The 72,089-nt window shown below is 38.1% G+C and overlaps 2 protein-coding genes across 7 annotated transcripts; both read left to right on the forward strand.

Annotated features, from left to right (window-relative positions):
- The first annotated feature begins 11,503 nt into the window (after window positions 1-11,503).
- LOC308697929 (H-2 class I histocompatibility antigen, Q10 alpha chain-like) lies at window positions 11,504-22,953 on the forward strand. Of its 2 annotated transcripts, XM_081377639.1 has the most exons (10): window positions 11,504-11,741; window positions 13,159-13,431; window positions 13,582-13,872; window positions 13,962-14,246; window positions 14,891-15,019; window positions 20,903-20,944; window positions 21,032-21,085; window positions 21,288-21,338; window positions 21,607-21,674; window positions 22,361-22,953. In XM_081377639.1, exons 1-10 carry the CDS (start codon window positions 11,678-11,680, stop codon window positions 22,418-22,420), a joined length of 1,317 nt encoding a protein of 438 aa, XP_081233765.1. In that variant the 5' UTR covers window positions 11,504-11,677; the 3' UTR covers window positions 22,421-22,953. The 2 variants fall into 2 exon arrangements, with proteins under 2 accessions (XP_081233765.1, XP_081233766.1); XM_081377640.1 differs by lacking the exon at window positions 21,032-21,085 and having other exon boundaries at window positions 11,506-11,741.
- Window positions 22,954-51,327: 28,374 nt separating this feature from the next.
- On the forward strand, window positions 51,328-56,189 carry LOC308697392 (fucolectin-1-like). 5 transcript variants are annotated; one of them, XM_081376577.1, is made up of 9 exons: window positions 51,328-51,519; window positions 52,776-52,830; window positions 53,645-53,709; window positions 53,872-54,121; window positions 54,406-54,539; window positions 54,624-54,656; window positions 55,085-55,364; window positions 55,539-55,675; window positions 55,772-56,189. In XM_081376577.1, the coding sequence occupies exons 5-9, from the start codon at window positions 54,533-54,535 to the stop codon at window positions 55,774-55,776; spliced, it is 462 nt and encodes a 153-aa protein (XP_081232703.1). In that variant the 5' UTR covers window positions 51,328-51,519; window positions 52,776-52,830; window positions 53,645-53,709; window positions 53,872-54,121; window positions 54,406-54,532; the 3' UTR covers window positions 55,777-56,189. The 5 variants fall into 5 exon arrangements, with proteins under 5 accessions (XP_081232703.1, XP_081232704.1, XP_081232705.1 ...); XM_081376578.1 differs by having other exon boundaries at window positions 51,374-51,519; window positions 52,773-52,830; window positions 55,772-56,061; XM_081376579.1 differs by lacking the exon at window positions 51,328-51,519 and adding an exon at window positions 52,494-52,611 and having other exon boundaries at window positions 55,772-56,061.
- The last annotated feature ends 15,900 nt before the right edge of the window (window positions 56,190-72,089 follow it).

Raw genomic sequence — 72,089 nt, forward strand, 5'->3', positions numbered from 1 at the left:
TATGTTGTATAACTTATTTACTATTTAGTTCGCTTTTGTATTTTTATTTAATTACTATTATTTATTTGGAGCAATTAAATCAAATGTTCAAACGCTCAACCTTTGTTTTCATATTATTTTTTTGTTTTAAGCTTTGTTCAATTTATATTGTTAATCATTTGACTCAACAAAACAAATGGATAAAGTATCATTTTAACTTTTAAAAAACTCCTAACATTTGTTGATAGTAGTATATTGTATTTTGTTAATAGGACAAAACATAATTCTTATATTTTATCATATCTGAGATATTACATTTAAACGATTTAAACGTGAAAAGACACAAGATGAGTAGTTTGCTCCTTGAAGAATCGCATCTTGGCTATTGAAGTAATCCGCGTCCAACGGTACCCATATGGTCCGGGCATTTATTCGAACAGATTGGGGCTTTCCGTAGCATCAGCCAACTGCTAATCCCCGCTTTCTTGAGTTTACATTTTCAATTAAACCGTTTAAATGCCTTGCTGCACCCACTTCCGGCATCAGACTGTCAGGCTGGCGCTGTCGTCCTCACACTGCTATGACGTATGGTTCTGCGGTTCTGCAGTCAGACCTATCTTTGGCCAGGTAGGGGGCGGGACGCTTTAGATTCTACAGAAGATGTGACGAGAACCTGAAGTTCGCGGTGATGTCATAAAAATACGTGTTAATGTTTTGCGGAAGTGAGAGACGTTTTGAATGCTTATATCTCCTGAATTCGAATTATGTCATTGTTTTGGAACACACCAGCTTATTCATAACCTTAAGGCTAACATAGGCTATATTCATAGCCAACTAAAAGCTCAAAAACATTACATTAAGGCATGAATAATTTTTTTTTTTCAAGTAAAAAACGCTTAAATATGTCATTTTGGTGATGAAAGATGATATTTAAGGGATAAAATGATTGACCTGCAGTGACTTTAAAGATCATTACAAGGAAAAGATTGAACAATGATTGCTCAACCACCAAATAGGTGGCGATCTATTAAATCAGCATTAAGCAAAAGAAGATGAAAGAAAGAAGTAGAGTATGGCGCACTTTTTCTTAGTGTCCATTTCCTTGCTGACTTGTTGATTCGTCGCTCTGTTGAGGATGGCTTCGTTCGAAACTGCATACTCACTAAGTAAGTAGGTAGGCTACTTAATTTCAAGAAGTAGGCTACTTACTTACCGAGCAACAACTTAAGCTATGAGCGACAGGTACGACACCTGATTCTATCAGTAACTTGACAACCCTGCAGTACGGGTTTCCTTAGCGTTTGCAATGTTTGGAATGTCTGCACAAAGGACACATCGGGCAGCTGCTCGAAGATCTCGCCTTTGGAGAAGACTTGATTTATACTCGAAAAATTTAAGTCACTAGGCTACTTAAAAATTAAAAGATTACTCCAGAATGAATTGCTAGCCCAACACTTACGCACATGATAAATGCGGACCAATGCTTTATATTATATATTATTTGTATTATAATTATATTACATACTTACTGAAAATTATATATTTTAGTAAAACAAACAAATTGAAAATTTAATTGTATTGTTATAAGACATAGCATGAATACACTAGACAAATGCAACTAATGTGAATACATACATTTTCAGTCAAGCAATTAATTAATGCATGGATTAATGAAATGATTATATTTTATTTACTGACAGCAAAAGAAAACATGAATAAAAAGGAGTAAATGAATAAATAAAAGTAACCATCACAATAAATAAATACATTTACAAGTCAACAACACATGAAATAAAGCTTTATTCAAATTTATTGTTCTAACAAACTATCACACATTTACAGGCGGTGAACTCCACATCCTACTGCCATTTCAACACAGCTGTTCTCATTCTGCGGCTTTATTTTGATGAAGCAGGTGACCACCTTGGCCTGTTTTTGCCGTCCATCATGTCCCTCATTGCTGCAGTCAGACTAGAATCTAACCATGGATGCGAAAGGGACATTGAGGTGCTTGTGTTCCTCTGGCTGGTCCATGCAGTATCCTTCAGGGTGGTGTCACAGACCTTCGACATTGTGCACAGAGTGAGCAAAGCAATCATGGGAATTCTGAGGAGGGTTATTTGCTTTCCAACCCGGAGATGACCTGGAGGCAGTGGTAGCAGGATTTGCACAGCTGGCTGAGTCACCAGCTTTCAGCTGAGCAGTTGGTGGAATAGATGTCTGTCATATCCGAATTAAATTTCCAGCAAGTAGCAGGAGTTTCCAGCTTCACAATTTTGCTCTTCTGAATGGGTGCATCATTGAGACAGAGGATGAGGAAGAACATGTCGTCGGCCCCCCTGAACCCCACAACCTTGAAGCAAGAGTGGTAGAACATATGTGGGACAATCTGGCTGCCGCTGTCTCTGCTCCAAACAATCGTGTGCTCCACGTGCAACACTCCATGAGCATGACTACCTGTAAAACATTTAAACAGATTAAAACGTTTTACAAGTCATGCTTTATTACTTTTGTGGTGTAGTCGGCTAAACCACTGAACTGGTAAGCAGAAGGTTGCTGGTTTGATCTCCATAGCCTCCACCACCAGTTTAATCCAGGTTGCTCCAGGGGGATTGTCCCTGTAATAAGTGCACTGTAAGTTGCTTTGGATAAAAGCATCTGCCAAATGCATAATGTGATTTTTGTAAATCCTGTTTTGAAAGTGTCTCAGGCACAAATACTCAATAAAACTGATTATTTCTTCAAGCTACTACTATAATATAAATGCATACAGTACATTTCATACAATTTCTATTTGGGGGGCTTAAAGGGTTAGCAAGGGCAGGTGGGGTGATGGAGGGTCCCATCCATGGCACTACATCATCTCCAGGATGGTGCTGTGGCTCCCCATTTTAATCTTTTTATAGGACAATGTCATTTGATTTCTGTATTAGAAGTAACAAAATTATCTTACTTTATATTTTTGTTTCAGGTTTTCCCTTTTTATTATTTTATTTTTATACAAACGTCACCTTGCCTTGCTGTCACGGTTCATGAATTCACTGTTTTCTTCGTGTCTCGTGTATTTGTTGTTCTGTGTGTGTGGGCGTGTGTGAGTGGGCGTGACCGCTCGTTCCAGCTGATCAGCGCGCCAGCTGATCTCATTCCCCGCACCAGCTGCTGCCAATGCACTCACCTATAAAGACTCATCGCACTCTCCTCTCTTTGTCAGATCGTTGTTTGGTGTCCTCAGTGTGTGTTCATCGTGTGCCGTCTACAGTCCTGTTCCTGGTTCGAGTTTCCTGTTCGGTGTCTTCGTGGGTTTCATCTCGTCTCGCCTGGATGTTCACCTGCACTGGATTCACCGTCACCACTCTTCACCAGCACGCTGACCATCTTGTCCCTGCGCCACTAGCCCACCCGAGTTCCTGAGTTTTTGTATTGTTCTTGTCTAGCGACCTTCCAATAAAGAGTTTATTTGCACCTTTGCTTCCGCTTGTGAATTATGACACTTGCAGGCCCTGCTCCACCACAAAAGCTCTGTAGCAAATGCACAGAAATCAAGAATCAGAAAAGTGCTGTAATAACTCTGTTTGAAATTACAATAATTAAGATAAACTACAACTTAAGATTTAAATAGATTTTTTTTAATTAATTTCTGTAATATTTTTACTCAAAGCCTTTGATGGCAGCATTCAGCTTCATGAGACACTCTCCACCGGATAAACACATGTGCTCATCTGTCCCTGTAACATCCAAAATTCACATTACCTCTGTGATTAAGTGCTCGATACTACATTTAAATGTTGAGGTATAGCTGCCGATTTAGGTTAATCAACCGAGAGTACAGGGTATATTTGACAGTAAGATAACCTGGCTTTCTGGAATACCCCCCAAATGGCGAATAAATTGCGCGCTCAATTTTAGTGTTGCTGTTGGAAAACTCTGAATTCTAGATGATACACTTAGTTAGCCTACAGAGTTCTGACCTTAGAAGGGGTGTTGATTTGAAACATGGCGAAAACCCTGATCTATAGGCATAATATAGGCTATATATATATATCATGTAAAGAATAACAATCAAAATAAGGAATAAACCCTTAGGGGCAGTTTCCCAGACAGATATTAAGCCTAGTCCTAGACTAAAATGGCCTTTTAAACCAGATTAACAGAAATCTGCTTTCTCTGTCAAGGTTTTAAATAGTTCTAGGCTTAACCTATATCCCAATATGCATACTACTAAATAGTTTGAGATTAAAATAAGTGTGTCCCAAAGCATAGTATGTTGAAAAGAGTATGCCAGAAGTCCCCGGATGGTCTACTATTTCTTGTAGATTTTCGAAGTGTGAATTTGTGCAGACTATAACAGCTAATATTGCCCACAACCCATTGTGCTTTGGAGGAGGTTTCAGTTCAGAACTACAAACACAAATAAAAATTGTAAAAAAAAAAGAAGAAACATAGCAGATGTGCGCAAGAAGTTTTTGAATGACTAATAATCAACATTTAAGCTGATAATTTGTATTTATTTAATGTTATCCGTGTTATATACCATCTGCAACAACAATGTGAACTTTTATAAAGATCCATTTGGCAATTAAATTTTAAATGCATCGTTATGCATTAATATGAAATATGCTATAATATCTCCACATGTAAGACCCGTGACTGGCAGATCAACGTGCTACTGCATCTCTCTCCGATACAGTAGGAAATTAAATTAAATGAAATGTGGAGGATTTTAACTGTGACAAGATGATGCCAGTTTGCGGTGACAGGATAAAGACGCAATTTTATGACATGATAGTTTGTCCCAAAGCTTGTCTACTCTTCTGCTACACACTCAAAAGTATGTACTTTTTCTTCACAAAAAGAGTACACACTTTTTTGGGCGTGGAATAATTTAGGGAGTAGAGTTAATTAATATGATTTCCTTGAGGAAGACTAGAGCTACTTCAGGACTAAATGGAGGCTTAAATTAAACCTACCATGAAGCAGGTTTAACTTCAGATTAATGCTGGGTTTCAAAGAATACACATGGATTATTTGGACTGTCAGAAAACTGAAGAAGACAGTTTTCGGCAGTACTGCCTTCTTCCGCAGTGTAGAGAGAGCGTGTGTGCATGGTTGCCAGATTGCAAAGATTAAGTAACAGTCGTGTCACACTGTAAAATCTCAGTTGTCATTCATGTCAGACTGTAGGCTACAACTGTGTTTCAGCAATACGGTCACGGTGCAAATTTGCATAAAGTAGCCTTGTTGACAACAAGTTTAGGTAGATGACAATATTACCTCTTTTGTAGCAGAAATAAATCTGCAGCAGATGTAAAATGTAACTATTAATTGCATTACTCATCACATATGTTTTGGAGTAAAAAGTACATATGCTTATTCAAAAATGTAGTCAAGTAGAGAGTAAAAGTTGCTAATACCTTTGATACTCAGTAAAACTACAGAGTAGCCAAAAAGATAAGCCAAAAAATAACTAAGCTAATTATTACATTTACTCAAATACTTTACACCACTACATAAACAATTTTTCAAACAGCCTTCAAGTTGTAGCCTATATTGTACCTTGTTGATTAAATGCACAATAAAATGTAGCTAACTGTGATAAAAGCGTTTAAAACACAACATAAATAATTATTTAGTAAATTTCTTATATAATTCTGTACTAAGAGCTCACAACACTGTTGATATCCCAGACATTCCAATATACACAAATTAAAATTTTAGACTAAAGTATTTGATATACTGTATTATTATAAACTATATATAACATTTGTATACTTCATAATCACAGCTTGTAATGTTTAGCTGCATTGCTAAATTCCATTTAGAGAGCATGTCCTGACAGGAATGCTGTTGGATCAGTCAGTGAGCTCAGCAAATCTATCAAAATGTGAATGTTGGCTTGAAAAACCTTTGCCTGAAAGTTAACAAATCCTTAAAGTTTGAAGGTTATAAATATAGACAGATAGATAGGTTTCTAAGGAGAATGTTCTGAAAAGGTTACTAAGGTCTTCTGACTGAATGCTTGGTGGTTGCTATGGCATTTCCAAATGATTATTTTTTTCATTTCAAATCTGTTTTCTGTGATAATATAAGTACTGCCTTTGATAAAGAACTTAACTTCTCGACCATAAACAATGTGTGTAGTATAAATACAATCCAGACATGCGTCCACCGAATGCGCAAGCAAGGAAGCAGTAAGTATTTGTTTACTTGAATATACAGGGAGAACACACTTATATCCACAGTCTCAGAGTGAAAACATAACACGTTTTTAAGAAAAAGGAAATAAGATAATGTTTATTTTCCATATAGCAAAACGTTTAACAAAAGTAAGGGAATACATTTTCTGGAGAGAGTGGGAACTCAAGTAATAAACAAAACATAAGCTAACTAAGGTTTAGAAGAGCTACCTACAGGGATGGGCAGTATTTCAGATACATGTATTTAAAATACGTATTGGAAATACAAAATACTATTTTGTATTTTAAAGCCTTTGGAAAAAATCAAATGAGGTTTTATTTAACAAAGTTCGGGAGGAGTATTTTTGTATTTTCAAAATACATAAAATACTTTTTGCCAGTTAACCTCTTTATCAGGGTACTGATTTTGTGCATCAACTAGTTCAGATTTTTTTTTTTTTATAAGGTGAGAATGTCATGATCAATTCTACTTGTTGATTAAAGTTAAAATAGTGCATTATTCACTTCAGTTAACATGAAAGAATAAAAGAGCACAGAAAAGTGTGAAAATAGCGTTAGCCAATCAGTCTTGACCGGTTGTTGATTTTTATCAACTAGCTTGTCAAATGTGTTTAAAGCATTACTGCATGTTAGGGCTGGGTGATGATATGACACTACATATCATAGCGATGATATAAAGTTTGAATTGATGGAACTTTTTCTAAACTTCTTTTTCTTTTACATAGATGGGCCCTTTTTGTGAAGTAAGCAAATTTATCCTTGCAGCTTTTAGTGGGCAGGAATTATTGGAACGTTGGAGTACACCACAAAAATCTTCAGCTTTTATTTTTATTGTACATAAAAAATAATAATCAAAAAGGGGTAAATAGTGTCAAATGATAATCAAAAAGGGGTAAATAGTGTCAAATGAATCTAAATTAATTCTAATTGAAAATTTTAGATACACTTTCTAATTTTAATAAACTTATAGAAACAAATAAACTTTACATTGGACTACCTGCAAAAGAAAAAAGAAAAAAACCTCAAAAGAGTTTGAAATTCAGTTTATGCTGTGGAATCAAAACTGATATTGAGAATTGTGAAACCATGATATTGTTCCTGTGAAGTAAAATTGAGATTTTGGTCATGTCGCCCATCCATATTCTTTGCTAGATAGCAGAAAAGGTTCCCACAGTTTTACATACAGTATGAATTTTTTAATAGTGTTCACCACAAGTAATAGACTACATTGTAACCAGAAATAAATATATATATGGCTGCTATTTTGCATAAGAATATTTGTAATTGCCAGATAGAAAGAAAGAAAGAAAGAAAGAAAGAAAGAGAGGGCAGAGATGTGGTTAGGAATGAAAAGTCAGTAGGCCTATGTAGTTTCTTCATTCACTGTGACCTGCACTGGATGGCCAATTTCACATGTATTTTGTGTATTTTCAAAATACAAAATACTGTATTTGTATTTAAATATAATTTTTCACACAGTATTTTGTATTTGTATTTTAAATACATTTCCATATATTCATGCCCATCTCTTCCCTGCATGAAAACAAAGATGAAAATCAACAACATAAAATTCCCTGAGCATTTTTCCTCTCTAGCCAAAAACAGGAGAAACAAAGTCATACACAATAAAAAAGGCACTATCTCCCTGCAGCTAACACCATAAGCTATAGAGACAATAAACGTGAGCAGTTCCTTTTAATTACCCTCAAGTAAAGGTCTAAGGCAGAGCAAATAAAGTTAATTCTAGGAGAATACATACTCTTTAGTTAAAAAGACAAACAGATAAGCAACACTAATGAACAGTTGTTAGCACATAACAGAAAAGTATAGGACCCACTCCTAACTCAGAGTTATCAGCAAGGGCTCACACTTTAGCAAGCACACAGACAGACAGTTTTCAGTCTAAAGCAGGGGAGAAGTGTTCCTCAGTATAGCATTTATGAGTGCTCCTTTTATTCTCCTCTGCTCCGTCTCAGGCATGCTCACGACGAGTTGCAGCAGGTGGTAGTTAACCTGAGTGAGAGAGTGATGGAGAGAAATGGAGGAGAGCACAACACAGGGCACACAAGCATTTGCTCACAACAAATATTATACTCAGAACACCCTGAGACATAACAACACTAACCATAAGGAGACAATGGCGAAATTCTTCCTGGTATTTCTCAGACCTCTTGGTGAGGTACAAACTTGAGGCTTTGTGTGTTAGATTGCATACATGCCCATTTTCAGTAATTGTCCACTTCAGCTCTCCCAGTTAAGCTGACTGTGTATCCTAGTTAAAGGAATTTTGATGACATTGTGGAGATGGTCTTGTGCGTCACATGGATGTTTTAACCAATTAACGAACAGCTGTCTAGTCATTGACAATAAACAAATCTAGAATGGGTAGGGTATTTAAAGAAGCTACAAGCAGATGGCTTGATAGATAGAGATTCAGAACACTCTGCAAGGTAAGTCCTACAATTGTTTGATGTGAAAAATTAAGTCAGTTAAGGATGATATTTGTCTCTTTTTGGAAGGAATTCTCTTAACTCTTCTCCTTTATTTCTTTCATTTCAGATGAAATTCCAGGTTTTCCATCTCTCCTCTACTCTTCAAACCACAGTTTTCTTTTTGCTGGTGCTCCTGGTTCAGCCTCCCAGAGGTCTAATGCTGCCACACCATCCCATGGTTTATCTGCCTACACTGGACAACCCTGAGTGGGAAGCGGCAATGCTTCAGCTGCAGGCTTCGCTGGGAGGTCCAGATGGCAGGCCAGTGGCGGTGCTCCAGCCCTGGGCTCTGATTCAGGAGCCAGAACCCAAGGAGCTTCTGGAGAGGGTGAAGGCAGAACTGGGATGGGGACCGAGGGACATGGTGAAGGACCAGAAGAGAGAGGAGCTGGGACGGAGACCCATGGGGACATTCCCAGACAATCATATAGTGCCTGTGCCTTATCCACAGGGGGGAGAAGTGGAAGAAGAGGGTGGAGAGAAGCGGAATGAGGCACTCACTTCCATTGCAGGAGGTTTGCAAGCCTTCAACAGACAGAAAGGAGGATTTGGCTTTCGATTTGGCAGAAAGTGAAGGGGAAAGAGTGTATATGTGTGTGTATGTCTGTGTGGATTTACTTAACTATACTTTGGAGACAAATGTGTCCCTAAAAGTGGGATAAATCTGACAAAACCACCCTTCAGGAATGTCCTTGGAAAATTGGGATGGGTGGGTGGGTGGGTGGGGGGGGGGGGTTGTCTGCTAATAAAAAAGTATATCAGAGAAACACAGAAATTATGTTTATTTCATGGGGGAAAAAACATGCAAATATATGACATTTATTAAAAATTGTTAACAAATATTCTGCAGTCCTAACTTATTTTTCCACAAAATATCTTTCTCACTTAAAGGGATAGTTCACTTTGAAATTAAATTTTGGTATGTTTTAGCTTACCTCAAGGGCATCCAAGATGTAGGTGTCTTTTTTTCCGCAGTAGTTTAAATTTTGATATTTTTAGGTCAAACCGTTCTTGTCTGTCAGTCATATAATGCAGATCTATGGTCACGGTCTCAAAGAGCATGCACAGAGTCCAAATTAAAACAATTCACGAAACGAGCGGTTTGTGTGAGAAAACGAACAGTATTTATATCGTTTTTAGCTCTTATACACAGCCACGTCCAAGTGATCTGAGGGCGCTCGCGCATCCTGATGTGTGACGTGTACGCAGACTGGTGCATAGATATATACACTAGATGTCGCCTTAAAGACATTCGTTCCAATGAACTGCCGTAGACAAGGCGACATCTAGTGTATATATCTATGCACCAGTCTGCATACACGTCACACACCAGGATGCGCGCGCGCCCTCAGATCACTTGGACGTGGCTGTGTATAAGAGCTAAAAACGATATAAATACTGTTCGTTTTCTCACACAAACCGCTCGTTTCGTGTCTTAGGCCATCAATGTGTACTTACGATGGGGAATTGTTTAATTTGGACGATGGGGAATTGTTTTAATTTGGACTCTGTGCATGCTCTTTGAGACCGTGACCATAGACCTGCATTATATGACTGACAGACAAAAACGGTTTGACCTAAAAATATCAAAATTGAAACTACTGCAGAAAAAAAAACACCTACATCCTGGATGCCCTTGAGGTAAGCTAAAACATACCAAAATTTAATTTCAAAGTGAACTATCCCTTTAAGGTTATAAGCTAGGTATGTATGTAACCAGTTCTACTGACCCGCTATGAGTGGGAATCTCACCGCAGACTCCGGCGTGGGATATGGGTGATCTAACAAGGAGGCTAATACCACAGCCTCTAGCATCAGTCATTAGAGCGCCTCTTGAGATCAGGGGAGTGTGGTTTACACGCACAGCTTTTACTGGCCTACGACAAAACACGTATACTGTCTTTCACTCAAATTGGCAACTATCATTAAACATCTTCGACTTCCGGTTTCTCTGCAGTGAGCAAATCAGTTTAAATTAAAAGCTACATTAAAAATAGACATGTCTGAGATTGCTTGTAATTATATTAATTATATTAATTATACTAGTAATTACACACCTACATTCCTGATGACTTAAAATAATTTTCCTGGTTTGAAAAACATCAATATACAGTAGGCTATGAATCTTTCTGACAGTAGAAAATGCCAAATTATTTTTTTGTGGCAATGAAATGTGAAAGAGAATGTCATAGAGGTAACTTGGATAGAGATAACAAAACATATAGCGAGCAATAACTAAACTGCTACAGATCTCCTTTATAGTTTGAAAAATGATTGTGTGTGTTATAGGCTAATTACCCAGAATGCATGGCCACTGGAATGACAATACAAAGATGTGCTTGATGATAAAACATTTGATGAAACAATACCCAGTCAAGGGGAATTAGCTATTGGTCTAATTGTTTTTTTTTTTCTCTCTCCTGTTTTCACACTTTTTTACAGCTACATAGACCCATGCATATTCTTCAATACAGAATGACTGTATGAAACATATTGCTGTTTTATTACTTTTAGTTTAGCCTACTTTTAGCTTTGCGAATAAATCTAACAGCATGGAAAAAGGTCAATGCCAACTCAATTAAAAGCTGTCCAGTTTAGTCCACCGACTGTTAGCCCCATAGAGATATAGGCCTAATGGTTTACATAGGCCTATAGCCTATAAGCCTACTATTGTTGTAGGAAATACAATAAATAAAGCTTATTTCGTTTAATCCTATTAAATTTAGCATATTTTGTTTTGCATACGTTATGAAATGATATTCACATATCAGGAACAAGGCCGTAATACGCCGTATACAAACGTCTTGACTCTTAACATCACAAGACGAGCAGAAACTCGTGACTCCAAATTTTAAGTGACACTGCGCTGTCTGTTTTAGTATTGGTTAAAGATCTCTAAGGGGTGTGGATGAGGCTTGGATTTACATATTAACCTGTCTGACTGGTATCAGTTAAACTGGAGCCGTCAGCTGAGGAAGACAGAAAGGCAGCGAAGCTTTAACAGGCTTGAAAATGGAACTTTTCACCGTTTTGTGTTCGGCAGTTCTATTCTGTGCTGTTGTACCTGCCTGGAGCGGTGAGTCTGCTGTTATTTCGATTAAGATAAGATTATTTAGTTCTTAAAACTGAAAATAAAACAAGCGTTGTCATTTATTGCAGTTTCTCAACAAATTAATTACTATATACTATCAGAATATAGGCTACTAAAATGCCCGAAACTTATTATGCCCATATGTTCAAGTCTGTTTTGGTGTCTAGGCTTGTCGGTAAAATGGCGCAGGTAAACAAGTCTATTGAAATACTTTCGGTTCAGGAGCTTCCTTGACATAACAGTTTGTAAAAAAGGTTTACGAGTTAAATAATCTCGATTGATCTTTTAACTAGCCCTACTATAATAAAGGTGAAATGTTTCTTTTTACCTGCGACTTTCGTATTTTAAAAATTAAAAATAAATTTCGTAATAAGTAGAATGACGTGTTTCACTATTTAAAACAAACCGTCTTTGATTCAACATCTGAAAGGGAAGAAAAATAGGAAACATATAAAAACTATTTTCTAGTTGATTATTAGATTTACTTTTAAAAGAGATTAATCCTTCACCAGTCACACTAAAAAATCTTTAAGAAAAATGTTGAGAGATTTTTAATAGGCTAACAAAATATGAATTTATGTTAGTTCTTGAAATACAAGATCACAGAGGAAGACTAGGTTGCACTTTTCTTTAAGGTGTCCTTGTTACAATTCAAAAGTAGGCTACTGAGTACTATTCAACATGTAGCCTACTTGGGGTTATAGGGTTAGGATTAGGGTTTGTTTAGTGTTAGTTGCATGTAATTGTTATTACTGTAATTAGGCTATGTTATTAAGTTCATGTAACATCAGCACTGTAAAATAAAGTGTTACCGAATTAAGTCTAAGTCTAAAATATTATTTCTGAATGTTCACTGAATAATTAAAGCGTCCAGTTTTTTTTTAATGCTTTACGAATGTTAAGGGAACATTCCATTTTATCATTCTGCAAACATTATGGGAACGTAACTTTTGAATTTTCTATGAACATTTTAAAACTATAGGCTAACATTTAAAAACATTAGATGAATGTGGAACTAAAATGTTTCAGATAAAACTTCCATGAATGATGAATAAATAATATTTTTATGTTAATGTTTTGAGAACATTATTAAAGACAAAATACCTTTGAACGTTACTTGACAAGCCTCAGCCTAATCTGGTTTATTGGTGCTCCATAAACAAAAATAGTTCCAATAAAGCCACATGCAAATCATCCATTGTGTATCTCAGAATGGTGTTTGTATATAAATGAAGATTGTCAGTTGTCGCCTCCTGCTGGCATAACGATGTCATCATATATTTATAAAAATAATAGACCTTGTATGATCACAAATGTCCATGGCTGATTTTATTTATATCACCATATTCTGAGTGAATTTCTATTTTTTAAATAGTTTTTTTTTTATTCCTTTGCATTGCAGACAAACACTCCCTGTACTACATTTATACGGCCTTGTCCAAACCTGTCAACCTGCCAGGCATTTATGAATTCACAGCTATGGGTCTTCTAGATGACAGACAGATTGACTATTACAATAGCGAGGAAAAAAGAAAGATTCCCACACAGCACTGGATGAAAGAAAAAATGCAGGAGGATTACTGGGAAAAAGGCACCCAGTCAAGAAAGAGCAAAGAACAGTGGTTTAATGTGAATGTCAAAATTCTGATGGACCGTATGAGAGACAATAATTCAGGTGAGGAATATTGATACATATTAACCTGCATATATGTTTAATAGAATATTAAGCTGCATATACATATAATATAATATACAAATAATATAATATGATAATATTATATTGTTATTATCATCTCAAAAATATTTTGTTTTCTGTCCTTTTCAGATGTTCATGTTCTTCAGTGGAGACATGGGTGTGAAATTGAAACTGAAGATGGAATTGAACTGAAGTTTTCCAAAGGCATTGATGAGTACAGTTATGATGGCGATAACTTCCTGTCTTTTGATGATAAGGTGTCTCAGTGGGTTGCCCCAGTTGATGCAGCTCTTCCAACCAAGAGGAAATGGGATAATGTGCCCATCCTGAACCAGTACACCAAGGGCTACCTGGAGAAAGAGTGTGTGGACTGGCTCAACAAATTCAGAGACTATGGAGATGAGGAGCTCAAAAATGGCTGTGAGTAAATGTAGTGTATTGTATTTGTTGATTATCTGCAGCTGTCATAGAGATATAACTGATTGATAAACTGATTACTGTGTCTGCAGCTCCTCCAAAGGTTCATGTGTTTGCGAAAAAGTCTACCAGTGACAAAACTAAGCTGAAACTCACCTGTATGGCCACTGGTTTCTACCCCAAAGATGTGACGTTGACCATAAGAAAATATCGCACATCCCTGCCTGATGATGAGATTGAATCCACAGGAACCAGACCAAACAATGATGGAACCTTTCAGTTGAGGAAGCGTGTGGACATCAAGGAGGATGAAAAAGCAGAATATGACTGTTTTGTGTCCCACAAAACTCTCAAAGAACCAATTATTGTCAAATGGGGTAGGTAAAGTGAAAGTATTTAATCATTAGAGCAGGGTTTTTTTCCTCTGAGGAAACTGTGATGGAAGTGCCTACTTGAAACAACTTGAAAGCATGATCTGTAAGTTTTTAGTGACCAATTAGCTTAGTGAAATTAGAGTTACATATCCGTGTTTGTGACCATCATGACACCTGCAGTGTTTACTGAGGGTTTAAATTATGAAATTTAAAGTATTAAATTATGCCACTTAGAAACTCTGAAAACGAACTGAAAACAAACACTTGCGATCCATAAACGTGCCTCTCATAGGATAAGTGCACAAATGTCTCATGAATAATTATCAGTACACCATAATGAGAGAAAATATCACAACCTATGACATTGACACTATGAAGATTTTAAACCCGAAAGTCAAAAATAGTGTCAAGATAAATTTTCTATTACAATTAAAATTAACGGATGATAACATTTTCTTCTGTAATGTGCAACACAAACAACTGTTAAAATCTCAGAAAATGTAGTTGTGTTTATTATTATTAGTAAATGTTATTAAATTACTCTTTATTAAAGGCTTAACAATGGAATTAAATTTTCTAAATGTAGTAGACATTTAAACTTTACATACAGTAACTTTGTCCAATAAGTTTTTTTTTTTTTTTTGCAGATGGAAAATGCAAGGACTGCAATGAAGGCCCTATCCTGGCTATTGGAATTGTGATTGGAGCTGGAGGTGTAGTTGCAGTAGCTTGTGTTGCAGTGCTCTGCTTTTACCTTTATAAGACTAAAAGACTTTGTGAGTATAACAACATATAGACAGATTCTGGGCACAATCTTTTAAATACTTTTCTCTGATAAAGGCTCTTTAAATGTCAGAATTGACAGGACTTCAGAAAAAAAAAAATCTATTGTTTTTCTTAGGGGTGAGCAATTATTCCAAAATCTTGCAATAGTCCATTGAAATATATTAAGTTGCAATCAACTAACCTCCCCTTAAAAACGTCTCGGTTACGGATGTAACCCTCATTCCCTGAGTGGGAACGGAGACGTTACGTCGGATGACGACGATTGGGGTTTCGCTTAGAAGCCTATCACCTTCGAGTATATAAAACGAGCCAATGGCAATGAAATGCCATTGGTCTGCGGAATTTGCATAGCGTAACTCCGCCCGCCGCAGGGGGTATATAAGGAAGTACGCTGGCAGAATGCAGATATGTCTTCGCTGAGGAGTCGAGACTGGACCCAGGCGTTTTTCAGCGGTACAGCGGAAGTGGCAGGAAGACGTAACGTCTCCGTTCCCACTCAGGGAACGAGGGTTACATCCGTAACCGAGACGTTCCCTTTCGTGGTCACTCCGAGTTACGTCGGATGACGACGATTGGGGTTCCAGTCTAATCACGCCACCTCGGCTGTCTTCCAGTGCCCTGCGTAAGTCTGAGCTCCCTATTGTGAGACTAGCACGAACGAAGGAGTCCTACTTAACACAGGGATACCAAGGTACACTGGGAAGCATATCTCCAGAGAGAGAAATATGCAATTATGCCCAGCCATTGATGGGGGGGACTTAGAATACACATATGACCCAGAGGGATGCATATGGAATATCACTGGGGTGACCAGCCGCAGGTGGAATTTTTAAACCCCAGGGGTGGCAAGGGCTTGCCAAGGGAAAGACACACGCTCACAAGGAGACTTACAGTGGAATACATATGTGGGGGTCGCCCAGAGGGGGACCATGCACATGGAGGCACCTAGTCAAGCGCAAAAGCTGCATTATGGCAAAATGGCATAAGTCAGGCGTTGACGTAAGCAGTGCTGGAGGAACTCAGAGCTTATCAGACTCACCTGAGAAGAAAGTCGCACGTATCCCGTCCGTGGAGAGGAATGGCGAGCAAGCGAAGACACCTGAGCAGAATCTAGCACCGGCTGGTTGAAGCGAGTACATGAGAAGAAACTGGCTCTACTCGGAGATTATAGAATCTCGCGAATGTGTTGGGTGTCGCCCAGCCTGCAGCTCTACAAATGTCTGTTAGCGAGGCGCCATGCGCTAGAGCCCAAGAGGAAGCCACACTACGAGTGGAGTGGGCTTTCACACCAAGGGGGCATTGACGACCTTGCTGCTGGTATGCCAAAGCAATGGTATCCACTATCCAGTGAGATAGCCTCTGCTTTGAGAGAGCCTTTCCCTTCAGCTTCCCACCATAACAGACAAAGAGCTGGTCTGAGGTCCTGAAACACCGCGTCCTGTCTACGTAAGCACGAAGGGCGCGTACTGGACAGAGCTGTGCCAAGGCTGGGTCTGCCTCCTCCAAGGGCAGCGCTTGCAGGTTCACTACCTGGTCTCGAAAGGGTGTGGTTGGAACCTTGGGCACGTATCCAAGCCGGGGTCTCAGGATCACGTGAGAGTTAGCCGGCCCGAATTCCAGGCACGCTTCGTCAACCGAAAATGCCTGCAGGTCCCCTACCCTCTTGATGGAGGCCAGTGCAACCAGGAGCGCTGTCTTCATAGACAGGAACTTAAGCTCTACTGATTGCAAAGGCTCAAATGGAGCCCTCTGCAGGGCAGTTAGAACCACTGAGAGGTCCCAAGAGGGTACAAGGGGAGGACGAGGAGGATTCAGTCTTCTCGCTCTCCTCAGGAACCTGACGATCAAGTCGTGCTTCCCCAGAGACTTACCATCAACTGCTTCGTGATGTGCGGCAATGGCGGCAACATACACCTTCAGGGTGGAGGGAGACAGCCTTCGCTCCAACCCATCTTGCAGGAAGGAAAGCACGACACTGATGGGGCATTTCGTGGGTTCTTGATGTTTAGAAGAACACCAGTTGACGAAGAGGTTCCACTTCAACGCATAGAGATGTCTCGTGGACGATGCTCTAGCGGAAGTGATGATAGCAATAGTGTATTGATGATATAAATGGCTCGAAGCGACCTCAGATGCTTCTGACTCCATATGAGGAGGTGGCGAGCGAGTTGCGACATACGGCGGGAACGTAGACCACCTTGATGGTTGATGTACGCTACTGTCGCGGTATTGTCTGATCGGACTAGTACGTGCTGACCCCTGAGCAGCGCACGGAAGCGGTGCAGGGCGAGACGTACAGCCAGCAACTCGAGGCAATTGACATGCCAAAGGCGCTGGGGTCCTGTCCAGGAGCCCGCGGCAGCATGACCATTGCACATGGCGCCCCAGCCCGTGGTGGAGGCATCTGTTGATACAACAACATGCCGGGAAACTCGTTCTAAGGGCACTCCGGCCCGTAGAAATTTGAGGTTTGACCACGGGGTGAAGGTCTGACGGCAGGCTGGAGTCACTGGAACTCGAAGCGTGCCGTGTTGCCATGCCCACCTCGGGACTCGACCGCGAAGCCAAAGCTGAAGCGGTCTCATATGAAGCAATCCCAGCGGCGTTACCGCGGCTGCGGATGCCATATGCCCCAGGAGCCTCTGAAATAGTTTCAGTGGAACCGCACTCTTGCCCTCGAATTGGCGAAGACAAGTCAGCAGTGACTGCGCGCGCTCGCTCGTAAGCTGCGCGCACATGGCGACCGAGTCGATCTCCATACCGAGAAAAGAGATCCTCTGCACGGGGCAGAGTTTGCTCTTCTCCCAGTTGACCCGAAGGCCCAGACGAGCTAGGTGCCGGAGCACTAGGTCCCTGTGTTCGCAAACCTGGTCTCGAGAGTGAGCTAGGATTAGCCAGTCGTCGAGATAGTTCAGGATGCGAACCCCGTGTTCTCGGAGGGGAACAAGGGCTGCCTCGACGACCTTCGTAAAGACGCGAGGAGAAAGGGCTAGCCCGAAAGGGAGAACCGCGTACTGGTATGCCTGCCCCTCGGAAGCAAACCGTAGAAACGGTCTGTGTCGAGGTAAAATGGAGACATGGAAGTAGGCGTCCTTCAGGTCGATCGCTGCAAACCAATCCTGCGGCCGTACACACTGGAGGATGTGTTTGGCCGTTAGCATCTTGAACGGCAGCCTGTGAAGGGAGCGGTTCAAGACGCGCAGGTCGAGGATTGGCCGTAACCCACCGGACTTCTTGGGTACAATGAAGTAAGGGCTGTAGAAGCCGGACTCCATCTCGGCTGGAGGGACAATCTCGATCGCACCCTTCGCCAGTAGGGTGGCGACCTCCACTCTCATGACAGGGGCATTGCCACCGACCATAGTGAAGCGGACTCCCCTGAAGCGGGGAGGAGATATCGCGAACTGAATCGCGTAGCCGAGTCTGATGGTTCTCGCGACCCAGCGGGACAGTCTGGGAAGCTCTAGCCAGGCCTCCAGAAAGTGCACCAGCGGGGTCATACGAACCACAGACGTACCGTCGGTGGGGCAGCGAGGCGGAATGACCGGCACCGGCGAGGGTGGCATAGCGGCCCTGTGCGGGGACACGGTCATTAACCGCATCCTGCCAGAGGAGGCCAGGGGAGGGCGCGCGTCCCACGGGGGCGTGCTCTGGCAGGGGTCTGGCGACAGAGGGGGATGAGAGGAGCGTGGCCCGTGGGCGGCGCGTGCTGTCATCCCGCACCTCTGGAACAGAGGAGGGCGGCAGTGGCGGGACCCGAGGGTGGCGCACACTGTGGCCCTCGGGCTATGTTGGCTCAGGATTGGGGGATTCGATTCTGTCTTTAACCACATTAGGGTACTGCTCGTCGTTGGACGTGCAGCGGGGAGTGGAAAACAAAAGATTCTCCCCCGGCCCTCCACCGGGGGAAGGAGTGGCCCTGCTACCAGCTCCTGAACAGAAAAGAATGCCAATCCTGAGCTGCCCGTCTCAGGAGCGCCGCTTAGCCTGGCGTTTAGCGGTCTGCTGGGCTGGAGAGGGCTGTGGCGCCTTCCTACGGCTTCCTCCACGACGCGGCCCAGATGAAGGCTGCTGCTGGGGCCGTGCGGGAGGGGCGGGAGCCGCAGGAGGGCGCCCTCGGCGGCGAGCTGGCTGAGGATTCTGTGCCGACGGCTGAGTAGCGGAGCGTCGGGGCAGAATGTGCTTAATCGCCTCAGTCTGCTTCTGGGCAGTCGAGAACTGTTGGGCAAAGTCCTCGACTGCACCGCCGAAAAGGCCGGCCTGGGATATGGGAGCATCAAGCAGACGAGTCCGCTCGGGCTCACGCATATCGGCCAGGTTCAGCCAGAGATGTCGCTCCTGGACCACAGCTGTGGACATCACCAAACCCAGGGAGCGCGGTCACCTTCGTCGCCCGGAGAGCGAGGTCGATGGCGGCACGCAGCTCATCAAAGAGCCCTGGGTCTGTCCTACCCTCGTGCATGTCACAAAGCATCTTGGCCTGGTAGACCTGTAAGATGGCCATGGCATGCAAAGAGGCAGCTGCCTGTCCCGCCGTTCTGAAGGATTTTGCCACCATGGTAGACGAGAATCTACAGGCTTTGGACGGGTGCTTAGGATCACCACGTGATGAAGCGCTTGCCGGACACAGCTGCATCGCGACAGAACGTTCAACCGTGGGAATCCCAGTGTACCCACAAGCATCAGCTCTATCGAGGGGAGGAAAGGCGGAGAAAGCCGACGAACGATCGCGGGAGGACATGGGAGCCTTCCAGGACCGCGTGACTTCCTCATGCACTTCCGGGAAGAATGGTATTGGGGTTGGGCGGCGACGGGTGTCAGCGGCCGCTCCCAAAAACCAATCATCCAGCCGCGAGCGCACTGGATCTGGTGGCGGGGACCACTCTAATCCAATGGCCGCGGCTGCCCGGGAAAGCATGGCAGTCAGCTCGGGATCAGACTCGGGCAATGCTGACACGCCCGAGGGCGGCAACACAGCCGAATCCTCACTTCCCGAGGACTCACGCCCACCTTGTGATGCAGCGATCGGGTGTGGATGAGGGGACTCTCGCTCTGACGAGCTCATTGAGTCTCGACCGCAGCATGGAGATGGTCATGTTCCCGCAATGGGAACATGAGTCATCCACAAACGCTGCTTTAGCGTGATCAACGCCCAAACACGCTAAGCAGAGATTGTGCCCATCAGAAAAGAATATGTCGCGACCGCAACCAGAAGTGCACGGGCGAGGCATCTTTAAAAAGACGTGCCGCGTGCAATGCTCTTTTTGTGAGAGGAAAAACTCCGCGAATGTTGAAGCGAACAGGGAGAAACACACTATCTGTCAGATCACTGAGCAGATCAGCAGGGTAGTGAGCACTCGCTGAAATCGCCGTCACACCAACACCGGAGAGTTCGCTCGTCTCGAAGGAAATGAGAAGATTAACTCAGAATATTTGGCTTGCAGGAGTGGAGAAGTTCTCGGCTCCGAAGCGAAAACATATCTGCATTCTGCCAGCGTACTTCCTTATATACCCCCTGCGGCGGGCGGAGTTACGCTATGCAAATTCCGCAGACCCATGGCATTTCATTGCCATTGGCTCATTTTATATACTCGAAGGTGATAGGCTTCTAAGCGAAACCCCAATCGTCGTCATCCGACGTAACTCGGAGTGACCACGAAAGGGAACTATACTTAATTTATCTCTGCCTCTGACAGCAATGCATGTAGATTGTAACTGTTGTAGATTGAATCACCTTTATTTGCAATCCTCTCTAGTCTTCCCACAACAGAGTACTACAATGGATTAGTGTTTTTGTACCATTTTTTTTTTTTTAGATTAGTATTACAATGCAAAGAGTTTTCAGAAATGATTTCATCTGTCTTGCCCTTTAGGTTTCAAAAGCAATGATGTCAATGATGAAGAGAATCTGCCAGGTACCAGTAATCCCATTCTTAATATGTAATCAGTCTTATGTATCAGGAGATGTTGAAACACACTTTGACATTTCACTGTTTCTACAGAAGCAAGTAATGCACTAGTAATGAAAAGTAATGCCACTAGATCTCAGGAGGAAGGTAATAATTTAGCTAATTGTTATGTTTTAGATATTCTATTTACCAGAGTGATGTTAATTGTATGTACTTACAACTTGTTCATTAAATGTCTGCAGTTGCTAAAAAAATTGGAATCAAAGTGTACATTTCACAATGCAGTTCAAAATCTCAGATGTGACTTGTATTGCTGCCTAACTTGCATATACGTTTGTTACATGTCTAGGTGAGAAACACAATAAAGCTGGAAGTGAGAAAAGCTTTTCATCTGACTCTGGTAAATATGCCCTTTATTCAAATATATCTCATGCTTTTTTTCCTCTGAAATCCAAAAATCTCATCCACACATAGGAAGGGTGTGCAAAGCTTCATGGGCTCTGTATGCACACTTTTCACTGTCTTGCATACATGTTTATTTTTCTCCTTTTTCTGCATTTTTATTTATTTATTTATTTTTTTGCCCCAAATTTTTGTGCATCCCTATTTAATGCCATCTCATGCATAGCAATGGAGAAACACGCTGACACTTCTCTGTTCCTCAACAGGAAAAGGGAGTGCTGGTGCAAGTAAAGAAAACAGTCCTACTAACTCTCTGGAGCAAGTGAACAATGTGGTAACTATTTAGTTTTAATTTTAGTGCTGTCAGAGGGAACATTTTGACATTTTTCTGTTCCTCCATAGGCTAGGGTAGCACAGGACATATATCATTTACATTTACTGACAAGAGAGGCTTTACATTTCATGTGTTAGACTGTTGTGGTCAACAGACTAGAAGATTGGGACAATTTATGCTGTCTGCTTAGGGGAAGCTGATTCTACCATCCACCATTGGGATTGAGGAGAGCAATATGCCTAGCCTTGTTATGGGGCCTGGGGTTTGAACTAGCAGGGATGTGGAACCGGGGGGAGGTGCAGAGAAGATGAGTTACATGTGAATATTAGAGAAGGCTGAACATCAGCCGAAGTCCAGACAGCAGAATATTTACACCAAGATGAACATGGCCAAAAGCAATTTGAAGTAAGACAAAAGCAAGACTATAGGGCCAGTACCAGGGTGTGGGTAGCTAATTTGCTAAGGGTGCCTATATGCTGAAGTGAACTCTAAATTGGGGAACACTGGGAATGCCTTGATTTCAAATGTGATGGTGTAAAGTTGTGTAGCTAGCTCTGAGTAAATTGTACCAAATCTGGTAATTCATTTTTAGATGTACTATTCACCTAATGTTTAATACTAATATTGAATAACTCATAATAATAAACTAAATAACACATATTTATGTCTGTATCTATATCTGTTAGGACTCCAGTGGCAAGAGCATGGCAGAAGAACAGTCACTGCTACAACAGAACAACCCTTGATACGAAGGCAGAGCATCATGGAAAATTTGTAATGGCAGATTTGTGGTATTTGTCATAGTCAGTCCTGACAAGCATTATATTTTGGGGGGTTGCTGGTGAATAGCTGAATTATATATTCTCTCTTTCTCTCTCATATTTCATATAATTTGGATTTTTTTAAAAATACTTTGCTCAAGAGATTTCAAGAGATTGATATTTTTTAGACCAAGTTCTCAAGTACCTAAAGAAAAATACATCCAGACGTATTATTATTGCTACTTCCAAAGGGCCAGGGTGGAATTTTTTTTTTGTTGATAATTTTTAATACCAATGAAAATAATCCTGAGCATACCTGATAACCATCCTGAATACTAATAGAAATTAGATATATTCTTTTAAACTCTTGAATGTCTTGTGAAATATTGATAATGTAGTGGTGTATTGTTAATGTAATGTAGTGTTTTACATTGATTGATTCATTTTGATTAATTGATTAATACACTGACTTCAATTATATAATTATACAATGTTGATTACAATCATTTTTCACTTGATCAGTGGTACAGTATGTCTGTTTGTTATTTATGTGGGATCAATTTATTCTTAAATTAGACTAAAGTATAAACATGGATTCAGTTATAGCACATTTACCTTTATTAGACTAAAATGTATGTACAGCTGTTTGTACATTGAGAATGGACTGTCTATAAATCTGGGGCCTCATTTATAAAATGTTACGTGGAAACTGTCTTGGAAACAAGATAATTTCTCAAATGTGCGTACATGTGATTCCGAACAAATTAACATGTGCACAAAAAAGCATGCGTACGGCTCTCTTCCAGATATGAAATGTATAAATCGCAAATGATCTTGAAATTGTGTGCAGCTGAAATGTTTCAGATCCCCGCCTTGTAAATGCCCCCTAATTAATATCATTAGCATATAAAATCGCAGCAGTCCAAATCCTTTTAATTGAAAACGGCGAGTGGCAAGAAAAATTATTTTAGCGAGGCCGAAATCGTGGTCCTGTTGGTTGATTAGCCGAAATAATTAATAATTCCACACGTGTGGAATCAAAGTAGACATGCTAAATAATTCGTGTATTTACGCTAACAGGGCTTTGGAAAAACGTGTAGGCCTATGTTTTATTTTGAGCAAGTATCCTTTCATTTGATTAGCCTATTATTAAGCCTACTACTTCTAATAATACTAATTATAATAATGTGGGATTAGCATAATTGGGGAAAAAAGTAATTTAAGTCATTTTTAAAGTTAGTATTTCAAGCTATTTTAAAATGTTTGCTGCATGGTTAAAGTACGCTATCATATCAGTCAAAATTGCGTTGAGAGAGAAAAAATTTAAACTGTAAAGGGTTTAGCCTACTTTTATTTGTGTATCGCCTACTCAAAATAAAAACAAAATATTGTGCCTTAAAGTTTTTTTTACAATTACGAGGACACATTTCTCAATAGATACATTTTTCAAATCTCTTCACACAGTTCTCCTAACCAACTTTCAGCTTCACAGCAGTTCATTTCACATTCAAAATGCACTAAAACCAAAACACTTCATAGGCCTACATGTCTCAAGTCAACAAAATTTTCCATAACACTAGCAAAGGTTTCACCCAACAAACATACTTTGTCAATCATAAAACACAGACCTAAAAACACTAACATCAGGTAGCATTATACAATGTTTTGTTTTTCTTTACAAAACAAGAATGACACTCTCTATTGCTTATATGTTGCATGGTCCATGTTTACATTACAGTACAAAATTATTCCTAAGTTTTCCCCTTTTGAATGGATGGTAATGAAATTGAATGAACCCCTTGTGTAGGTGTTCAGCTACATCTAATTGTTTTGATAGTATTTGATTTTTTAGAGTCAGAATATATTTCAATATGGTATTACTGTTTAAATGTAGTATCCTGCTGTCTTTTTCAGCTTTGTATTTTGTTTGGTTTTGAACTTAATCTTTTAAAAACTGTAAAACTTTTGTAAACGTGCAAATTGGCCTGTAAAGTACATAAAGTTTTGGTGGTGTTTGTGTCTATGTTACAAAACAATTCATGTAAATTGAAAGATGTCATCATTGAATACATTTTGTAGCAAAACAATGATAAATGATTCACAGTTTAGCTCAAATAAACTGCTGTTGTGATCGCTGTGTGAAGAGTTTGGAAAAAGTGACCTAAGTATTGAAAAATTTATCCTAGCGATAGTAAAAAAAAAAAACAACAACTAACAATCAGGATGCGCTTTCAGCCGTCTCGGTTTCCTTTAACTTGAGCGCATCACAAAAACAAATCTAAACTCAGCGTAACCTAAACTTGTCGCAGTTTTTTTTTTTTTTTTTTTGTTCTGTTGTGTGATATTTGCACAAATAAAACATCTAAAAATAATAATAATTTGTCACAGACATGTATCTACTCTAATTAGAATAGATTCATCTGTCAGGAAAATCAACTGAAATGCACATCCCTGATAATAATAATAATAACTGTTATCATTATTGTTATTATTACTATTACTGCTGCTTAGATTTCTAAATACCTGCAGTACTCTGACTCTCTACCACAAGGAAAAGTGTGTACGTCTGCTTAAACCCTGACGTGGCGGAATTTACGATTACACTTTATTTTAAGGTGTCATTGTTACAGTGTAATTATATATTTAAGTACTGAGTAATATTAATTAACTACATGTACTTACTATAGGGTTAGGGTAGGATTAGGATTTGGTTGAGGGTTAGTTGCATGTAATCATGCATAATTTACTGTTATTACTATGGTAAGTACATGTAACTTATGTAACAAGGACACTGTAAAATAAAGTGTCACCGAATTTACTTTTCCACGTCAAATACTGTTTTTATAAATATGAATTTTGCCGTGGATTTTAGCGTACACACACTCTAAGATCAAATCTGTGCGTACTCATGATTTATAAATGAGGGCCCCTGCTGTGTAATGTTTCATTTAGGGTTTCATGGAAATAATGGTACAGCCACTCATGTACAAGGTTTTGTTTCTGTCGTTTCTGCTAACCTATATATAAACTTGTCCTAAAAGGGTTTTGGTCCCATTTACTTTAAAAACTGAGGAATATGATGAATAGGCCTACACATTGACTTTTTGTAAACATTTTCATAAAAGCAAATAAAACCAATAGGTCCTATATCAAATACCTGTGAGGATTTCTTGAGTTTTTTTTATAAGAAAGATTGAACTGATTAGAGAAGATATTGTGCCTTCTACTAATATTGTTCAAGCAGCTCCCACTCCAAGTTCTTGTGTATTTGATGGGTTTGATCTTGTTTTTAAATCATGGGCCCTATCTATTGTGCTATCTATTGTGAATAGTTCTGTAAAGACATTAGCTCAAAGGGGAAATATTAATAATAATCTATAATTACCAATTATGATTAATTATTAATATTTGGGTCAGTTAATTAGATTAACTTTGAGGTAAGCTAATTAATATTACAATCAATTAATCAGTTCCAATGAACTCTTTGATTATTCATTTATTCTAAGAAAAGTGTATATTTCATCGTCACTGAAAAATATTTATTCCTTAGCATGTACAGAAATTAGAGCATACTGTAACAAAATCAAAATCGTAAAAGGGACTTTGTATGCAAACAGAGGATCAGAAATCAAATTCATAATTGTGCACAAGTTTTACTAACTAAATCACAAACATAATTAACACTAAACAAACATAAATACATTCATACATCTATACATACATGCATAGGTAAAGGGGTGAGTGATGTGGAACCGGAAACAGGAAATAGAACTATGGAGCAAGATCTATTTTTGTATGAAAGAACCATCAGCTTATTTCAGAGCACCTCATTAAATTTATACCTTGCATGGTTAATTCTTGAAGTGGTTGAAGATTGAATTCGTCGCTGGGTCCTTGAGTGTCAAATGTCACTGTATGAGTTACAATTGTTTCTTTGTTGGATGAAGAAGATAGGATGAACTTGTATTGTCACTGTTCTCATGGCTGGAGTGCAGATTGTCTACGCGCTCTGTGCCGGCAGGACACAAGAGCACATGGTGAGAGTTGCGAAGGATTTCGTCCGTGTTGAATGAAGTCACTGAACTCCTGAGGTTGTCCTTGATGCTGGAGTGAGCACATGTCCTGGATGCTTCGAAGCCTCATGCCCTGGGCCTGTTGAGGCCATGCTGGAACATACGGCATCCTTAAGGCAAGAGTTGTCCGTTTCCTTCTTGGTTGGATTTAAGAAAGGCAATCTGACTCGGTCTGCAGAGGCCTGCAGGGCCCAGTGGGGGGAAAAGGGGGTCCCCCCCTACCCCCACAGGATTCACTAGGAGCTGCAGTTTAGGTCCGAGGACAAGAGCTAAGAGGCCGGATCTTGTGAAAAGGCCTTTTTAAAGCTTGACAAAGGACAGCCCTATGCAGGCTGGTTCACCCAATGAGAAGGGTAGAATTTCTGGCGGGAGTTTCCTCTGTCACCAGGATTTACAAGCCTTTGTCTTACGCATGCTCACTTGCAATGTGTACCTTCATTGGGTGTTTAAGAAAAGAATCTTCCAGATTCTTATAATTCTAATGCGTCACAAAGTTAGCAAAATGTAATGTAAATTAACAAATTGGGGACGCAGATTGGAGTTTATAGAGACCAAATACGCCACACATCTGATTTTGGTAAACCATAGTATGCAACAAAGTCTGAAAATCATGAGGTGGGAGAATTAGATACATGTCTACACATTTCTCAAGAGGTTATCCATAGGATACATATGATTAATAGGGTTTATCTCTCCTTCTCAGCGAGAATTAGGTGAGAGTCCCGTTTTGGTTGTATAATCAAATATATATCAGTGTATACATAATAGTACACAAAACATCACACTCATTCACACAGTTTCTGGGATGCATGTTCATTTATAGATCAGTTTGTCTACGATTAAATGAACGCAGGAGACTCTGTTCTGATATCTGTGGCTGAGTTAGTTACTTGTTAGCATTCCTAAGAGCCATAAAAACCATCCTATCTGATCGCAGCCATGGCAACCGGGGTAACTGAGATCTTCTTGCCCTGTTTTGGGGCTGGGACACAGATTCCCCGAGTGAGTTCTAAATATCAGTTGTTAAACTATAACAAATATTCGTGTTTGACTTGTCTCAGTTGTTACAGTTCTTTAATTAATGGTGTTGCTCCACCCTGTCTTAAACAAGTAGTGGTTTATCCCTCAATTAAAAAAACAAGGGGCTGTATGTATAAAGCCACTCAGAGTAAAATTACTTATTAAGTCTTAAGTCGGTCAAAATTCTAAGAATGACATCATTTTACTCTTATTCCAAGACTTAAGAATAAGTGTGATTCATAAAGGTTCCTAAGTGTTAAGACTAGGTCTCAACACTTGCCAGGCGAAGAGAAAAACCTTCTAGTGTGACAGATCCAGCCTTGATAACTCTCTTTACACCTTGCTCTTTCTCGTCCTCACCCGCTTCATCCTCGTCCACAACCTCTTATAATCTTCCTCTTCTCTCTCTCAGACTGTTTCCATCTATAGTTGGTATCAACATTCAGTGCACCTGTGCACTGCAAGAAAAAATGATGCGGACGTCAAAGATCTAGAAAATTAAGTTTATTATAAACATAGCATAGCAGTGGCAAGGTATACAAAGCACCTTGGGTTCACTGGCGTCAGAATGAACCCAGAACATCAAAATTTAAAAACTTTTATCCTGTTCCAGTTTACCATTCGTAATGTAAATGATGTTCTGTCTTAAATGTAAATTGAGGATAACAATGAAAGTGATAGCCTTCTGTTCCCACATCTTCGATATTTTTTCAAATAAAAACAGCCAAATGTTAAGGTGATAAGACTGTTTGAAATGCCTGTATTCAGGATGGTTCTTGATTGCCCGCTGCCGCTCCCACGCTATAAGTGATAATATATCACTAAAACTATTTACATATCACTGAGGTTGGAAGGAATTGACTCTATGATAAATAAGCTCTTTTTAGGGAAGGAGCATATTTAAATGTATATATTGGAGTGGAAGTTGGATCGGAGCAGACTATAATTCCTTACAGCATTGTTTGATCACATCATTAGAAACAAGTGTAAACAATTTTGAATCGTTGTGTGTAAATGATGACAACGGTGTTTTAGTTGTGTTAAACTTTTGCCTCTTGTGTTTAGTGTTTTGCGACAGTGATTTATTCAAAAAATTTGGTTTGGGCTAGTGAGAATTTAGTTCAGAGAATGGGATTTAGTGTCTTAACAATTGTGAAAAACTGTAATGTCAAAATAATAAGATCCTGGATGAACAGAAAATCAGACAAAATAACCGAAAAAAATATGATTTTCAGGTTATCTAGGATCTTGAATGATCTTATTAGGATTGCTTTTAGATTTGGGTTTTTGACCAGAACAAATGTCTCACAGTGAAATCTAGGTCTGGCTTTATTATAATATTTTTTTTAGAATAATAATTATTAGTCTGTTTAGTGATTTAATATGAACAACATTCTGAAGAAATATAACACAATGAATCAAGTGAGGAACACTGATACATTTTTCACTGAGACATGGTTGTTAAATTGAGCAACCGGTAAATTAATTGAAGGTATGATTAGTGCAACTGTGATGGAGGGAAATTCACCGTCTTTTGATGACATGGTGTTTCAGTGTAAGGGTCAGTTTACCGGACAGGGTTTAAATTAAGACAGTAGTAGGCCTTAATCTAGAATAGTTAATCATGCCTTAAAAAAACGGCTTTCTGAAACTCAGATTAAGTATTACCAACATCTGGACTATGAAGTCCTGAACTAAAATAAACAAGATTAATTTAACTGTGCTAATCTGAATTAACATGACCAAGGTTGCCTATAAAACATGGAATGAACCAAGAAAAGCTTAAAATTGTATGCAACTGAGAAGCTAATCAAAGGAAAACAATGACAGCAGAAAAAGACTGCAATCAAAAAAATTTACTGAACAAGAGAAAACACTTTTAAAACAAATAGCAAAGAAAAACTGCACACATCAGCTGTGGAATCTACAAAGCACCTAAAGGGACATGGTAAAAAAAAAAAAAAACAAAAAAAAACCTTGAGATGGGAGAAAAGCAGGAGAATCAAAGAAGGCAGACGTACTAACAAGGAAACTAGTTTTATTCTGATTTATTATCCATGTTGGAAACAGTTGTGTTGCTTAATGTTTTTTTTTATAACCTAATGATGTTTTTTTCATTATTCCTTGATGAATAAAAAGTAAAAAAAAGAAAAAGAAAAAAAGAACAGCATTTATTTAAAATAGAAATCTTTTGTAACAATATATACTACCATTCAGAAGTTTGGGGTCAGTAATTTTTTTCTTTCTTTTTATTCAGCAAGGATATGTTAAATTGATTAAAAAAATGCAAGATTTATAATGTTAGAAAAGATTTCTATTTTGAATAAATGCTGTTCTTTTTTATTTATTTATTTATTTATCAATGAATCCTGAAAAAAGTACCACAGGTTCCAAAAAAAATAGCAGCACATCTGTTTCCAACATTGATAACTGAGTATCAAATCAGCATATAAGAATGATTTCTGAAGGATCATGTGACACCGAAGACCTATATTAAAATAGAAAACCATTATTTTAAATTGTAATAATATTTCACAATATTACTGTTGTTTCTGTATTTTTGATCAACCAAAAATTACTCGAAACCGCATTAACAAGTCGTTTGTGATACTGTTCTACGTCACTAGATAATACATTTGCATATAATGCCCAGCTATGTTGTACGTTGTCCGCCTGCAAACAACTTGACCCGCCCTTCAACGCGGGATTTGACTGATGACTGTTCGAAGTTCAGTGCAAAACACTTGCTCCGACAGTACTCAGTTTACTTGGACCAACTTGCACCTCAGAATCACAACCTGTATTAAGTATGAATAATTATTGATGTATATATTTTCTACTGAGTGTTCAAAATACATATTTTTGTGTTTTGTGTCTTATATTGTGTAAGTAATAACTCATGTTATTACTGTCTTACTGAAATAGTTCTGCTAAGCAGTTGTGGGCCACTATTAGCCTACCTAAAACTGTGTCTATTAATGCAGATTGTTTGTTGCTCTTACTACTTTGAGTAATGATAAACTATGGAGCAAGATTTATTTTACAAACTTTAATGTTATATCAGTCATTCACGTTTGTGCCCGGCTATGCGCTGTTATTGATGCAGTTCCCACATGTGCACCGCAATAAATTAGAAATATACACATCGGTCTGTTGATGGACATTACTCTTAATGCTGACGGTGAGGAATTACAGTTGCAACATCTCATAATGTACCTCAAAATGAGTATCACTGAGAAACATCCTTCTCAAGTCGTCCTTGCGATGGAGGGACTTACAAAGTTGCGATGTCGTCCTTACAAAGTTTGTTTCTAGAAGAAAATTGCATCATCGTCTACCCTAAATAAGGCTGATCAATAATATTGTTGAATATTAAATGTCCCCAACTAAGCAAGCCAAAAGCCAAGGCAACAGTGGCAAGGAACCAAAACTCCATCAGGTGACAGAATGGAGAAAAAAACCTTGGGAAAACCCAGGCTCAGTCGGGGGCCAGTTCTCCTCTGGCCAACGAGCGAACAGTGTATGATCATGATCCAGGCAGCGTTACAGGTCAGAAGTCAGATTGGTCGTGTAATGAGGCCTCTGGCCAACGGGCGAACAGTGTATGATTATGATCCAGGCAGCGTTACAGGTCAGAAGTCAGATTGGTCGTGTCGATGAGGCTGATGAGGCTGGCACTTCAGGGATGCGTCATGGTTGGGTCCAGGTGCAGATCCACCATCTGGTCTGGATATGGCCGGGGTCCACCTCACTTCAGTAAACGGAGAGACTGGAGAGTACTGCGTTGTCGTCGCGTCCAGGCGCAGGTCCTTCATCGGATCTGGATACGGCCTGGATCCGGCAGAAGAGGAGAGACTAGTTGACACTTTAGGACTGCGTTGTCGTCGCGTCCAGGTGCAGGTCCTTCATCAGATCTGGATACAGCCTGGGTCTGGTGGACTGCGGTAAACCTCGGTATAAACAGAGAGACTAATATAAGTGTAGACGCCATTCTTCTTATGATGTAACGAGTACATCAGGATTTATGGGAAGTCAGTGTTCCCGGTTCCGGCTGGCCTAATCTATGCAGCCAAATATGGAATTATAGATGTCTATAATGTGTTATGGAGTGTTGTAGTCGAGACCAGCTCACTCAAGTCCGAGTCGAGACTGAGACCAGAGAGGGTCGAGTCCGAGTCGAGACCGAGACCAAAGAGAGTCGAGACCGAGACCAAAGAGAGTCGAGTCCGAGTCGAGTCGAGTCCGACCACCCGAGGCCGAGGCCTTATACGGCCTACGCTGTCCTCGTCAGCGTCCTCACCGTTAGGTCCACCAAACGGACAGCGAGTACAGCGACGATGTCCCCTACGCATCTGTTTCTGCTCTCCAGAGCATATACGAGCGGTGACTCTCTCGATTAATGCTAATGCTCGATAAACATCTAAAAAAGATGGCCGCCAACGGGTTTTGAAACTTTCGCCTCCGGATTTCGCCGGAAATTGTGAAATTTTAGGCATATACAGAAATAATGAGTTCTTAATCTTACCTTTCTCTGTGCTTTCGCTCCACATGTCGATAGAAATTGGAAGTTGTTCCCTTTGCTTCGGTAATTGATGCACCGCAGAATTTACATGTTGCTGAATGTTTCTTTTTAAGAGTCTTACTGCACACGAATTCTGTGTGGCTCTTATATGCAAACTGAATTATGGATGATAAGGCAGACATTTTCAATACATAGTTGAGCTAGAGGCTCCACATCACATCTGACCCGGCTCCTGCTGCATTTGCGTGGCACGAACGTTAGTCTCAAGTTATGCGAAGTTGCGCACAAGAAAGTCAGCAATCATTGGAAGTAAAGTGCACAAAGTGCTTTGTAAGTAATCAGCAATATTTTAAAATTTATATGATGTTTAATAGGGAGCCACTGCAGTGTTGACAGAACTGGGCTTATATGGTCATACTTCCTGGTTCTGGTAAGAACTCGAGCTGCTGCGTTTTGGACCAGCTGTAATTTGTTTATTAAGCGTGCAGGGTAACCACCCATTAGAGCATTACAATAATCTAGCCTTGAGGTCATGAACGCATGAACTAATTGTTCCGCATTCGTCAATGAGAGCATATGACGTAATTTAGATATATTTTTAAGATGGAAAAATGCGGTTTTACAGATACTAGACACGTGACTTTCAAATGAAAGATTGGTATCAAAGAGCACACCCAGGTTCCTAACCAACGATGAAGACTTAACAGAGCAGCCATCAAGTGTTAGACAGTATTCTAGGTTATTACGTGAGGAAGTTTTTTGTCCAATAATTAGAATCTAGGTCATTAGAATAATTATATAATTATATTATATTAAAATTATTCAATAATCTTTATAAATCTATTAAACTCAATGACCGTTTGACCTAGAAGGAGGCCTCAAACCACCAGTAAACCACCCTGTCTGCTGTTACCTCATACACTCCATACTCCATTCACACACATAGTTCAGCCATATCACTCAAAAATACAATTTCCAGTATTCCTCCTGCTCATCATCTGCACCTGATCAGCACGCTCATCACCACAGTATTTAAGTCAAGTCAAGTCAAGTTTATTTATATAGCGCTTTTCACAACATAGGTTGTATCAAAGCAGCTTCACAGTAATAAATTAAAACAATACATCAATGTTTGTTTCTAGTGGAACGTCCACGTTTGGTAATGCTGATCAATAGTATCGTTGATTGATTAATTAAATTAAATATCCCCAAATATCCCCAACTGAGCAAGCCAAAGGCAACAGTGGCAAGGAACCGAAAAACTCCATCAGGTGACCTAATGAAAAAAAACCTTGGGAGAACCCAGGCTCAGTCGGGGGCCAGTTCTCCTCTGGCGTTTATGAACTAGAGGTCGGATTTACTTGTAAGATTAAAAGAATTATATGAATGCCTGGCTGAAGAGATGCGTCTTTAATCTAGTTTTAAACTGGGAGAGCGAGTCTGAGCAACGAACAGTATCAGGAAGGCTATTCCAGAGTTTTGGAGCTAAATGTGAAAATGCTCTCCCTCCTTTGGTGGATCTGGATATCCTAGGTATGACCAAAAGCCTCGAATTTAGTGACCTTAAAGAGCGCGATGGATTATATGGCGATAGAAGATCGGTTAAATAGACTGGAGCTAAGCCGTTTAGGGCTTTATAAGTCAGTAGCAATACCTTGTAATTAATACGGAACTTTATAGGTAACCAATGCAGTGATGATAAAATTGGTGTTATATGATCATATTTTCTTGATCTAGTTAGAACTCTGGCGGCGGCATTTTGGACTAACCGTATCTTGTTTATTGAGGTTGAAGGACAACCGGCTAATAAAGCATTACAGTAATCTAGTCTCGATGTCATGAATGCATGAACTAACTTTTCTGCATCAGAAACAGATAGCATATTACTTAGCTTAGCAATGTTTCTAAGGTGGAAAAAGGCTGTTCTTGTAACATATGAAATATGATTTTCAAAAGACAGGTTGCAGTCTAATATAACACCCAGGTCTTTTACTGTAGAGGATGAAGTAACAGGACATCCTACTATGTTAAAGTTGTATTGTGAGAGGTTTTGTGGGTGTTTTTTTGAACCGATGATTAGTACCTCTGTCTTGTCTGGATTTAATAAAAGAAAATTGCGCGTCATCCAATCTTTTATATCTTTAACACACTCTGTCAATTTGGATAATTTAGCGTTTTCATCTGGCCGTGATGAAATATAGATTTGAGTGTCATCAGCATAACAATGGAAACTAATTCCATGTTTCCTTATAATATTTCCAAGTGGCAGCATATATATTGAGAATAACAGAGGGCCTAACACAGATCCCTGCGGCACTCCATAGTTTACTGGAGTTATGATCGATTTTTCTCCATTTAAATAAACAAAATGGTAGCGGTCAGATAAATACGATCTAAACCAGCTTAATGCTTGTCCTTGAACACCAGTATAATTTTGTAGTCGATCTAAGAGTATTGTATGATCTATAGTATCGAACGCAGCACTAAGATCAAGTAAAACTAATATTGAGATACAGCCTTGGTCAGAAGCTAAAAGTAAATCATTTGTGATTTTAACGAGCGCAGTTTCAGTGCTATGGTGCGGCCTGAATCCAGACTGAAACTTTTCATAGGTGTCATTTTCTTGCAAGAAAGAGCCTAGTTGGGCAGACACAACTTTTTCTAGTATTTTAGACATAAAAGGTAGATTTGAAATGGGTCTATAATTTGCTAGATTATGTGGATCTAATTGTGGTTTCTTAATGAGAGGTTTTATAACTGCCAGTTTAAATGTTCTTGGAACATAACCTAAAGATAAAGACGAGTTAATAATATTGAGGAGAGGCTCTTCCACTATAGGTAACACTTATTTCAATAGTTTAGTTGGTATAGGATCTAGTAAACATGTTGTTGTTTTAGATGAAGTGATAAGTTTATTTAACTCTTTTTGTTCTATAGTTGTAAAGCACTGTAATTGTTCTTGCGGGGTGATAATTGAGGCTGAATTATAAGGCGCGATTGAGGATTGAACGTTTACAATTGTGGTTCTGATGTTTTCTATTTTCTCAGTGAATGAAATCATTACTAATAAACTGTAACGGAATATTTTGTTCAGGAGACATCTGTTTATTTGTTAGTCTAGCCACGGTGTTAAATAAGAACCTAGGATTGTTTTGGTTGTTTTCTATTAGTTTGCGGAGATGCTCAGCCCTGGCCTCTTTTAGGGCCTTTTTATAACGTGACATACTGTCTTTCCATGCGATTCTAAAGACCTCTAAGTTATTTTTTTTCCATTTACGCTCTAAATTACGGGTTTCTCTCTTTAGAACATGGGTAGTATTGTTGTACCATGGTGCTTTACTTTTCTCTCTGACCTTTTTTAATCTAATGGGTGCAACAATATCCAATGTTCCAGAGAGAATGGTGCTCATAGTGCTAGTTAATTCCTCAAGTTCATCTGTTTGTTTGGGTTCACTGAGCAGCTGAGACAGATCAGATAAGCTATTTGAAAAATTATCTATGGTGGATGGAAGGATTGTTCTGCCTAATCGATAACGTGGCGCAGCATGATATATTACAGGAGTACGTAATATGCAAGTTACCATGTAATGGTCAGTGACATCGTCACTTTGTGGAATGATATCTATATCGGTTGGATCGGTTCCATGTGATATAATTAAATCGAGTGTATGATTAAAACGATGAGTTGGTCCGGTAACGTTTTGCTTGACCCCAAAGGAGTTTAACCCTCTGGGGACCAAGCTGTTTTTGGGGTCCTTGAGATGTTCTGACATGCCTTCACATTTGTGCTTTTTTCAGTTATTTATAAACATGTTAATGGCTAAGGTGTAAATTCACTCTATATAGCACAAACCGGGCTACCATAATATGCGAGCAACGTGTATGTAGATGTTTGTATTTTTAAGAGAATAATGTTTATGCGTGGTTATTGGAAAAAATTAAAATGAAAGTTGCTGAATTAAGACCACAAAACACATATTAAATATGTGTCCACAAGACTTTTGACTAATGGATGTTATCCCTTTGAGTTCTAGCTTCAAAATTATGTGAAAATAGTCTTGCTTTATCGTTCACAAAAAAAAATACATTGATTTAAATGGTGTAAAACAGGTTTTGCTTGGAAAGCCAATATGCGAGGGGGAGGAGTAGTTTACACCTTAGATTTCAATGTCCCACCCACTCTGCATAATGACTCTGCCTAATGAGCCATTCTTTCAGGTGTGACACTGACTGAGCCACAATGCAAGGACAAAAGATGTATTTAGAAGAAGACTTATATTGACCATTTAAGATTTCGCTTACATCTCTCTTGTAAATATGTTTTGCTATTTTATTAAAAATGTTACAATTACAACAATAATTACAATTTCAACAATATTTCAAGTGTACTCTTTCTTTATAAAAAAGAAAAAGAAAAAAGATTATAGGCCTACATTTTATCATATGTATTCATTAGTTTGAATATAGCCAACATTGGAACATCTAACATCTTAGTCTATGACTTTATTTTTGACAATTATAAATATATATATATATATATATATATATATATATATATATATATATATATATATATATATATATGTATGTATATATATATATATATAACGCGTTAGATATGAGCAGAAATTGCTAAACAAAAGCTTATTTGATGTGGCAGTATATTCTACAGTAGCCTAAAAACTGTACCCAAATCTAGTCAACAAGTGACTGACTGTAACGTTGTTTTTATGAAATATTAGGGCATATAAATGCTAATTTGCAGTTTAATACGTTGCTTATACAAATAAATTTGGTCCGGTAACGTTTTGCTTGACCCCAAAGGAGTTTAATAAATCTGTAAACGCAGCCCCTAGCGCATCATTTGAATTATCTACGTGGATATTAAAGTCTCCAACAATTAATGCTTTATCGAAATTAACTAATAGGTCTGAGAGAAAATCTGCAAACTCTTTTAGGAAATCAGCGTAAGGCCCAGGCGGTCTATATACGGTAGCCAAGGCTAGAGATAATAGGGATGTTTTTCGAACATCTAAGAGCGTAACATTTAGTACAAGTACTTCAAACGAAATAAACTTATAGCCCATTTTCTGAGTAACATTGAGAATATCTCTATAGATTGTTGCAACACCGCCGCCACGACCAATCAGACGGGGCTCGTGCTTATAGGAGTATCCTGATGGAGTAGACTCATTTAGACCGAAATAATCATTTGGTTTAAGCCAGGTTTCAGTAAGGCAAAGTACATCGAAGCTATTATCTGTGACTATTTCATTTACAATAACTGCCTTAGGTGTGAGTGATCTAATGTTTAGAAGATCTAGCTTTAGAAATTGTATTTGATTACTAATAGCAACATTTTCTGGTTTAATAACAATTAGATTTTTTCTAGATCCTGCAGTAGATTTATTATTTGATCTCACTAAACGAGGAATAGACACAGTTTCTATGCAATGTTCAACACTATTTATATCAGTTAAATTGGTGCAGCAGAGACTATGATTTGGACTTTTGGTTACTAGTCAAAAGGTATTTAACATTTTGGAGACAGAAGATCCAATCCGAATCTGCTTGGGTGTAAGCCATCAGCACGGTAAAGCCTAGGACGCTCCCAAAATAGATTCCAATTATTTACAAAGAGCAGTTTCTGCTCATTGCACCATGACATTAACCATTCATTTGGTGCGAATAATCTACTAAACTTTTCATGACCTAGTCGGTACGTGTATTTAAGCACACACCTCAGCCTCAGTCATTTGTCGGGTCCATGACCTGGACTATGGATTACTTACCTGTTTTATGACCTGAGTTGTTTACCCTCTAAGATTTCTCCAAGATCCTGTCTCCCAGTTCCCTCATCTGTTTTCTACCTCCAGTGTTCCCACAATCCCTGTAAGGCAAAGACATTGTTTTTTATTCATTCACTCTAACAGCAACCAAAGGGTGTGTGTGAGGATATACTTACTATTTGAAGTCATCCCCTCTATCTTCACCTGCAAAAGAACTGAAGCATTATACTTGCACTGCTCATAGTTTGTTGTTTACTCACCTGCTTTGGACACTGTTCAATAAAGGATTGTGCTGATGTTCATCCATCTCTCTCTTGAGTCTAAAATCTCCTGACAACAAGGCTTGAGTACACTTTTATACAGACTCAATAATCCTTATAAATCTATTAAACTCAATGATCATTTGACCTAGAGACATGAAACCAAATGTAAAACACTCAGAATATTATTATTTATTATTGCTTTGAGTACACTTTCAGCACTTTTTATACTGATATTTGTATCTTTATTAATTGGTTAATAATAAATATATATGTAGCAGGAAGGGTTATGACCCCTCCTAATTGTCATGGTTTGGCCAATGGCCTGGCGTCCGGTGCGTTTATAAGAGCATGGGTTACCGGTTCCTTAGGGTGCGTCACTACCCAGGGCCGTGACGTCATCCACGCGCCCTGCTGCTTGCTGGAGTGCAGTGTCAAATGTGTTGTTGCTCGTAAAAGATCGCTGAAGCTGCTTATCCACTGTCGGTGCTGTTTGCCGGTGTTGTGCCGAATTTCGACCCCCGCCGAATTATTACCCCCCTAGTTCAAGTCAGTACCTGATTGCCTAATCCTAACCCCACCCCTAGTCCTAACCCCTCCCCCACAACTAATCCTAAACCTACCAATAGGCCTATGTCACGAAAAAAATTGAAGACCGGAAGTACGTCTTTTAGTAGGGATACGGCTCTTCCGGTTAGCGTTTTACAATGGCAGAGTCCATATATACCGCTGGATCAAATCTCTCCGCAACCTGCTTTAAGTCACATATGACGATGTGGTTCGGATGGTAAATGAAAACTCTCAAGTGGAAACGTCGAAACTGAGGAAAGGGTACAAGTTCTTCTGAGAGAAATTCATTTTCAATTACAGAGGTAAGTGTTTGAATTCCGCCGCCAGTAAGGTAAACGTTTCTATGGTAACAGTGAGTTGGACCAATCAGCAGACGTTGCTGCTCCGCTTAGGATTGTGGGTACTGTAGTTTTTTTTCATAAGATCGTGGATAAAACATGTTTTTCTTAAAACAAGGTTGATTTCATACGAACTTATAGCTTCTACAGGAGCAAAAACCTTTGTTTCACAACCTCATAGCTTGTGGTCAGTCTACCTCGGATGGTTTAGACATTATGGCAGATATTCCAAATCCTTATAGAGAAATAACGTTGACCGGAAGTTCTGAATCCCTACTCCGCGTTCCGGAAGCAGGAAGTGTGACATAGGCCTATACTAAGGGGGTAATAATTGGGTGGGGGTCGAAATTCGGCACCACACCTGTTTGTGTGCTTTCTGGGGAGTTCAATGTGGACATTTGAGACAGGTAAGGGAAGCATTTGTATGCAACGGTGTTTTGGTAAATTAAGTTTCTATGGATTGCTCTGGTTGAGCGGGTAATCTGACTAATCTGTATGCTTAACGTAGTGTAAGATCTATCTGCGCTTTCTGCCAACGAGTTTTGTCGGAGAGACATCTGGCTCCATCCACCGCATAGTTTGGGGATAGTAATTCCGGGACAGCATGTTTTGTTGTGAGTATACTGCTCGAGCGTGAAGCCAAGGGAGAAGGAATCGCAGTGTAACTATGGCAAGCCCTTTTAACATTTAAAAGCTAATTTTGACTATCCGGAATTAACATTGTAGATATCAATAATGTCTTTCTGACTAGTCGTAATTACATTTTGGGTAGGTGGAATTGTCATTCAAGATATCTGTAACGTATTTGTGATTAGTCGAAACGACAGATAGAGATATCTGTAATTCAGTTTTGACTAGGCAAAACTGAATTACAGATATCTGCAATGACGTCATTGAAAACGACATTCAACTCGTCACACATCTTAAATGACAATTGCAGATATCTGTAATTCAGTTTTAACTAGGCAGAATTAAAGATAAAGATATCTCAAACGTCATTATGACTAGTGCAAATTATTGTGCATGACGTTGCATAATTTAGATATCCATTTCCCCTCCCCGCCATAATCAAAGAAGATTTCATTATTTCCATAAATGGAAGAAGAAAGAAGCAGGCTGTGATGGAAAAAAAACACCAGAAAATGTTTTTTATATACAAAAAAAAAAAAATGTTGCAATGCTATGTTTATGATCATGCTTAAAAGGTTATTGTTGCCGTAAGATTTATGCGTGAAAGAGATTCACACTAATTCACTTTAATAAAGATGCTGACATGCATGCTATTCTTGCCATGGAAGTACAATAACATTAACTTCCTTAGATGAGAAAAAAGTTCTTAGTTCTGATTATTTTTTAATTTTTATTTTATTTTTTCAGTTTGAAACAGTATCTAACAGCATTAAAAAGACGATTAAAAACTCTGGTTGCTCCGACATGGTGCTAATCAGTGCTAATTACAAGTTAACAATTAACAGGTGCTATGTGATTTGATGATTTGAACAACACACTCTGCTCCCGCCTAAAGTGTGATGCATACAGATATCTGCAACGTCATTTGGCCTAGTCAAAACTCTAATTCAAGATATCTGTAATTACATTTTGACAAGGCAGAATGAAAGTTACAGATATCTCAAATTTCAGATATCTCTAATCAAAATTAATTCATAAATTAATAAACAATTCTGTTGCAGATATCCGTAATTCACATAGTGGATATCTGCAGCTGAATTGTAGATATCTGTAATGATAAACCCCATACAAATGAATGGCAAAAGTGATGTCATTTGTCCTAGGAAGAATGTCTTTGTGGATATCTGAAATGACAATTAGGAAGAATGTAGTTGCGGATATCTGAAATGTTCTTTTTGACTAGGCAAAACTGAATTACAGATATCTGCAACACATATCCAGTCTAGCTGTTAAATGTTAAAATGGCTTGCCATAGTGTAACACCTTTGTTTTGTTTTTAGGCCAATAGCGGCAATAGGACAATAGCGGCGTTCTGCATGAGAATGATCTGCCCTGTGCTTCATCGTAAAGTGCTGTTTGCTCTGTGTCTCATCGGCTGCTGTTCTGTTTCGAGTGAACCGTCTCGAGTGAACCGACCCGAGTGTTCTGTCTCGAGTGTTCTGTCTCGAGTGAACTGTTCCAGTGCACTGTTTTCAGTGAATTCTGTTCTCAGTGATATGCTTTGAGTTTCTTTTGTTTGCTTTTTCTTGTCTATTTCTTTAATTGATTTATTTTTGAATTTGTGTGTTTATTTTGAGTTAATTATTGTATTATCGAATTCAGGTATTGCTTTCATTGAACCATTATTATGGTCGAACTATACTGTTGAATTTATGTAATCATTTGTTTATAGTGGTTTTTTTTGCGTTTTTGCTTTGTCTTTTGTTATTTTTTTTTTGTCTTGATTTGTGACGACCGGGTTGGGACCAAGTAGTGGGTTCCTTCCGGGAATTCCATTAAGTTATTTATCATATTGTTATATCATTTTGTTTTTGCATATCACTGTTTGATAATGTCTTTTTTCTTTTGTTTGTTGGCAGGGCCTGGGCACCCGGGGGCAGACGAGTGACCAATTAGGTGGTGGCGTCCTCACTGTGTGTCGTGGTCTTCTCTGACATGAGTCGTTGAGTGTGTGTTAGTGTGTGTGTGTGCACTGTGAATAGAGTAATTTTCATAAGGGTGATATCTTGAGACTGCCCCTGTGGGTAAGCCCAGGTTCCTCTGCTGCCAACGATAGAATTAATCAAATAGATGAGAGTGATTGCTGGTCAATGCCTTTTATAACCATTATGTCTTTTAATAATTAATAAAATCTTTTTCATTACCTATGTCTCTGATTCCAACAGTGATTAGAACCTGTGTGTGCCAGTAGTTTGGAGGTTGTGTTAAATTCTTGGGGTGAAATTCCCCAGGTGGCGTAGTCGGAAATAATAATCTAAAATTGAGGGTGTGTATAATTTGTTGCTCTGCCCAACTCCACATATAATAGAGTTGCCCTCTCACTAGCGCTTTGCTACATATATTTTGAATTGTACTTAAAGATCAAAAGTTTTGATAGAATTTAAAGTATTTGCATCATTGAATAATTATTTCCTGTTTTTCCCTATAAAGTTATAGGTGTAAATAAGGTGTAAAATGTTTAATTGCAATTTAAAGGGACAATATTAATATTGCTACAATTATCTTATATTGTTTATTAATATTATAATAATAATATTTTAGTGTGGTTTTTTACATTAGTTTATTCCTTTCTGCTTAATATTTTATATTGTTATTTCACATAATACAATGTGGTGACCATTACAATCATTCTTCATGGTATCAAATGGATCCTAGGATGTATGGATATTGAGCGGTGATCGGGCATTTGCTGTGGCAGCTCCAAAGCGCTGAAATAATCTACTGTACCTTTACACCTTAGACTGGCTCCCTCCTCTTTAGGTTATTTTAAACAAAATCTGAAATTGCATTTCATAGAATTAGCGTTTGGTTCAGTAGGTTAATTGGTGAGGCTCTTTACAGATGTTGTTAGTCATTGTTTTGTCTGAAAAACAAAACAAAAACATTTTATTATGTAATTTTATTGTGTACAGCACATTGGTCAACATCACGTTGTTTTAGTTGTGCTTTATAAATAAAGTAAATTAAATGAATTTATTCTAGCTTATAAAACAATTTCAGTTGTAATTTACCTTTATAATACAAAAAAATTATTACAGTATTACAACTGTTTACACTGTGAGAATTGACTGTTTAAAAAAAAAAAAAAAAAAAAAAAAAACGGTTATAGGGGTTCATTTACAGCCTGGTTGCATGGTTTTGTTTCTGACAATTAGTGATTTGGGGTTCTGAATTGTTATGCATTTTAAAACTTAATCCAATAAACGAACCCTAAACACATGTACTATGTCAAACTTTCCTGTATAGAACTTAATGAAAAATTAGCTATACATGTTCTAAATACATTTTTGCCCGTAGGCCTACTGCGAGGTGCTAAATGTACCAGGCAAACAGCGAACTTTTAAGCTGGAATACTGCTTATTTTAAAAATCATAATACATGTAATTACTTATTGAACATTTATTTGTCTGTCACATTGTTGTATTTCCAATAATCCAATCTATCCTGTGCAGTGCACCTGTAACACACCTGCGTTGTTGATTTAGTAGCCTAACATTGCTTAACTACATCTGCCCAGATACGGGTGAAATCATCGTTCTAGATTTTCTTATTGGTGATGGGAGGAACGTAAAGCTTCGAATCAATTGAACCAACTGCTTTGTAAAATGATTCACTGTTTCGAATCGTTCGAAACGCCACACGCTTGGGGACCCCTGCTGGTCAGGACCATAGACTGAAAGAAGAATAATGAGTGGAAATGCAACAGAAAAGTAATCTATAAAATGCAATTAATTTGTCATCTGATAAGATTGAATATCAAGTATCTGTGTAATTATGGAATGCCAAAGCTGCCAATATTAAAAATAAATAAATACATAAATAAATATACAAATAAACGTAAAAAATAATAAAAAAATAAAAAATAAATAAATAAATAAATATACATAGAAAAGCAAAAAAACGAAAATAAATAATTATTTATACATTTATTTCCTTATGTATATATTAATTTTTTTCCATATTTATTTATTTCTTCTTTTATTTATTTATACATTTATTCATTTATACATTTATTTATTTATACATTTATTTATTTTTACATTTATTTATTTTTACATTTATTTATTTATACATTTATGTATTTCTACATTTATTTATTTCTTCCTACATTTCTTCCTGCGTAGGGTAATGAGGAGGGCGTGGTTTACCTCAGACATAGCAGTCGAGCTCAGAGTAAGCGAAGGCGAAGGGTTGAGGCCACAGTGACACCCTGTGGCGAAATACAATAAGTATAGCTCACTGACGTTGATACGGTCTGTGACTGCGAGGTATATGGTCAAAATCCTAAATATTACTGTGTGACATGGATAGGCTAGCCTACTCATTATTCCGGACATGGCCGTAGAACATCGTTTGGTCTGGATTTGTAAAATGTCCTGGGCTAACAAACATGAAACAGGGACTCTGAAACAGAAGTGCTTGATATTTTCCATTTTTCGGTCAGAACTCACGGAAAGGAAGCAGGGCACATATAGGCTACAGTGAAGTTGACGCAAGCATATTGACCAATGCTTTTGAAACGAGACCATTGCATTTTAATGTAGCCTAATTTCCAAAAACAATACTGACAGCAACACAAAACATTTTTTTTATTCTATTAAGCGTGGTAGTCTTTAGCCTACCTCCATAAACTCATGTCCAGGGGCAACCTTATTAAATGTGAACGTCACGTTAGCCTACCACTAAAATCCAACCAGAGCTTCATCAGAGCCATCAAAGAGATCTTAATGCATTTACACAGCAATTAGCCTACAAGTGCATAAAAATATTATAAAGTGTTTTACATTTTTGAAGACATAAATATGACATGATGGAATTAATGGAGTGATAGGCCTACGTTTAATATGAAACTAAAACAGACACCAGGTGGCAGAAAATCACTGTCTTAATGAGTGAGTTCAATCCACACTTTTGATTCCTTAAAATACACCGAATCAAAAACAACTCGACGTGTTGAAGCGGTTCAGCTGTGGATTTGTTTCTGATCATTTCTATTTAGGCCTATATGCGTTATTTAAATAATAATAATAATAATAAATAAATTAATAAATGACCAAATGTTCAAAAAGTTGGCAGAGAGGGGTCATGTTCGGGGAAACAACATAATTGTTGATAGGCTATTTTTCGGGGCCATGAGTTTAATGCACAAACCTGCGTGACCTTATAGCAACTATTCAAAAAATGGAAATTACGAATGCATTAATATTTTGTTTTGAATTTAAGAAAAGTCGATTGAATATTTACAGGTTTGTATCTCGTTATTATTTTCAGAATAGTAAAGTCTTTGTAACCAACCATAGTGATCAAATATCGAAGCTCTATCTAATAGGCTACTTCAAAGATCAAATCAAATTATGTATTGTAAAATTTTATAAAAATTTCTGTAGCCCAAAAACATAAAAAAATAGCTAGTAGCCTACATAATTTTTTTATTTGTATTATTATTATTATCATTCTTTCTTTCTTTTTATTATTATTATTAGGCTATTGTTATCATCATCATCCTCAGCTGGCAAACCATTATGGAGTCTATTTAAGGGAATGATTGTGGTGGGGAGTTTGGTCAAACTATTGCAGTGATAGCCTACAGCGAATATAACGGGTTGAAATAAAAGACGGCGCCGTCCACAGAGATATTTCTATGTGCACTATTTCATCCGTGAAAACCTTTGTACCCTGGCTATCATGTCAGAATCTGCCATTCAAAATAAATTTTGCCTGCCACGGCAGCAAATTCAGCAGCTTTTAGATCTTGTTGTTGGTCCGACTTTGTCAAGACAAACCCGACGGAGCTCAGCCCCGAAATTCAACTGCTGTCGCTCTTCTCTTTCTTTTCTCTTCAATTAACCCTTCTTGTGGAGTAAATGAATACTATGGGAAAATATATTATGATAGTATAAATGGTAGCCATACTATACTAACAGTTAGTGTAGCGGGTTGATTTACATTTGAATGCGAATCCAAAACCTCTCATGTCCAAACGTATGACACGTTTGGACATGAGAGGTTGCGGATTCGCATTCAAATTAGGCTACATTAAAATGCAATGGTCTCGTTTCAAAAGCATTGGTCAATATGCTTGCGTCAACTTCACTGTAGACTACACTGTAAAAAAAAAATCGTAAAATAATGGTAAAAAGTCTGGCAGCAAAGTTGCCAACCACTTACCGTGCATGACAGTGGGCAAATTCCAATCAAAAGTGAGCATCCCTATGCCCTGGGTTTTTTAATATATGCTTAGTAAGGGGCCGTTTACACAACTCAGTTTCCAACTAAAATTGTCTCGGTCTAAACTACTGAAATGTGAATCTGTGAAAACGGTAAAGGCATGCATATGCGTATTATGTGTTTAGTCTATAGGTATGCGTGTGTGAATGCGAATGTGCACAAGCGTAGTCTTTCTTTACAGAGTGACATCACCAGTTACTTTGTGGCATGGATAAAACAGCGATTTAGACGTTTTCGCCGATCTGTGCGAACGGGAATCGTTTTAATAACGTTATCATCTGTACAAAGAAAAACTTTTTTGTTTTTAGTACATCGTTGTTGTGTAAAGTACCTAAGTTTGTGTGTTCTTGACGTCTTTTCTTTGAACCCTGCAGGTAGTTACATTTAACGTATCTATTAATAGTTTTACCTATGGAACTTTATATGAAATGTATGATGAAAATGTGTGTAATATAGCAAACCCAAACAAACAACTCAAATTATTCTGTTAAATTGAATTCTTCCACCATATCTAGTTTTAAAATAAATCACTGGGACTTGCCATCCTAGGTCACATTACCATAAATATAAAATAAAATTACTATAAGATAAAATTACTTTAGTTAATTTACCATCGCATGTACCCTTTGCTAATGCATTTGTGGAAGGGGATTCTCCCCTCATTTACTGTCCCTTATGCCATCCGAAAGGTATATGATTTTCTTTCTTCAGATGAACACAAATTTTATAAAAAATTATCCATCTCTTGTGTTCGTGTGTCGAATAATGCAAGTGAATAGACAACAAAATGCTTAAGGTCAAAAAAGTCCAAACACACATCCTGACAATAATCCAAGAACATTGTAAAGCTCATATGATAGTGCAGAAATCTTCCTGTGTGAACAACACAGCAGGCTGTTTGTAGGCTGCATGGAGTTTCTGGAGCATGCACTTGCATTATATTGGCTTACAATAAATGGATCATTTTTCAAAAAATCTCTGTGGAAAGAAAGTCAGATATACATCTGGGATGGCACAAGGGAGAAAAAAAAAGAGATAACTTTTTTTGTTTTATATACTGCAGTGGATACTTACTACTGAATGATGGGCTTGTTTCTCTGTTGGTGCTGTTGGCGCTCCGTAAACATTGTTCCAATGCTTGATCTAAAAAATATTTTAAAAACAATAATAATAATTTTTAAAAGTGTGTTAATTATTACATGTGTGTTAACAGACTATTGATCAGGGTGACATAGGACCATTTTTTAATGTGTTCCTTAAGTTTTATATAAATCTGGAGAACCCTTACTAACATTAACCAGAGTTTTGCTATATTAACCAAATGGTAATAAAGTATTGTAATCAATCCACCATAAAAACATGGTTTATAAACTTTTACTATGATAAAAACCAAGGTTAATTTAGCAAAGGACCCTGGGAACATGTCATTAAAAGAACAGCTCATCCAAAAAATAGAGTTCTCTCTTTATTTACTCCATGTTGTTCCAAAACTGTATGAATTTCTTTTGTAGAACCTTAATTAAGATATCTTGAGAAATGCCTTCTTTGTTTTGTTTTGTTTTGTTTTCCCATACAATGGGTTCCAATGCTGTTTTATTCCCAACATTCTTGTGTTTCACATAAGTCATACAGGATTGAAAATACTTTCATTTTGGACATTCATTTTTGGGTCAGCTAGGCCTGTGAACTCAAGAAGATAGATAAAAAATTGTCTGGAGGGTTTGAACCAGTGTGCCTTTGAGCAGAGTTTAACGTTACATGTTCTGTCTCTATTTCACGTGTATTTTAATATAACAATACTCACCGCATCTGAAGATCATGTGGCTGGATCATATTTATTCCCAAAATTCCTGGATCATGAGGGAAACACACACATACACAGCAATATTAGCTATTTGTATATTAGCATTTTACTAACAGAGACATTTGCGAAAGCTTGCAAAATTATACTCACAAACTTCAAAACATATTATGATGACTGATCGGTAACGTTAGGCCTAACGTTATAACGTATCCAGCGATCAACAACTATTCAAAAGCCTAGTTTGCATAATTTCTTCTAGAGTCAAAGAGTGTGGTTCGAGTCCCTCTCCGTCTAAAGAGACAATGTTCTCAGTCATTGCAGTCAAAAACTATGCCGAGTTTTTTTTTTTTTTTTTTACTAGCCTAAGTTAACGTTAGCTGACAATATTTATACATGCTAGTAACACATAACATTAGCCTAATACATTGAAACATGTACTAATATCGATATAGCTCTAATCGCGTTTAGATTCTCAATTTAACACACTATATTTTGATGTACGGTAGCAGAATTGTTTTTATAAAATAAAAAGTTATTTAACGTTACCTTCCGCAGATTGCAATATGTCCGTTACACGTTGTTAAAATGCGTTGTCCATATTCCTTGTTTGTTCTTCATTTACATCCCGCAACTCGCTCAAAATAGAAATTTACCAGTCCGATGTAAAATAATCCATGTTTTAAACAATATTTGCCACAGAACCGACGTATGCTAGTACTGAAGATCCCGAGCGAGCACTGCAGCACCCACACACACCCACTGTCGTGTCCACACTCCAACAGACGTATTCAAACTTGACCTGTAAAAGGCGCGCATAGTTGTCATTGGCCAGATTCCTGGATGACATTCTGGATAACCAATCATGCTCAAAACAACTCGGAGAGACAGCCAATAGTGTGGTAACATTGCAATTACAGGAAAAGATGACATGTTTTTAAAAAGAAAGATTATGAAAAAATATACACGTGCTATTTATTTAGCTGTATTTGTAGGCTGGCTGTTATATTTATTCAATTGGTTAAATGGCGTTTTCATTGCAGTGTATAATTAAAAATTAAACTTAAAATAACTTATATAACATATAACAACATATATTTACCACTGCTCTGCTAAACAGCAATTTAACAGAGCAAACAGATTATATATTAAACAGAGCAAACACTGCCAATGTATTCATATAAAATTCTGTATGTAGACCTATATGAAAAACTAATGGATTGGTACCCACATAGCAAAATTTGTCTGGCCCACCTCTGGGCCTCATCCTTGCTTCAATTCTGGCCCAGTTCTGGCTGGGTCCCCGGCCCAAAACTGGCGCAATACACTGAAAACGGACTCAAACAACTTCCTCTGGCCCAGATGTGGCCCAAGCACTGTAAAATGACTCTCATTTATTGATATGGCCCAGGTCTGGCCCAGGCACTGTAAGACAGAACTGGCTGAGAGTCGGCTGGGTCCCCGGGCCAGATGTGGCCCACACCCTGTAAAATGACTCGCATTTATTGATATGGCCCAGGTCTGGCCCAGGCACTGTAAGACAGATCTGGCTGAGAGTCGGCTGGGTCCCCGGGCCACATGTGGCCCAGAAACTGGCAGTGAAACACAAATTCAACCATTTAAAAAGATTAAGGGTTTTTATTATAAAATTAAAGAATACACTTTGACATAAGCATGTATTAACAACGAACAAATACACTATTAACATTTATTTACAACACAATTTTTAAACTACAAAATAAAAAAAGTAAATTATATATACTGTATATGATTAAAAGAAAAACATCACTCTTTCACACACAAACTATCTTTCACTCTCTTTAACACTAAATAAATTCCTTTTGCAAATGTCAAGTCACCATTAAATATATAGCGCTATATACAGTAATGACTGTTTCAAAGCAGCTTTACAGGGTTAAACAGGACAATGATCAATGATACAAACAGTTCAATTTGGCTGTAAAGCTGCTCTAAAAAGAAAATAGTGTCATTGTTCAGCTGAATTCAGTTCAGTGTTGATTCAGTTCTGTTCAATAACTGTATAAAGTATATCAATTATAAAAAGAGTTCATTTTCATTAAGCAGCTCTGCGGAAAACAGTGATGTCATCGTCCAGCTCAGTTCAGTTCTCATATAATGGTGTCAATGCAGGCAGATCAATATTATTAAGAATAAGTGTCCCCAACTAAGCAAGGCAGAGTCCATCAGTGACAGAATGGAGAAAGAAAAACAGGCTCAGTTGAAGGGCCAGTTCTCCTCTGATCAAACAACAAACATGATGTATGTGTTAGGAGTCCAGGCCGCTTCACAAGTCAGATTGTGGATTGATATCATTCAGAGTATTTTATTCAGCTCCTTTTGCTTAAGGTTGGAAAAGATTACATCAAGGTAAAAGAGTAGCAAAACTCGAGAGCATGTAGATGTGAATTTGAGAGCTTGTACAATAGATATTTGTACTTGTACAATAAAATTTACACTGATTTAAAGTAAAGCTGGCCGTTGGGTCTGTGCGGAGGACTGGTCTGGCTCTCGTGGAACTGATCCGATGACTGTGCTGAGGACTATTGTGTCAACGAGGTCTTCATGGCGTTTGTTTCTAGGTCTCATCTAGTTGTGATGTTCTCGTCTGGCATTCAGGGCTGTTGTGGTCATCTGAGGGTGCAGGTCCATCATCTGGTCTGGATATGGACTAGATCTGGCTGAATTCAGTAACCTTGGGATAAGACTGAGACAGAGAGACCAACATTAGCGTAGATGCCATTCTTCTTACGATGTAACAAGTACATTCAGTGTTATGGGAAGTGTTTCCGGTTCTGGTTGACCAAATTTATGCAGCCTAACAATCCTTTAACAGATGTGAATTTTAGAAATGTGAGAGTGTGTTATGTTTATGCTAGGTTAAAGAGGTGTGTGTTTTTAAATAGATTTAAACTTATCTTGTGTCTGCCCCTCTATCTGCTACCAGTCCATGATCCCTCGATATCCATCTCAGCAGCATTAGCTGTGAGGGTTTCTCTGAACTGCACCTTTTAAATAAAGGAATAGATATTGTGAGGTCAATATTACATCTTAAGCATTAGTTTAAGCACATAGGTTTACTGCTAACAAATGTTGTTGCCAGAGTTCACACAGCAGTTTAAAATATCGGTAACACTTTACAATAAGGTCTCAATTGTTAAAATTAGGCTAGTTAATGTGTTAACTAACATTACCAATGAACAATACATTTGTTACAGTTTATTAACCTTTGTTAACATTAGTTAATAAAAATACAATAAAAAATTATAATAAAAATTAGTTCACAGTGCATTAACTAATCTTAGCAACTTTTGATTTTAATAATGCATTAGCAAATGTCAAAATGAAAATGAACTAAGATTAATAAAAGCTTAAGTATTGTGCATTCTTAGTCCATCTTAACTAATGTAATAGTTAAACCTACATTAACGAATGAAACCTTATTGTTGTGTTACCAAAATATCTGTAAAAAGTGTTGGTGTCATGCTGCGTTCTATTATTTATCCGTGTCGGAGTTCCGACTAGAAAGACAGACGTTGCCTAGCAACACGCACCAACACGCCCCCTTTCCTCGGATTTTGCCGCTCGGAAGTTTGGACAACCGTGAGGACACCGAGCAAGAATTCCGAGACGGAATCCAATATGGCTGCGCCCTGTGTGACTTGTTTTCATTGTTTGTGTACCGCTTTGGTTGTTTAAATGACGTTGTTTAAATTTTAATCACTCGTCTACTGCGTCCGTATCACTGCCTGTGGGTGTGGGAATCGGTCTTGTTGTGAGTGCAATATTGAATGAAGCCTTGTTTCAAACAGGTGTTACTAACGTGGCTAGCGTTGCTAACAGAAGGTAAACTAGTTACTAGGTGAAGCACATAGTGCTACTTATTTTGGAGCGCCTGGTACTCGGCTAGTACCAGGTGATAATAATTTACATTATAACCCATTTGCTTAGATGCACAATACAGTGAAAAAATGCTCTGGATTTTTTTTGTAATTACTTAAAATGCAATTTATCATTGTACAAAAAAACAGAAAGCACAAGCGTTTGTGTCAGGTTGTTGTGTTAAGGTTAATATATGGTAAAAGACGAAAAAACGGTGAAAGTACAATAGTGAAAATCTATCCATTAGATGAAGTCAGACAGTCGACAAATATTGATATAACACACAGGGAATGTGTAACGGACACTTTCTGCAGATGCAATAATGGAATAATGTGTTTGTGTGTTTCTTAATATAAAGTTAACTTTGTTTGCATATATTAAGTCTTTCTATTTAATGGAGAAAATAAATCACAAAAGTGTGTAATTAAGGTTATTAACTATCCCCCCTTAAAAAAATATATAATTCATTTTCTTTGTGCAAACGTAGAGAGGGTTTGATTATAGACAATTATGATGTGATCATCTCTGTGTTTAACCAAGACTAATATTGTAGGAGGACATGTGAAGGTTAGGGTTATAGCTTATTAAAATTGGGACTCTTTTGTAATGGGTCCATTTGATGTTTATTTGACAGATATCAGATTAATTTATTTGGTTGGGAGGGCCTTAATCCAACAATAAATAGAGCATCATTTCTGAGCACAATATTATTGAACTAGACCATCTTCAGACTGCTGGTTCGTATCAAATTCATATCCCCCCCCCCTTAAAAAAAATATATAATTCCTTTCCTTTGTGCAAACGTAGAGAGGGTTTGATTATATAGACAACTATGATGTGATCATCTCTGTGTTTAACCAAGACTAATATTGTAGGAGGACATGTGAAGGTTAATTTATTTGGTTGCGAGGGCCTTAATTCAACAATAAATAGAGCATAATTTCTGAGCACAATATTATTCAACTAGACCATCTTCAGACTGCTGGTTCGTATCAACATTCATATCTATGTTTAATAGCACGCTTTTGGTTTGAAATGTTTTGACGGCATAATACTGTATTTCTCATGAATAATATATTCATATAAAAAATATTAATAATGCTATTTGTTTGTTATTTATTTAAAATGTATTATTTTGTTTAAAAGCAGATAACTGCTGAATTGTGAAGGTCTTCTGTGAGGTTGATACATTGACAAATTCCAGGTGAGTTGAAGGTTTATGCACTCTCTACATTCTAACATTATAATTGGAATTCATTAGTTTTCTTATTATTATTTTTCCCTAATGGGAGTCAATGGCAGCCATATGAACCGTAAATGGGAAATTTATGAAATATGGCACAATTGTAGTGATGGTAAAGAAAAGTAATTTGACAAACTTTGAGTGTCCAGGACAAACTCTATAGCGCCACCACCAGTTCAAAAATGTTACATTCAAATGGTTATAATTTTTGAACCATTTGATCTAGAAAAATAAAACGTAGTACACCTGATTCCTCTTATGATGCTGATCACATTAAACATCTTACATCAAGACACCAATTACAGTAGCAAAATTGGTTCAGAGGCTGTATCTCGGCCAAACTTTGATCAATTGAAATGAAAATTGGTACGTTTAAACAGAACCACGATCTGAAAACAAATCTAAGGAATCTGACAGGAGGAAGTTAATTATTTGTACAGCGATGATTTAAGCACAACAAAATAACAATACAGTTCCAAAAGAAAGAAAAGAAAGTTTTAGTTAACTATATCAGTTTTATGAAATTATATAATAATAATATCATGGGCGTAAAAGATGAAATAAAATAAAAATAGAGCAAACTCAGCAAAGGCATTTAAAATCCAAAGAACGGAGGCAGGTTAGTCACATTATACTGACTTTAAGTCATGGGGTTCTTCTATACCATTATCATAACATTAGCAATATATATGTTTCTTTATTTAAATGAGGATGATAAATTGAAAATGATTCCTTCATATGCTGATATGAGATGTGTTGTTATGTCTTATATCAGGATGGACATGCGTGTGGTTTTGTTTCTAACACTTTTTACTGGGATGTGTGTCGCTGATTCCCAAGGTACGTTTAGAATAATACAAGTAAAAATGCCTGGATTTAAAAATCTTTAACCATTGTGTATCATTACATATTGATCAGATTCATTTATTAAAATTATATTCTAAAATATGGTCATTAAAAAAAAATGTGATTTATCTTGCTCTTAATGGCGTGGCTGTGCAGTCCTCCTTAGGAGACCCACAGGGATATGCTCAACATGCAGTAGATGGAAACAGAGACTCAGATTACAAGAAGGACTCATGCACTATCACTAAAACTGAGTTTAATCCATGGTGGAGAGTCGACCTTGGAAATGTCTACAGTGTAAGCAACGTTACCATCACTAATCGTGGAGACTGTTGCAAAGAGCGCCTAGAGGAGCTCAGATTCATATTGGTAACAAGCTGGACAACAACGGAAACAACAATGAGCTGTAAGAAATGTTTTAATTGTTTTATCATCTTCCCATGTTTATGATGTTCAGTCTGGTTTAATAAAACAGGAGGCAAAATTGTACCTCCTCCACAAACCAACCACTCATCGAGCCACAGCCATGGAGATGTACTTTATTTCAACAAATTTTATTCAGATTGTGATTAGACATTTGTTTCTTGTAGTAGTGCTATACAAAACCATTTGATTTCAATACAGCTGAATTTAATTTGCAAACATGTGCACCCACTGGTTTTCATTTTAACACTGTTCATGTATTTGCAGGGTTGCAACTATTCTCACTCCTCCGATTGGCACACAAACATTTTCATTTGAGTCTGTTAATGGCCGATATGTCAACATTTTTTTACCTGGGAATGATGAAATTCTCACTCTGTGTGAAGTCGAGGTGATGGCAGGTAAGGGACAGAGAGAGAAGGCTGTGATACAATTTGGTCATGTACTTATTAATGTGTGTATAACTGCTATTATTTTATTAACAGTAATGGACACACCATCGTACATTTGCGGTCCAAGTGAGTTGTTCTTCATTACTTTCAATGTTGTCGATAACGCATATATAATATTCTTACTGAACATTTGGTAACCAATAAGACAGATTTTATCGAAAAAATAAACCCCAACATGGTAATCAAGACCTGGCTTATTACATGGCTACTAACCACAAATGAAATCATTTTGGACACAAAATATTGATTTGAGTTGAAATATTTGATTAACTTGCTTGTAATAAACGCAAAGCTTCCGTGAAGAAAAAATATTCCTAGCAAGACAAACATTTAAGGGTCATGTAAAACAAATAAATAATAACATGGACATATTGATTTGTGATGAAACGTGTAAATATAGTATTACATAGCTTAGCATTACTTTGCACATTTTATTGGGATTATACTTTAGCACACTAGAAAAAAGTTTTATTTTTTTTTATTTTTTTAAACAGGGAATCTTGCTCTTGGAGCCAAAGCTGTCCAGTCTACCACATATGCTCAAACAGTTGCTCAAAATGCTGTCGATGGCAACAGGAATTCAAATTTCAATCTGGGGTCATGCAGTGCGACTAATGCGGACAGAGACCCCTGGTGGAGAGTTGACTTGGGGTTAGTCTACAAGGTAACCAGGGTTAGCATCACTAATCGTGGAGACGCTGTTGCAGAGAGGATAAATGGTGCTCAGATCCGTATCGGCAACAGCCTGGAAAATAATGGCAACAATAATGAGCTGTAAGTATTATAAGTCTTAATACTTACACAAGTGGTTAGAAAATGAGTAAATAAGATAACATTACTTTGAATAAATCCTTTTAATATGAACTTTGACTGAAGTATATTTAATATGCTGCATGCAGTTTTGATACGCCCGTCTCTATTTCTCTATTTCTCTGTGTGTCTTCACAGGGCTGCAACTGTTGTGTCCATCCCACTTGGAGAGACAAAAACATTTGAGTTTAAGCCTATTAAGGGGCGATATGTCAACATTTATATTCCCGGGCGCAATGAATATCTCACTCTGTGTGAAGTTGAGGTGTTTGCAGGTGAGCAATAAAAGTACAGAGACATTGTGTGTAGATATATTTGTACTATTTATACTGTATTTTACCTTAATAATTGTTTTCTGATTTCATTGCCAGATTAAGTGGAATGAGATGATGTTACGCCACAGTCCACTGATCCTACAAGCAAAATACCAAACTTCTGTTTTCTGAGCAATACTAATATTGCACTTTTTACATTTTAATTTGACCTATATGCACCTTTTATCCTTAAGATAAATGATAAGTTTATGTGCACATTCAGGAAAGGGTTGAAATGGTTTTAAATGCACCTGACTCTTAACCCCAGTTTGATCCAGGGGTTTGTGTATTTACTTATCTTTGTTTATCTCTCTGCTTTCTACATCAATAAATTACTACAGCATTGCATGTTGTATTGCATGTTTCTGGATAAAGAGATGCTTATTTGGATATTTACAATGAGGAGGAGGTATAGTGTTACATAGTTTCCCATCTTGAGGAGCTGGTATCAAAGTAAAATGAGAATTACTTTTACAAAAAAAAAAAGAAAGAAAAATAAAACCCTGGAGAGAACAAGGATTTCCAACCTTCTGTCCCAGAATCAATTCAACCACCAATTCAACCACTATTAACTTTTAATTTTCTGTCATAATGGGTAAAAAAGGCACAAAAGCAACAATAACCAAACTAGAATCTTTAACTAGAAGATATCAAAAAAATAATAATGAAAATAGGAGCAATAGCTTTAGGGGAGAGCCTGGCCAAAATAACAAACAAAACCAAAACCGAACCCAGAAATCTCTCAAAATTAACATACTTGGAGAAAGATAATCCAGAAAAAGATTTTACATAACTCTTCCCTCTCTCCCTGCTTAACCACAAACAGGAGAAAATCAGGATTACAAACAAAAATTGCATCTCCCCCAACATTCCTCAAAACAAGAAATAAATAAGGATACTGGAGAAAAAAAGCTATTTACAACATGCGTAAAACACATTTACTGAGAGGCGAGGAGACTGAATCCTCCTTGACCACGTCTCATCATACCCTCTTAGGACTCTCTGTGGTATTAACAGTCCTACAGAGAGCGCCCTTTGAGCCATTGTAGTTCGTTGAGCGCAAGACCCAGTCTCTCAAGATGCCACTCCTGACTGCCCTCACATGTACCAAGAGAGTGGTGGACCTGCAGGTATTTTCAGTCAGAGAAACGTGCCTGTAATTTGGACTGGCTGACTCTCACAAAATCCTGATACCCCGACCCGGATATGTGCCCAAAGTTCCCACCACCCCCTTCCTAGACCAGGTGGTAAACTTGTGCCACCCATGGAGGAGGCAGACCCAGACCTTGCGTGTCTGTGTCCTGTTCGTGCACTGCGTATTTACGTGTAGGGGTGTAACCCCTTGCTTCCTGGCCAAATTTGCCCCATCATGGCCTCCTAATCATCCCCACATATATACACATACATACATACTAATTGTCTTCATCAATCTGTCTCTCCACCAGTAAGCTGGTGTGTAGTGGGTGTTCTGGCGCACTATGGCTGCCGTTGCATCATCCAGGTCAGGGATGGGCAACTTCGGTCCTGGAGGGCCACTGTCCTGCAAAGTTTAGCTCCAATTTGAATTAAAAACACCTGAACAAGGCAATCAATGTTTTCAGGATTACTAGATAGATACAAACAGGTGAGTTTTAATCAGGGCTGAAGCTAATCTCTGCAGGACAGTGGACCTTGCCCATCCCTGATCCAGGTGGATGCTGCACATTGATGGTGGTTGAGGAGATACCCTCTTCTATGTAAAGTACTTTGAGTGCAGAGACAAGCGCTATATAAATGTAATGAATTATTATTATTATTACATGGAAAACACTCTTTGTTTGCTTCAGAGGTCAGCAGAAATATCTCTGTGTGAGTGTATCAACTTTAAAACTTGTCATCTCATCTTTGGACCCTGCATTACCTAACATTTCTTATGAAACTTATTTAAGCATAACATGACAACATTTGTGTAACTGATGTATAGATTAAAATCTTACCATCATGTTCTTTTTAAGTTGTTTTAGTTTTCAGCTCATTGTTAACTCTTCTTTTCTCATTTGTATTCTGATGACATTGAACATATTGTAGGCTATACAAAGTTATATGTCATAAACATGTCATCTCTGTATGTTTTGCAAAAAAAAAAATAAAAAAAAAAATAAAGTAGACTTTGAGCTATAAGCACGTCCCAGCCGGGTTCGTCACTTATTGGGGTCCCCTGGAAACATTTCTGTTGTGTTCTATTTACTGCCCATTTCTGTATTTGGTTGTGTAAGTATTTAGAGCACACATTGGAGTGTTGTAAACTAATAAAGATGTTTTCTTAATTTGCGGGTGTTTTTCTATTTGCATGTGTTTTCTTCAGTTGCAGTGCGTTGAGCTCTCTCGGCCACCGTAAAAACCTCCATTGCATTTCATAATCTGAAAGAAACAAAGAAACACAACTCTGCTTTCCAGAGAGCTGCTAAAGCTGCCAAATGTAAATATTTTTCTGAGTTGATTCTATCTAACAGTAATAGGCCCAATGCTCTATTTTCAATAATTGATTTTGCTCTTAATCCCGCTACTAATCAGTTTCCAGAGATGTCTGGCTCTCTTTGTGAGGATTTTGCGATTTATTTTAATGAGAAGATCTCGCTGATTAAATCTCAAATGCCCTTGTCAGCCTATACGCCACTTAGGATGTGATTCCCACTACTTTTCTTAAGCAGGTATTTCAAGCTATCGGTCCTGATTTGTTGTCCATCCCACATAGCAAACTTTTTCTGGCCCAGCTCCGGGCCACACAATCACTTTTCCCTCGGCCCAAGTACCGCAAAGAATGACGGCCCTGAGGTGGCCCAGAACTGGATTAGAGACAAGGGTCACACATGGGCCATAACTGGCCCGAATCTCAGCCAGTTAGTCACCCTTAACTGGCCCTGAACTGGGCCACAACAGGTTAAAACTGGTTAAAACCTTTTTTGGCCCAGTTCAGGGCCAGTTAAGGTCAAGTCAAGTCAAGTCATCTTCATTTATATAGCGCTTTTAACAATGTAGATTGTCTCAAAGCAGCTTTACAGAGATAAGCGTATAATTTAAGGTAACAGAGATTGTTTCGGCTTTACAGCAGAGTTAAGTTATTTCCATCTAAAGTTAGTTTTAATTGATTTGGTTCCGTCGCAATGATCATTTGTTATTAAATTAGGGGCCGCTAAGACGACACCATTCTCTCTACACAGACTTTAAACGCGAACCTGTGAGAAACGCTGATGGCGGTCACATGCGCATTTAGAATGGGTTCTATAGTTATGTGCGTTAGAATATACGCAGGTTTGGAATTCCCTACAAGCCAAGCCTAAACAAAATACTTGTCTTTCCTTATAAATTTTGATAAGGAATTTTATTTTATTTGTTGCTTTGGGGTAGGACCGCAAGACGAATTTTCCCGACAACGCCTTATCTGTAGAGTGGTAGTGGGATGAGACTAGTTGGCACTTCAGCACTGCGTTGTCATCGGTCCAGGTGAAGGTCCTTCGTCAGATCTGGATACGGCCTGGATCCGGCAGGCTGCAGGAAAAACCTTGGGATAAACACAGACACTAAAATTAGCGTAGATGCCATTCTTCTCATGATGTAACGAGTACATCAGGATTTTTGGGAAGTGTTCCCGGTTCCGGCTGACCTAATCTATGCAGCATAACATTAAATTATAGAAGTCTATAATGTATTATGTGAAAGCTAGGTCAAAGAGATGTGTCTTTAATCTGGCTTTGAACTGACAGAGTGTGTCTGCTTCCCGGACAATGGTAGGAAGACTGTTCCAGAGTTTTGGTGCTAAATAGGAAAAGGATCTACCGCCAGCAGTGGATTTTGATATTCTAGGTATAATCAACTGGCCGGAATTTTGAGATCGTAATAGACGTGACGGACTATAATGCGTTAAGAGCTCGCTCAAGTACTGCGGAGCTAAACCATTCAGTGCTTTGTAAGTAATCAGCAATATTTTAAAATTTATGCGATGTTTAATAGGGAGCCAGTGCAGTTTTGACAGAACTGGGCTAATATGGTCATACTTCCTGGTTCTGGTAAGAACTCAAGCTGCTGCATTTTGGACCAGCTGTAGTTTGTTTATTAAGCGTGCAGGGCAACCACCCAGTAGAGCATTACAATAATCTAGCCTTGAGGTCATGAACGCATGAACTAATTGTTCCGCATTTGTCAATGAGAGCATATGACGTAATTTAGATATATTTTTAAGATGGAAAAATGCAGTTTTACAGATACTAGACACGTGACTTTCAAATGAAAGATTGGTATCAAAGAGCACACCCAGGTTCCTAACCAACGACGAAGACTTAACAGAGCAGCCATCAAGTGTTAGACAGTATTCTAGATTATTACGTGAGGAAGTTTTTTGTCCAATAATTAGAAACTCTGTTTTTTCAGAATTTAGAAGTAGGAAATTACAAGTCATCCAATTTTTTATATCCGCTATGCATTCCGTTAATTTTGTGAATTGATAAGTTTCGTTAGGTTTTGAAGAAATATAGAGCTGAGTATCGTCAGCATAACAGTGAAAGCTAATTCCATGTTTCCTAATGATATCTCCTAATGGTAGCATGTACAGAGTGAACAGCAGCGGTCTTAGTACTGAGCCTTGTGGTACGCCATACTGAACTTGTGATCGATGAGACATCTCATCATTTACTGCTACAAACTGATAACGGTCAGATAAGTATGATTTAAACCATGCTAGTGCATTTCCTGTAATGCCAACATAATGTTCTAATCTATTTAAAAGAACGTTGTGGTCGATGGTGTCAAATGCAGCGCTAAGATCGAGTAACACTAATAGAGAGATACAACCACGATCGGATGATAAGAGCAAATCATTTGTGACTCTAACGAGAGCTGTTTCGGTACTATGGTACGGTCTAAATCCGGACTGGAAATCCTCGCAGATATCATTTCTTTCAAGAAATGAAAGAGGGTGACTAACTGGCTGAGATTCGGGCCAGTTATGGCCCATGTGTGACCCTTGTCTCTAATCCAGTTCTGGGCCACCTCAGGGCCGTCATTCTTTGCGGTACTTGGGCCGAGGGAAAAGTGATTGTGGATCACCCTTAACTGGCCCTGAACTGGGCCAAAACATGTTTTATTATTGGTACCAATACTCAGCCATAAGTCAACCAGAAACCCCAAAGCTGAGCCATAACCCAGCCTAATCTTACCCAAACCATGTGAACAAATAAGTCACAGAAAAATTCTATATTTTATTCAATTTAAATTTTAACAATAATACCAGCCAAAAAAAAAAAAAAAAAAAATTCACCTAGAGTTGTGTAACAGTGTGAAGGCTATTTTATTTTGTACATTCGAAGTGTAACATCTTATTACAACCCGTAAAAGTGCATATAATTTCAAAATGTTCAAGCTTACATACTTTAGTAATGCACAAGCCAAAAAAAGAAAAGAAAGGACAGCTAGAGTTGTGCAACTGTGTGAACGCTATAGAACTAGCCTACCTAACTAAATGAACCTAAAAGGAATCTAGTACTGAAATTTGAACATTATAATCTAATTTACTCTAAACAAACTCTAAGCAAATTAAAACAATTTACACATCAGAATGTGCGTGTGTGGGAGAAAGTGATCCTATTTGGGCCTCTTTTTTCCTTAAGCGCTCTCTCCTTCCTCCATCTCGATCAGGAGCAAGCTGAAGCCATCTTTGAATGGTTGATTCAATCTCCTGATCGGTGGCATGTTGTGTGAGGCGATTTTTTCTCACAGCAGCTAAAAGACAAAATACTAAATTAATAATACAAAATTAACATACATATAGAAACATTCATCCACCTACTGTACATAAATGTAGGTAACAAATTAAAATAAGGTTGCTTTGGTTACATTTTATACAGGAAATGATTGCTTATGTGGCACTATTGATTGACTAACTGGCTTGTCAGACTTTGACAACAGTATTTTGACAAACAAGACCATTTTAGCAAACAAAAACCTTAAAAATGTTTATATATGGGAACTGTGGTGTAAACAGTAACCAATGAACGGTTGAAATACTGATAATGTAACACATTCAAAGCATAACATCTTATTTTCACCTAAAAAAATGCATTTAATAATCTTAAACAGTTGCTTACTTATTGCATTGGTCAATTTAAACTTTATGATACAGTTTTAAAATAACAGTTGTAGAAATTGAAGTACTGGGCATACAAAAAAATGTTTTAGACTGTACAACTTTAAATTAATTAGATTTAAAAAAGAAAAAAGTGGTCATGCTCACAACAGACTTACCAAGAACAATGTTTCGTAACTGCAAGCTTTTAAAGCTGATCTTCCCATTAACACCACGCATATTTATATTCTTGGCCAGGGAGTTTGTGATTGTTGCTGTCATTATTCTCCAAACTCCATCTCTGGTGTCTGTCCCACCTTTCATTGCCAACATGCTTATCTGTGAATTAACATTTATTTTATTAATTGTTAAAATAAAATGCCAATTATCCACTAAAGGGATAGTTCAACCAAAAATGTAAATTCTGCCATCATTTCCTCACCTCCACTTGTTCCATCCCTGTATGAGTTTTTTTCTTTTGTTGAACACAGCAGAATTTGTTTTAAATGTTAACCAGACAGTAGGTGGTAACCACTGGCTTCCATAATATATATATATATATATATTTTTTTTTTTTTACCAATGTTACCTTTGACTGTCTGGTTACCAAAATTCCTCAAAATGTCTTCTTTGTGTTCATCAAAAGAAACCAACTCATCCAAGCTTAAGTTTTAATTTTCAGTTTTGTTTGAACTTCCTTTAAAAAACAACATACAAAAAAAAAAAAAAAAAAAATATATATATATATATATATATATATATATATATATATATATATATATATATATATATATTCCTTTAGTAAGCCTAAACAAAACATATATGTCTTGAATATAACTGACTTACCAATTGCTTTTGAAAGTCAGGAAATTTTCTCAATCGCTCCTCCAAGTTTTTCAGAGACTGAAGATCAGCTACTGGCAGTAGGTTTGCTTCAAGGCCTATGTCTTCTTCACTGACAGATTTTAGACCCTGAACTGTCCTATAGATTATCTTCATTTGGTCCATCATGATCTCTTGATTTGTGAGAATGTTACGCAGGAGGGCTGAAACAAAAGCAATAAACTGAAATAAACCCCCTAAGTCCATATGGTACACAATATGTAAAAGTAGTATACGACAGTATCACATTTCCCAATAAACAAATACTTACAAGTATCAAGAACAGCTTGATGTCTTGATAGTCCTTGTGACTGGTGGTAAACAATCCCTCTCTGACGCCGATCAGGGGAAGTGGAGCTTCTTTGCAGTGGGTCAAGGGGAGAGTGACTTCTCTGAAAAGGGTCAGGGAGAGTATAATCTGTCTCAAACAAGTCAGGAGAAATGCAGCTTCTCTGAAGCGGGTCAGGGGAAGTGTTGCTTCTTTGAAACGGGTCAGCATTTGCATGGTTTCTTTGAAGCAGGTCAGGGGAAGTGTGGACTTTCTGAAACAGCTCAGCAGTTTTGTGGCTTCTCTGAAGCGGATCAGGGGAATTGCGGCCTCTCTGAAATGAGTCTGAAGTTTTGTGGCCTCTTCGAAGTGGATCAGAGGAAGTGTGGACCTTCTGAAACGGCTCAGCAGTTGCACTATTTCTCTGTCGTGAATCAGGGGAAGCATGGCATCTCTGAAGCAGGTCAGGTGGAGTGCAATCATTGTCAGACAAGTTGGGAGAAGTACAGCTTGTGTGGAATCTCTGAAGCTGTTTAGGAGAAGTGTGGCTTCTCTGAAGCGGGTCAGGGTTAATGCGGCTCCTCTCAAGTGGATCAGCAGTTGCATGGTTTCTTCGAGACTGGTCAGAATGTGTGTGGGTCATCTTAGGTACATTAGTCGAAGTATGATGACTTTGTGAATTAGGAGGGATATTTGGTAAACTATGTGGGGGTTTAAAGAAAGTTAGAACAGAGCATTTTAGGCATTTTCACAAGTTAAATTAATCAATTACCTTACTCAAAATAACAACTTATACTGCTTACAATTTTGTTGGCTTAGATTTGGTCAACACAGACTTCTGAGTAGATCCAGTCTTCTGCATCCTTTGGGAGTCAGAAGAAAATGAGTGAAAGATCTTCGGAGCTCTAGGCAGTTCTTCTTTTCTGTTCAGAGAAAGAGAAAGAAGCTATATGTCGTGTAAGAAATAAGTAAACAACAAAAAGAAAATTTATGGAAATTTACCTTTTCTTTGCATTATCTTTTGACTGATCAACACTGATTTCTTCATCCTCATCTTCTCCAGGAAAAAGTAGGTTCTTTGGCCTAAAGAATCACTTTGTTACTTAAATATCTGCCACATTTTACAATACACTGACTAAATATAATCATAGATTACAAATAAAGACAACTTACATTCTTCTTCGTTTGGGTTTAATTGGGGAATCCTCCCCATCTGTTGCAAGGTCTGTGTGTTCGACAGCTTCAGGTAGTTTTAATCTTGCATCACTGTAACTGTCTACAAAAGATTACAATAATTATATATATATATATATATATATATATATATATATATATGGCCAACGTATATGAAACATTTCAACACACAATCTATAATGTAATACTTACTCGATGTAAATATTATTCTGACCCTGTGTGGAGTCCATCCTTCCCCAGGTTGCTCCTTATTTTTTGTGGCTTTTACAACATCCACTTTATTTGGTGGCCACATACATTCATTTTCTTTGACCCAATTGGAAGGCACCACTTCTACTTCATTGGTTTTTTCAAAAATCACAATGTGATACATTGTCTAAACAAAATAAAATTGTAATTTAGTAATTTATATGCCTTTTCAAAATAATCTGTAGGAACACTTTTGAGTGGATAATGTGAGAAGAGAGACTATTTTTGCGAACTGTAATCGCACACATTTACCGCAGATACAAAGAAAGCAACAAAATATAAACTGCAAATTTACTGGACTCATAAACAACTGCATGCTACCAAAAAATGTTTAAGTATAATGTAAATCAATAGCTGCCGTGTGGTTTGTTTAAATGCAGCAAAGGTATAACAACAAACTTGTCATGAAATGGCAGTCTGACATATTTTTGCACACTCCCCACTTTCTGAAAATGTTTCAGTGTCAAAGACAAGTTAGAAACCATGAAGATGTCCAACTCTGTAGAGTCAAAAGGGTATTCAAAGAATGATTCCTTGCATCTGTAGTCCCTACCGACAAAATATTCCACTCCCCTATCAACAATAATATTTTCAACCAACACAAACTTGTTCTTTATTTTGATGCAGGAATCTCTATTTGTAGATTTGATAACTGCACCATCCATGGACAACACTTTAAACTGTTTGACTTGTCCTGTGAAAAATTGTGGTACTGGCCCATTAGTATGTTCCGATTTATGATCTTTGGATGTCTTTGCATTAAGATTACAGTTGGAGCTGGCTTCATCAATTTCAGACAACCTGCGGATCACTTGTGTCAAAGGATTTCGTGGGCCTCTAACCAGTTTTTTAAGATGACCCAAGAAATTCTCATATGGAAAAGATGAAAATAAATCCAAATTACCATGGATTTTTACATCTTCACAAAGATGGACCAAACCATGAAAATTGTAAACTAAAAATTCTTGTCCATAAAGCTGACCAAAATGTTCAACAAAAGATACCAAAAGAGAATTGGCCAGATTGTTCATCGTCAAGCAATATTCTGAACTCAGTAATATGTGTACGCCAATTGACAAAAGCATGAAATTGTCATATATTTGAGACTTTAACACACCCTTCAGTACAACAGATCCAGTGTACAGCAGGAACTGACGAAATTCTGAGGCCTTCCACCTACTTTTTTCAGCCAGTGTACGTGGTCTTCTAGTGAACTCAGAAGGTATGTAATCCCTCAAAGAAAGTAGTCTCTCTGATAGGGTTGTGCCGATGGACGATATCATCGTCCATCGTGATGGCTGACCGACATCACGATGGAGAGCCACCATCGTGATGCCACGCCCCCCACCCTGTCAGACCAGCCCAGTCTCACGGCAGTTCGTTTTCGTGTGTACACCAGTGGTTGGGAACCTATGGCTCGCGTGGCTCGCAAGGTCTCTCACCCTTTACCAACAAACGATAAAAAAAATGAAGACGTATGTGTTCAGTGCTGTTCGCGAGTGTCACGAGTCACCACAGCAATCAACCAAACGCTTACGTTTATGTGGTAACCTAACAGTTACAGCTCCTGCACTGGGATTCAAGCAGAACAGCTTGTTTAAGGTGATGGCGAAATTCATTTTAAAACAGCAATGAAAATGTAAAAGTAGGCTTTATAAACTTTAATATATCCTTTTATTGAAACGGGTGCTTTGCTGTGCAAAGAGAAACATTTCACCCGTTGGCCGCTGCCTGGTACTTTCACTTTTGCCGCAGAGACCCTTTATGTCCTATAAATGTATCGTATTGTTGATAATCCGCACAGATTTCAGTTGACGATTATGTAAAGTTCATAACAAAACATGAATGAGAAAGAAAAGAGCAGGATGTGCTATTGAAAAGCAATATTAAAAGCACGATAAGTCGCGAAAGAGAACTGAATTCTACTGACAGGATGGTGCGCGCGCGCTCCGAGCGCAACATGGTCAAGTAGTCTTTGTCTTCGGTTGCGCGCCTGAACGGCCAAATAAACAGAAATATTTCAAAATGCCAAACTGAGTATTCCCGTGGCGTAAACACAGTAGATGTAAGTAGCTACAATGTGCTCTCTCCCTGTCTCTTCGTGATCGTCAGCACACAACCCCCCCCCCCCCCCGACGATATCATCGTCCATCGCGATGTTTTACTGTAAACATCGTCAACTGCCAATTTAGGGGACATCGCCCAACCCTACTCTCTGAAATCAAGGAAGCTTGACTGCTTGACATACGACAACGCAGGGGTCCAGGAGGACCCATCCACAAATCAAGCAGACGCCTCATAACCCCTAAGCATACTAAGTGCATGTAATCATAAGGGAAGCTGGCAACCATGTCAATATTGAGGTCAGCTAAAGGTGAGTGTTCATGGTGGTGTTCTACATCTGTATTTTGTCTAAAGCATTCGTCCGTTCTACGCCTTGCACTTAAATCAGGAAATGTCATTCGATGTCCTATACGGATACCAATTTGGTGACACTTGTCACATCCATGGTATGCACAGTGTGATTTCACTCCTTTGACAAAGGCTCGGGCTGGGGTGTCACATACAACAGAGCAGATGTTCAAAAAGAACCTCTTTCCCTGAAAAACAAACCCACTGCTCAGTGACTTTAATTCACACACCAGATGTTGCAAATACTCTGACAAAGACTTTGGTTTAGTGTTGCCACAAAAAAGACCAATCAGCACTGGTTTCTCGCTGTACCCCTGCAACATACCAAGAATGGGCCAAAACTGAGTACTACTGCTTTTGAACAGGGGTAGGCCGTCAAAATTCAGCTGTAATTTAAATAAGTGTCTTTCTGGGACAACAGACCACACCTTATTCAACAGTCCATGAAACGAGCTTAGTATTCCAAAGTAGTGAAACATTCCACCTGATAGAGTTTCTATTTTGTATGCTGTTTTTGTTTTAAGTAATGTTCGCCCATCTTTTGGCAGAGAGGGATGGTGAACTTGTAAAATGCAGAGCAGGGCTGATAACGCAATCAGGGGAATGCTAAACTCAGTGGCCCAGTCAGCAAGAGAATCCTTCAAGTCATCAATAGTGTCACTGCATGCATCACTATGATCCATTCCCTCCTCATCAGACAGAAACCTATCCTTTGGAATCTGTTCATTCCCACTATCTCTGCTGCCCTGAAACTCCTCCTCAAACCATACAGAAGTTTCATCATTGAAGCTCTCTGCATAATTTATTTCAAACTCTTGCCTGCTACACTCACTATCTATTGTCTGTATTAGTTCATCAACTTTTTTTAATGCCCGTCTTCTCACATTGCTCCTCTCATTGTAACTCCAATTACCATCCATACCAACAGTCTTTCAAGTTGTCTTGCCCATGCACAGTCCTGTAAAAAAAAAAAAAAAAAAAAAAAAAATTAACATTGATTATGCCTCATCTATTCCAGATTTACCAATATAAGATATACTGTAGCTCTAAACATCGTTTGTATTAATAATTTTGTTAGATCATGGAAAGTGAGTGCTTTTAGGCCAGAGATTCCCATCTTTTTAAATAACTTTAATTTCATTGTTTTTATGAATCAATTTATATCCACATCTAAATATTTTATATTTAATTATTTGGTAACACTTTACTTATGCATAAGGTGTGCATAAGACTGACATGACACATGTCATGAATATGAAGGAGGTTTTATGCATGTTTATGACAACTGTCATTAAGTGTCATTCGCTCAATTATGACATTTTTAATGCAAATATGACATTGTGTGAGATGTCTTTGTTATGGCAACTTGACATTACTAAGACAACACAACCTGTCATAAATATGTCATAAACATGACATAGCAGATTAATTATCAAACTTAAGAAACCACTTAGCTTTATGAGTTAACATTTCATTAAACTGCCATGTGGTTGGTTTTGACATTGGCTGTTATGAAGCCATTATAACATTTTAATGACAAATTAAATTTGTACCACTGTAGTTGAGGTCAAGAAAAACATTCATCATGACACAGTTATAATGGCCTCATGACAGCCAATGTCAAAACCAACCACCTGACAGTTTAATGAAATGTTAACCCATAAAGCTAAGTGGTTTCTTAAGTTTGATAATTAATCTGCTATGTCATGTTTATGACATATTTATGACAATTTATGTTGTCTTGGTAATGTCAAGTTGTCATGACAAAGACATCTCAAACAATGTCATATTTGCATTAAAAATGTCATAATTGAGCGAATGACACTTAATGACAGTTGTCATAAACATGCATAAGACCTCTTTTATATTTATGACATCTGCCATGTCATGATTATGAAAGTGTCATGTCAGTCTTATGCACACCCCTTCAAGTAAAGTGTTACCAATTATTTTAACCATAATTATTACATTCCCTTTAATTTCATAGGATAATACACTTGTATGGTTGTTCTCCTGGTTCAGTTTTGCCATAAGTGGCCAATTGTTCATTGCATTCCTAGATGTGACCTCTAAACATTACCCAGGTTGAGAACTGTTGTTTTAGACAACAAAAAAATTATGTGATCAATTTCATTCTTTCAATGTAGATATTTTAATAGTACAGTATAATTATTTTTCTCGCAATCGCCTACAAATATGGCACACATGGGAATGACTAGCAATACATGACTAGCAAAAAAATAACTAACGTTAAGCTAGGCCTCTGTGATCACAAATAAAAAAAACATGGAGCATGTCCTTTTCATGTGAAACAATGATTAATCCAGATTTGATTCACATGACTGATGCAAAATGCTAAATAATAATAATAATAAAAAATAGCTTTCTCATTGTTTTAAGAATGTTTAACTAAAACAAAAGTATCAGACATATAACGTTAGTTAAGTCAAAGATTAGATTTAGATATCATACAATCTGATTATTCAACCATTGAATCACTATAAGTCAATTGCGGTTGCTGAATTTGCTTTTCATTTTAACAGTATTAACGTTACATTGTTCCGTAACGTTATGTACATTATCATGTTAGGGAAATGTATATTTTTTAATGATTATTGAATTTTGTGAACATTGCTGAAAACTAAATATATTTATTCATTATTAATCTTTTTTTAAACAATTGGACATATATTTTTTCACTGACTCATTTATAAGTCAATTAATACTATTATTATTAATTATTAAAATCTTTACATCTTTTTCAGAACAGGAAGGGGACAATAATCTTGCCTTGAAAATATAGTAGGCCTATCAGGCTTATTATTGTCCAGCACACAAAGTATGGCCCATAATCGCTACACTGATCTGGGCCAGACACCTCTCATGCACAATCGGCCCAAATGTTGTCTGCCGTCATGCAGTGCCATCATTGCCACACTTGGCCCACAGTTGGCTGACACGATCTGGGCCACACACCTCCCATCCACAATCGGCCCAAATGTTGTCTGCCTCATGTGCCAGCATTGCCACACTTGACCCACAGTTGGCTGACACGATCTGGGCCACACACCTCCCATCCACAATCGGCCCAAATGTTGTCTGCCTCATGTGCCAGCATTGCCACACTTGACCCACAGTTGGCTGACATGATCTGGGCCACATACCTCCCATCCACAATCGGCCCAAATATTGTCTGCCGTCATGCATGCAGTGCCATCATAGCCACACTTGGCCCACAGTAGGCTGACATGATGCATGCCAGTGCCGGCAACACGCCAGCAGTGCCATGATGAGGCCACATTTGGGCCAAGTCTGTTTGCTATGTGGGATCATCAACAAATGTCTTCACAGCAGGATCGTTCCCAATTGTCTTAAACATGCTTCGGTCTTGCCTCGTCTTTAAGAAACTAATTTGGATTCTACTCTTCTAAGTAACTTCCGCCCATTTTCAAACTTACCCTTTATCTCAAATTCTAGAAAAAGTGGTTATGAGACAACTCTGATCTTTTTTGAATGATAATAATATTCATGAAAAATTTCAGTCTGGTTTTAAAAATCGTCATAGCACAGAATCGGCTCTCTTAAGAGTCATGAATGATATAATGCTTACCACTGATACCAGGCAATCTGTCGCTTTGTTCTTGCTAGATCTTAGCTCTGCATTTGACCTGGTCGATCATAACATTGAATCGTGTATGGACTTTCATGGTACGGTGCTACAATGGTTTCTCTTCATATTTAACTAATAGGAGTTACTCAGTCTGCATCGGGCAACAGTCTTTGTCTGAAATGAAATTGGGGTCTGGCGTTCCTCAGGGCTCTATTCTTGGCCCGGAACTGTTTCATCTTTATATACTCCCTTTGGGTTCTATTTTATCTAGATATGGGCTATCTTTTAATCTGTATGCTGATGACACACAAATGTACTTGCCTTTGAAGCGTGATGATAAGCTTGCTTTAAAGCCAATATTGGACTGTTTGGATGAACTAAAACTGGCTCGCTAAATTGTCTTGTTTGGTTAAAATGATCGCAGTACTCATGATTTCCAAATGTTGTTACCTTACAGTACCATATGTGTTCGGAATCTGGGGGTTTGGTTTGACAACAACCTTAAATATGATAAACAGATAAGTGCTGTGGTTAAGTCCGGTTTTTATCATCTTCGTCTTTTAGCCAAGGGTAAGCCCTTCTTGTCTGCAAAGAACTTTGACATTGCCATGCATGCTTTTGTAACTTCCCGATAAGACTATTGTAACTCTTTATATATTGGTGCCCCTCAGCTATGCATCACACGTTTGCAATTAGTTCAAAATGTTGCTGCACGGCTTCTCAAAGGGAAGTGTAAATGTGAGCATTACTCCAGTTTTGATCTCACTTCATTGGCTACTGGTTAAATATAGAATTAATTTTAAAGTTTTGTTATTTGTTTTTAAGTCTTTGCAGAACCAGGCTCCACAGTACCTATCTGAACTACTACATCCGCCCACACAGTAAAGATCACTCAGATCGGGGGACAATAATTTACTTTCTGTCCCTAGAACTAGACTTAAAAATAGGGGTGATTGTGCTTCTTGACCCCAAGCTATGGAATAGCCTACCGGCTTACATCAGATCCGCCCAAACTTTGTCAATCTTTAAATCTACTTTGAAAACGTATTTTCTTTCAATAGCTTTTAATATAGTTTCAGCCTAGACCACCTCCTGAAGTGGTTTGAGCAATCATATTCAAATCCGTCTCAAATGCGTTTTGGAAGGCATTTACACCAGGGGCCTCATTTATAACCGTTGCGTACGCACAAAACAGGCCCTGAAATAGACGTACGCCACTTCCGATGCATAAGTCGTGATTTATAAAAACAAACTTGATGGGAAAATTTGCACGCAAACTCTGACCCATGCCTACAAACGTTTTGAAGACGGAGCAGTTTGGCGACACCAATGGTGAGCTGGAGTTAAATGTCTTTTTGGTCACTTTTAGACAGAAAATGTAAAGAAAATACAGAAAGATAATGCAAATATAATTTCACTCACCAAGCCTATCACATGAAGCAAATATCCATCTCTTCTTAAATGTCCGCGCCAGTGAGCGTGTTGGGTCGTTAGGTGAAACTGACAGCATATAGCGGCAGATTAAGTAACCGTAAATCTTCATTATGAGTCCTCATAAATACAGTGCATGTTCTCAACAGTTTAAATAAGTAAAATAATAATTTTAACTATGTTTTACTTCTGATATAAACATTTAGATTAAATATGCCATTCTCATGAATGG

The sequence above is a fragment of the Scardinius erythrophthalmus genome, assembly GCF_964197995.2.
Source record: "Scardinius erythrophthalmus genome assembly, chromosome: 10".
NCBI classification, from domain to species: domain Eukaryota; kingdom Metazoa; phylum Chordata; class Actinopteri; order Cypriniformes; family Leuciscidae; genus Scardinius; species Scardinius erythrophthalmus.

What these genes read in the sequence shown, in the direction of transcription:
- LOC308697929 (XM_081377639.1), top strand. Translation starts at nt 11,678, where the DNA reads ATGGAACTTTTCACCGTTTTGTGTTCGGCAGTTCTATTCTGTGCTGTT. An exon ending in TGTTGTACCTGCCTGGAGCG is followed by an intron (nt 11,742 to 13,158) that starts GTGAGTCTGCTG and finishes TTTGCATTGCAG; the next exon opens with ACAAACACTCCCTGTACTAC. An exon ending in TGAGGAGCTCAAAAATGGCT is followed by an intron (nt 13,873 to 13,961) that starts GTGAGTAAATGT and finishes CTGTGTCTGCAG; the next exon opens with CTCCTCCAAAGGTTCATGTG.
- LOC308697392 (XM_081376575.1), top strand. Translation starts at nt 54,533, where the DNA reads ATGGCAGGTAAGGGACAGAGAGAGAAGGCTGTGATACAATTTGGTCAT. An exon ending in ATCGTACATTTGCGGTCCAA is followed by an intron (nt 54,657 to 55,084) that starts GTGAGTTGTTCT and finishes TTTTTTAAACAG; the next exon opens with GGAATCTTGCTCTTGGAGCC. An exon ending in AATGGCAACAATAATGAGCT is followed by an intron (nt 55,365 to 55,538) that starts GTAAGTATTATA and finishes GTGTCTTCACAG; the next exon opens with GGCTGCAACTGTTGTGTCCA.